Genomic DNA, 70526 nt, shown 5'->3' with positions numbered 1-70526 from the left:
GTCTTTGTTGTCAATTAATTCCTAATTTCTTTAAACAGGTAGCTGCTGGTGGTACACACTCTGTTGTTCTTACAAAGGAGGGACAAGTATGGACATGGGGTCAACCATGGCCTCCTGGTGACATGTATAGTTATTCTAATCGTTGATCTTTAATAACCATGATATATACAATAATATTTGTTTTTTGTTGAAGAATTTCATCAGTGCTGCACTAAACTTTGCAGAAAGCAAATTTCTACTCCTGTCCGTGTGCAAGGTCTTGCAAGTGTGAGATTGATTGCCGTAGGAGCCTTTCATAACTTGGCACTTCTTGATGATGGAGTTTTAATGGCATGGGGTAATAACGAGTATGGGCAACTTGGAACTGGTGATACCCAGCCAAGATCACAACCCATTGCTGTTCAAGGGCTATCTGGTCTCACTTTGGTTTGTATTAATCTGTGCTTCGTGTCATTTTGACTCATTTTGTTTGCGAGATGATTTTTAATTGGTCATTTTCCTCCATCTTCTGCTTGTCCTTGGGTGTGTTTGGTATAAAGGAAAATGTTTTCCATGGAAAATGTTTTCCAAAAAAATGTTTTCTTGGAAAACAAGTAGTAATCTTATTCATTTTTTGGTGTTTGGTACGCAAAATCAAGGAAAATATTTTCTCAAGAGTATTCATAAATAATTTTGATACAATAAACATGAAGCCATAAACTTCGGAACCAACAACCTTCCAAACCCACAAATTTCATAAATTTCTGAACCGTAAAACTTTCGAAACCGCGAAATTTCAAACCAGTAAACTTTATAATTTCTAAACCCGTAAACTTTGAAACACATAGATCTCCGAACTCATAACTTTGGAACTTGTAAAATTTTGAACTTGTAAATCGAAAGATGAAAAAAGTAAAACTGAAAATATATAAAAAAATATTTTTTCCGGGGAGGAGGGGGGTGGGGGTGGGGGCAGAAAAAAAAAACAGAAATTTGAAAATTACAAAAAAAAGTAAAAAAAAATAATTTGTGCGGTGTGTTGGGACTGAAAGTTAAAAAAAACCTTTTTGGAGATAAGGAGTGGGGTGGGGTTGGGTTGGTGGGTGTGGGGTGGGGTGAGTAGGTTGGTGAGGGTAAAGAATAGGGTGGGGAAGCTTGAGAAGGAGTTTTGGAAAATCATTTTCCTCCAATTGAAGGAAAATGAGTTGATGAGGAAAATGTTTTCCAAAACATTTAAGCCAACCAAACATGAGAAAATTGGAAAACATTTTCCGGAAAATGTTTTCCTTCATACCAAACACACCCCTTGTGTATCTTCTTTTTCTCAAAAAAGTTATGTCCTGACTCCTGTGTGTCTAGTAGTTCAGTCCAATTTTCTTTGGATATATTACCTTACCAACAATCTTGGTGCATGAAATAACCAGCCTCTATCAATTCTATTGATTTTAGAACTGAAACAGGGCCAAAGAGTAATAGTAAATAATAATATACATCAATAAGAGAATGTAAGATGTATATAGAAAACTATGTAAGATGTTTCTGTTGTCATGTCCAGGTTGATATTGCTGCTGGAGGATGGCATTCTGCAGCTTTGACAGATGAGGGAGAGGTATATCTAGTGTTATACTGTTTATATTATTTCTGCTTGATATTTTTGCTTCATTTGTCCTGTACCTTTTTTTTAACAACAGTTAGTATATATGTTATGTCAAGATAAAAGACACATCCGGCAGAATTGTTGGGTATCTGACCATATGGCATTGTTATGGTATCTGATCAATAGATTTCCTGATCCTCTTATTTCTGGCTTGCGCAAAACCAAAGTGAAAATACTTGATGATTGGTGTTTTTTTCCCTTTAAATAAATCTTCTTACATACGAATAATGTAGTTTAAAGAAGCTGCATATAGTAGGCAATATGCATTTTCTCAACGGTCAACAACCTGTGTCAACTGTGTTTTAACCTCTGCTTACTGCAGGTTTATGGCTGGGGAAGAGGGGAACATGGTAGACTTGGATTTGGAGATGACAAGAGTAGTAAAATGGTGCCGCAGAAGGTTCAGCTTTTAGCTGGGGAGAACATTGTTCAGGTGACTTCTTCATATCCTTCATTATTAGTGGGTCTCTCTTCTGGTCTTAACTATGGAAGTCACTGCCCTGTGCTTCGTCAGCACTCTTTTTGTATCTGATGGAGGTGGGAAGCTAGCTGTATAAAGAATTGTACTTGTGTTCATTATTTTAGACTGACATAGAGTGATGCCTTTGCTAGAATCTACTTGAGACTGAAATATTGCTCATCATCTAAGTGGCGCAAATATGGACACTGGACAGGAGGTCAAAAAAGTTTACAGAACTAAGGGGACGCAACACAACATTTTTTTTATAAGGGGGGACACAACGCAACTTGGAGACTATATTATACCAAATTATGTGTCACCTAAGCTAATATGTGGAACATTGCTAGGAGTATTAATAACTGTCAAAGAAACGCAAAAATAATCTAGATTCTATATATTCTTTATAAAGCATCTAAATAGCACCAGATAAAACATGTAGCAAAGAAAGAGAATTTTAATCTGCAATTGAAAAGCAAAACATAATAGAGTTGCAAATAAGAAAATCAGTCAAACTTAAAAGATGAAACAAAAGAAAATAGAACAGTCAGAGTGGAACTGAAGAAAAAGAAGTAAAAAAAGACTGGAATTTTGAGAAACAAAACAGCAAATCAGGGGTAATAAGGTAGAACAATGCTCTTTTCTTTATCCAATAGTATCTATTTTTCTTCTTTCGAGTTTGGGTAATAATGTCGGTTTTTCTTCAAGTTTGATTGTATATTTTCCATTGTCGTTGAGGTCTCCAGGGTGTAGATTTAGGGTGATTCAGCTATTTGTTAGGCTTACGGTCTCAAAGTTTTTGTTCACTACATCGGTGCCCCAATATTTCTCGTCAATTGACAAATTTGGCATCCAAAAATAGGACATTTGTAACTAAACCAATTGGCCCAACAAATTAACCAAGGACATGCGTGCCAAGAAAATAAAAGAAAGCAGGAAAACCAAAAATAAAATATGTCCAACACTTGGCATGTGTGTGACCAAGTGGTGTCTGATACCGAGATGCAACATTAAATTTGGTATCATTGCTTCATAGTTCATAGAGAGTGGATGAAGAGTAATCTGAATATGAATGCTTGAGTTAAGAATTTGTTTCTTGTTTCCGACATATTTCTGAACTATTTGATCCAGGGTATGGTGAATTTAATTCAGTATTTATTCTTTTTTTGCGGAGGGTCTATCGGAAACAGCCTCTCTACCCCTCGGGATAGGGGTAAGGTCTGCGTACACACTACCCTCCCAGACCCACTAGTGGGATTTCACTGGGTCGTTGTTGTTGTTTATTCTTTTTTTGCTTGTCCACCCTATGCCTATCCATTTATTCCTCTTGTCGATCCGTGCTCTGAGAAAAGCATTGTTTTCCATTTCTAAGCTCCCCCCCCCCCCTCCTTGCTTTTCTTTTAATAATTTATGTAGGTGATTTCCTTTTCTGATGATGCAGGTATCATGTGGGGGCACCCACTCTGTTGCATTAACACATGATGGTCGTATGTTTTCTGTGAGTATCAGACACTCTTTTCCTTCTAAGCCTTCAATTTGCACAAGCTAGGCTCACGCTAAAGCCCATCGTTTTACTTGTTTAAAAATCTGTAAGGAAAACATGCAAATGTCTTGTCTAAAAGCTCATTAGCCAGTTTGTTATGGCAACAAGCATTTGAATAATAATCTTGTGGGCAATCCGTATTTAAGCTTTTGGAAAAAGTTGAAATGTGAGTGTGTTGTACAATGGTTAAAATGCTTATATCTCCGGCATTTGTAGATAATACCTCATATTTCCATTTGAAACATCAATCTCCAAGGGAGTGAGAGCCAGTGGTCATCAGAAATTCTATCTTATCTTATGGCATTTAAAACGTTAAAGAGATTACATAGCCATTTGGTGTAGTAAAACATTACGATGCAATTGGTGATTAGTTATTCTGCATTACCGTCTTACTGCCCTAACTTGAAGATGAACTAACTCACTGGCTATTTGTATGTGGCAGTTCGGGCGTGGAGACCATGGACGACTAGGATATGGTAGAAAGGTGACAACTGGCCACCCATCAGAAGTTCCGATAAATATTCCACCTCCAAGTGATGTCAGCAGCACTGAAGGAGGGCGTTGGTGTGCTAAACTCGTTGCTTGTGGTGGCCGCCATACTCTGGCGATTGTGGAGTGGCAGGCAGAATCCGAATAGTCCGTATGAAAGTGTCAGATGTAAATCTGAATTCAGATATCTGATTCAGTGTCACTGTTGTATAAGGTGGTTGCACTTGTAATATGAAGATTATGAGCTGTCCATGTGACTCAAGTGGAAAATCCAGTTTTAACTATGGGGTAGAGAGGCGCTGATATTATAAAGAGGCAGAAATATGTAGGATTAATAGAATATGCTCTACTGGTACTATATTGAGAATAAGGGAATTTTTCTTTCTTGCTGCTTAAATCTAGTTGTTGGAATTACAATGCCAAGAGTGCGAATTTTTGTACTAGGATATTATGTTCTCATGCACGCAGCATGGTCGAATGCGTTTATTCTCAAAAACATGTAAAAGAAAAAAAAGTCAGAAGATTTTCAGTATTTGCAAACGTCATTAGAGAAAAGTTCTTATTAATGCTTCTTTTAGTTTTTACAAAACCTGAAAGACTTGTCTCCATTAGTGTTGGTTTAAAAACTTGTAACTGTATAAATTCCTTCGGTTAAGGGAAACCGTGGGGGGAATCGGAGAAGAAAGGGAACCGTTGGGGGAATCGGAGAAGACGTAAAGGTAGGTCAAAAAAGTATTGGGGAGCATTGATTAGGCTGTATATGAAGCACATATTCAGCTTAACGAAGATATGACTCTTGATAGGAGGGTGTAAAGGTCGAGAATTAAGTTATAAGGTCAGTAGTTAGTTGAGTGCATTTCTTTTCCATATTAGCAGTATTAGTATTATTCTCGTATTTCCTTATTATTAGATTTCTATTACTACCAGATGTTTTTTCTGCTTTGGTTTTCTTATTGTTGTTACCGCTTCTTTTTCCATGGCTTCTTCTCTATGTATGCTTTCCTTGAGGCCGAGGTCTATACGAAACAATCTCTCTACCTGCACAAGATAGTGATAAGGTTACGCTATATTTCTCGGACCTCACTTATGAGATTACACTGAGTATATTGTTGTTGGTTCCCTCTTCTGGAAAACCATTGAGGTGGTTCTTTCTGTTTCCTCTCTTATCGGTTGGTTTCGGTCTTCAGTGCCTTCTCTTTTGGATCAGTCCACAACTACGTAAACCTTGCATTTCAATGAAGGAACTAACCAACCCTTGTAGCTTGTAAATGTGGAAACTCGAGTTTCCCCATCTTAGCCGGAAATCCATTTTTTCATGTATAGCTATTTCTTGCTATATATGCCAGTTGACGGAAATGGAGTGACATGTAAATTTTAACCACTGTTGAAAAGCAAGAATATTTTTCCCCAGATATTAGGCATACAATGTCCAAGTGTACCTCAGATATTGACAGTACAAAGTGGGGTCTATTTTATGCTGCAAATAAGCATCCATATAAACTTATTACTAAAAGAAGAAGAATGGTAGCTGAGCCATCCCACAAAACCTTTTAGATGTATATTCTAAGCAAAGACTTCCATTAGCTATTTCTATACACCGAGCCATACCAAGGGAGACTTGGCTAGTGCTGAGGCCCATAGGAACCATAAACAGGCCCGTACCTGCTGCGGAAAATGCCGGCGTGCAGCAACAGTATATACAGCAATTGACTCACCATTGCTATGGTAATCAAGGCTTCCAAAGTTTGCTGTCCATTAATTATACCAACAAAAAGATAAGTTGAAATGACTTGTTAATAGAAGAACAAATTTTGTAGCTGAGTATGAAATGGTGGTAATAAATGGAGGTTTTACAGAGACAATTACCAGGCGTTTTCCTCTGTGCCCTCCCATTATTATCTGCTTGCAAACTAGACTGCATCACAGGTTCATCCAACATTGTGAGAAGATGAGCAATTTATTGTCTAATCATGGAACGTCTCAAAATAATAAAAGGAATACTGCCTTCGATCCATATTATGTCTTAAATGCCCTCGTGTTGAGAACAACACGTATAGTTATTAGAGATGGACCCAGCATTTGAAAGTGGCAGGGTACCACCCTCGAATACAAATTTGCGCATATGCTGAAGTCCGAATGAATCCAGACAATGTACTAAAAAGTCAAGTTGTGCCCCAAAATCGACCAATGCAAAATTTAAATCTTAGGATGCCAATTGAAATATATACTTGTAATTTAAGATATATACACATATTTTTTCTGAAGTTATCGGTGGGTAGGTCCGCCTATGATTAGTAATAGCCATAAAGCATTCGTCTAAACCATAAACATCATACTACTTACTTAATACTCCATTACCACTAATTGAAGTGGTAAGGGTTAATTTGGATATAAGGTACTTAATAAACATTTCTTATTTTTCTAAAATACGAACTCTTTTGAAACAAATTCAATTGGCCAAATGACAAAGAGAATATAGGTGGGAGGTAGCAATAGTTGTTAGTAGTACCCAAAAGCAAGAGCAGTAATGGCCCAAGAGATGATAGCTGAAGAAGCAGCACTAGTCAAAGTTTGAGTAGTCCATTTTCTGAGATGAACAAACCCCGCCAGCATAGAGGAAGCACCCATGACTCCACCAATCAATGCAAACATCAACATAAAACTTGTTGATGGATTCCCTCCTAAATCTGTTACATAATTCACATTGAACAGACACAAAATTAAACAAACTATACTATAAAACAGAGCTCAACACAAGATTATTTTATGAAGAAGTAGCTAACATACGAGGGTGATTTTGTTCGCCATCGATGTATTTATCAAGTGACCAGCCAGCAAGTCCTAGTACTATTAAATAAACTACAAAGTTTATGACCAAGAATGGTCCCATTAGGCTTCTGCCACCCCTTCCGTTCGCCATTATTTGATTAACTTAATTAAGCTCAGCTGAGAGTCAGAGTTCCACTGCTTTTGCCTTGCAGTATTGATGGTTGCATGTCTGGATTTTTCCTGAAAATAGGAGTTTAGTATTTTGGTTGTTGGTTACGTGGTCGCTTCAAGAGGACTCCATTGCTACACTTTACAGGTGTTACAACTTTGGAACAAACAATTACGTTGGAGTTGGACCCCTCGTCGAGGGCCGGTGGACTTGTATTTGCTAATTAAGCCCACTTCGCAGACTCTTTCCAAGCCCAAGACCATTGTTCCACGCCCCTGTGGGCCTCACCAATTGTCTCCTGTCAAAATAGTACCAATTTTTGTACTTGTACTTAATTCAAAAAGGAAATTTTAGAAAAGCTTAGTACCCTATTTATTTTAAATAAATACCATTTTAAAAAATTATATTATATAGCTACCTTTTACCTTTTATAGCAAAATATCTAATTATAGTTATATCCTACACTTAAGGCACTATATACACTAATTAATATTTTTCTCTCTCCCTTTTCAGATTTTCTTTCACATAATAACGGTAAATTTCACAAACCACGTTCTCTCTCTCTTTACATACACTTTACTCTCTTCTCTCACAAAACCACGACTGTTGGCCTGCTGACTTTTCTCGAGTTTTTAACAAATATAGCAACAACAGAGAAAGAAAAGAGGTAAATATCAAGTTGCTTTAACTATGTGCCTTAGGGTTTCTGAAGTGAAAATTGTTATCTGATTGGTTTGTCGGTAACACATTGAAAGGCTTTAATAAAAACAACAACCGTCTCCATTCAGGGTTTTTGCACGACGGCGGATTCGTCGGAAATTCGGGTTTGTTCTTGAACAAAGACGACGGGTTTTGGGGTTGAGCAACTTATTTTTCTGTTAATATATTTCAATGTATTTTCAACGAATCACACTGTATTTTCATGTATTTTATTGTATTCATTGTCTTTTTTCATTGTAATTCAATGTATTTCGTTGTATTCCATGTATTTCATTGTATTCACTGTCACACCTCCTTTTTGCGCGCCCGCCCCGAAGGGTTAAATGCGCGAGGGAGTTTTTCCAATTTAAGTGACAATATTCGAAATGGAATTATTTATTTAATTCAGAGTCGCCACTTGGGAAAGGTTTGGCTTTTGGTGTCCCAAGTCACCGGTTTATCTTGAATCCCAAATCGAGGAAAATATTCGACTTTTTCAAATGAAGTCTGCGAACCAGGAATTCTAAGTAAGGAATTCTGTTGACCCGAGGGAAGGTGTTAGGCACCCTCGAATCCCGTGGTTCTAGCACGGTCGCTTAAATTGTTATAATGGCTAAATATCTGATTTAAATATATGTTATGACTTACGTGCTTTTATTAAGTTTAAACCGCTTTTATTATTATCATTTATTTTTATAGAATTGCAACGTCGTGAAAATGCATCTCGAACCACGTCACAATCAATGCACCCGTGGTCGTCGACACATTTTGACTCCGTTGAGATTTGGATTTGGGTCGCATCAATGCACACCCGAATTTAAGAATGTAGTTTAATTAAATCGTGCCTAAAGAGTCCGACGTATTATTATCTTTGGGGAAGGCCGTAAAATTCGCTAAACGGCCTATCCCGAATTCTAAGTATTTTTTATGGTTAATTATTGAGGGCCCCGCAATTCGCATTTTTTATTTGGCGAGGCTCATCTCATTTTTTGGAAGGATATCCTAAAGTGACTACATTTCTATTACGTTTGTCTCTCAAAAATAAAAAAAGGAAGATGCCAAACTTACTTGTTTAAACAAGTACATACTGAATTTTTACTATGTCTGCCGAATCCGAATTTTGTTTGATTACCTGATTGATTGTTTATGAAGTGAGAGTTACCTCATACCTTGTCTTCATCGAGTGAATACGCTTGTTAATTTGGTAAGTGAGGTTGCAAGCAAACTAATAACATATACTAAACTCATGTTGACGACCTCCAAGTTTGATTTTTAAAACTAGCCTATTTGGACTTGATAAATGAAATTGGCTGTTTATTAAGAAAACTACTACTTATTGAACTAAAAACGCCTGCTAGTTTTCCTCAAAAAGTCATCGCATTATTTCGAAACAGTGAATCTATACCGAAGCCCAATATCGAACCTATATCGGATCAAGTAATCTGACAAGAGAGTTGGCGTACATGGCCAAACTCTTAATGTGACCGCATGAGAGTTTGTTTGGGGTACATTTGTCCCGGACCAAATACAACAGATTTGGACAATTCAGTGGTCTAGACAAAATACATGCAGATGCTTGCCATGATTCTATGTTATACTGTCATAACTAAATCAAGACCCCAATGATTATATACATTAAAACACACTTGATCTAATAAACAATGCTATCTAATATTTCATCTCAAACAGAATGTATGTTAATTTATACAGAGCAATTGTTGTTGGAACGAACTTAAACAAATGCAGGCCGACTACCATTCAACCTATGGCCATGTTTTGAACATAGGTATTGTGAAGGAATCAACATTCATTTCTTTTATTTCTGCTTCAAAGCTTCAAGCTTTCAACAACAAGTAATTTCAGAAGTGTGTACCTGGAAGTGTTTACAGTTGAAGAAGAATAGAAGTCAGCAGAGTAACAATAGGAGCAACACCAAACAGCAGCAGTAGCAGCAGGTAACAAACAAGGCAGTGGAAATAGAAACCCCAGATAGACCAAACTTCAGGAAATAAACCAATGCAAACTACAACCAGTGAGCTCAGTTTAAACTTGGAAGGATCATAATCGATTGAACAAGTAGAAGAACAAATGAAATCCAGACAACAATGTAAAGAAAACAGTTCCTGATTTTTCTATATCCTTTCTCCCTTGTCTCTGTCTGTGTGTGTGTATATATCAAAATCTGTTTCCCCTAGGTTTTGTATGCCCCCCCTTTTCTGATGGAAGTCCTCCCCTTTTATAAGCCTTAACATCATCCCTTTAACAAACTGTTAGACCAAAAGAACACCCCTCCCATGTGCTATCTTCTTTTCAGTTTCCACTTAGCTATTTAAGTATTAACCCCCCATCACATTCCCTGGCAGACTTACTCTTTTAAATGAGGTTTAATACTTCTTAAACTAAAGTAGGGTAATGGGCAGCAGAATATATCTGACAGCACATGCTGTCAAACTATTTTTAAATCAAAAAGCCCTTTTATGCAGGAACCAGGCTGTGCATAAATGCACCTGTGGTGCACAAATGCACATGTTGCGCACAGGTGCACATGCCCTCCAATTCAGAACTTAAACAAAACATTCCTTTTACATTTCTGATTCAAATTAACAACTATAAGTAAACAAACTCAGTTCCTAATTGATTCAAGCAAATGCTTAGCAGAAGTAAGTCGATTTGTTATTGTTCGGACAACTGAAACTAATTGACGACATATGTCGACTCGACTATACTAGTTATAACACATACAATCGTAACCAAAAATCAGACATTTAACAGTATCACACAAGGGGTTCAGATTGCAATGTTAATACAGAAAGGCCCTAGGAACTAAATGAACGAACCAATTCAAATTCATTTGATTGTACAACTTACACATACACATTATCAGTGAACAGAAGAGGGACTTAATCAAACACGTAGGTTCAAACAAAGTGGACAGGACACAGTTGATAAAATTCAAAACACAAATTTTCACAAAACATGAACAACCTTTTAAACAATCACATGGACTAAAACAAATAAAGAAAAGAAAACAAAACTCACCTTAAACCCCGAAAAATCAAAAACCCTAGCTTGGACTCGAACAGACCTTTCTTAAGGCTGAACGGACTTTAATCGAAGTGTTTCTCATATGAGAAACACTTCGATTAAGGTCCATTAGACCTTAATCTCTTGGTTTAAACGAGATACGGACCAGTGACGAGGAACCCTAAGGTTCCAAAAATTAGATCCGGGATTCATGCTTCCCTGGTCAGATTCGGACCAAACCAAGCATGGTTTGGTCACGAGGGGGTCTGGGGAGTGTCTGGTGTGAAGTTGAGGCCGACTGGTGTAAATCAGGTTCCGACTCGAATCTTCAAATGAAGATTCGAGAAGGTGGGAGGGGATTCGAAGTGTGTGATTGGTGGATTTGGGTTCAGGATGGTGAGGAGAATATACGGTGTTAAGGGTGGGGTCACCGGCGTCCATGCCGCCGGCTTTTCATGGTGAAAGTATATAGGGGCGGCTAGGGTTTGAAGGGGAAGGGTCTGGTGAAGACGAAGGCCGGGGTATTGGATAGGGGGCGGGGTACGGTTGTAGGTTTATATAGTTAGTGGATAGGTGGATCCTGGCCGTTGGATGAGACATGATGAAGGGCCAGGATCCTTCGACTAACAGGGAACGGCGTCGTTTCAAGGGTAAAGGGTTGAGGTCGGTCCGGGTGAGACGGGTCGGGTCTGTTAGTGGGTTCGGGGTGAGAGATCTTGGCCGTTGATCTTTCAGAGATCAACGGCTCAGATCAGCCTGGATTAAAACGGCGTCGTTTGGACGTTCTTGAAGTAGGCTGGTCACGGACCGGGCAAGCATGGGTTTTGGGCTGAGTTTGTTTGGGCCAATTTGTTTAAAATTGGACTGGCCCAAGTTCCTTTTATTATTATTTTATTTTCTTCTTTATTTTAAAAACAAAATCTAAGTGAATCAAATTAAAATTAAATAAACACTTAATACAATTATTTGCACACACATATTAAAATATTTAAAACAGGTAAAATCAAACAAAAATACAATCACGGACAAAGATGCGTATTTATGATTTTCTATTCAACGAACGGATCCCGGTTCAAATTACGCATGACACATACATTTTTTTGTATTTTGCTTTAATAAAAATAAAATGGGCAAAAATTATAAATAATTAACAAAGTGCCATGTAAAATCCAAAAAATTGTACAATAGGACCATTTGTTATTATTTTTATTTCTTTTTGGAGTGATTGTCGCGTAAAACAAAAATCACGTGCTCACAGCTGCCCTTCTTTGTTCGGAAACACGAAGAGTTTTCGTGCAAAGATAAAGTGAGCGGATATAAGCGATTTTTGCTTATAGACTACTCCGTGTGAAGCATGTTTTGAAAGTTTTGACCGAATCTTGCTTCAAAGATTTCCTACGTATCCCGGGCTAAACAGGAATCAGGTCAATGTAGTTCGGGAAGCTTCGGTAGCTGGGACTACCAATGGGATTGCAATGCTTGCTGTTACTGCTGTTGTTGTTGTCACCTGCTTTAATGACCGCCTTATTACAACCAAAGAAAATTTAAAACCCTAATGCTGACTGCATTGAAAAGCTCAGTTTAGGGTTTAAAACCCTAATGCTGGCGGAATGGAAAAAAGTTCAGTTTAGGGTTTAAAACCCTAATGCTGACTGAAAGGAAAATTCAGTTTAGGGTTTAAAACCCTAATGCTGACTGCATTGAAAAGCTCAGTTTAGGGTTTAAAACCCTAATGCTGGCGGAATGGAAAAAAGTTCAGTTTAGGGTTTAAAACCCTAATGCTGACTGAAAGGAAAATTCAGTTTAGGGTTTAAAACCCTAATGCTGACTGCATTGAAAAGCTCAGTTTAGGGTTTAAAACCCTAATGCTGGCGGAATGGAAAAAAGTTCAGTTTAGGGTTTAAAACCCTAATGCTGACTGAAAGGAAAATTCAGTTTAGGGTTTAAAACCCTAATGCTGACTGCATTGAAAAGCTCAGTTTAGGGTTTAAAACCCTAATGCTGGCGGAATGGAAAAAAGTTCAGTTTAGGGTTTAAAACCCTAATGCTGACTGAAAGGAAAATTCAGTTTAGGGTTTAAAACCCTAATGCTGACTGCATTGAAAAGCTCAGTTTAGGGTTTAAAACCCTAATGCTGGCGGAATGGAAAAAAGTTCAGTTTAGGGTTTAAAACCCTAATGCTGACTGAAAGGAAAATTCAGTTTAGGGTTTAAAACCCTAATGCTGACTGCATTGAAAAGCTCAGTTTAGGGTTTAAAACCCTAATGCTGGCGGAATGGAAAAAAGTTCAGTTTAGGGTTTAAAACCCTAATGCTGACTGAAAGGAAAATTCAGTTTAGGGTTTAAAACCCTAATGCTGACTGCATTGAAAAGCTCAGTTTAGGGTTTAAAACCCTAATGCTGGCGGAATGGAAAAAAGTTCAGTTTAGGGTTTAAAACCCTAATGCTGACTGAAAGGAAAATTCAGTTTAGGGTTTAAAACCCTAATGCTGACTGCATTGAAAAGCTCAGTTTAGGGTTTAAAACCCTAATGCTGGCGGAATGGAAAAAAGTTCAGTTTAGGGTTTAAAACCCTAATGCTGACTGAAAGGAAAATTCAGTTTAGGGTTTAAAACCCTAATGCTGACTGCATTGAAAAGCTCAGTTTAGGGTTTAAAACCCTAATGCTGGCGGAATGGAAAAAAGTTCAGTTTAGGGTTTAAAACCCTAATGCTGACTGAAAGGAAAATTCAGTTTAGGGTTTAAAACCCTAATGCTGACTGCATTGAAAAGCTCAGTTTAGGGTTTAAAACCCTAATGCTGGCGGAATGGAAAAAAGTTCAGTTTAGGGTTTAAAACCCTAATGCTGACTGAAAGGAAAATTCAGTTTAGGGTTTAAAACCCTAATGCTGACTGCATTGAAAAGCTCAGTTTAGGGTTTAAAACCCTAATGCTGACTGAAAGAAAAATTCAGTTTAGGGTTTAAAACCCTAATGCTGACTGCATTGAAAAGCTCAGTTTAGGGTTTAAAACCCTAATGCTGGCTGAATGGAAAAAAGTTCAGTTTAGGGTTTAAAACCCTAATGCTGACTAAAAGGAAAAATTCAGTTTAGGGTTTAAAACCCTAATGCTGACTGCATTGAAAAGCTCAGTTTAGGGTTTAAAACCCTAATGCTGGCGGAATGGAAAAAAGTTCAGTTTAGGGTTTAAAACCCTAATGCTGACTAAAAGGAAAAATTCAGTTTAGGGTTTAAAACCCTAATGCTGACTGCATTGAAAAGCTCAGTTTAGGGTTTAAAACCCTAATGTTGGCTGAATGGAAAAAAGTTTAGTTTAGGGTTTAAAACCCTAATGCTGACTGAAAGGAAAATTCAGTTTAGGGTTTAAAACCCTAATGCTGACTGCATTGAAAAGCTCAGTTTAGGGTGTAAAACCCTAATGCTGGCTGAATGGAAAAACGTTCAGTTTAGGGTTTAAAACCCTAATGCTGACTGAAAGGAAAATTCAGTTTAGGGTTTAAAACCCTAATGCTGACTGCATGGAAAAGCTCAGTTTAGGGTTTAAAACCCTAATGCTGGCTGAATGAAAAAAAGTCCAGTTTAGGGTTTAAAACCCTAATGCTGACTAAAAGGAAAAGCTCAGTTTAGGGTTTAAAACCCTAATGCTGGCGGAATGGAAAAAAGTTCAGTTTAGGGTTTAAAACCCTAATGCTGACTGAAAGGAAAATTCAATTTAGGGTTTAAAACCCTAATGCTGACTGCATTGAAAAGCTCAGTTTAGGGTTTAAAACCCTAATGCTGGCGGAATGGAAAAAGTTCAGTTTAGGGTTTAAAACCCTAATGCTGACTAAAAGGAAAAATTCAGTTTAGGGTTTAAAACCCTAATGCTGACTGCATTGAAAAGCTCAGTTTAGGGTTTAAAACCCAAATGCTGGCTGAATGGAAAAAAGTTCAGTTTAGGGTTTAAAACCCTAATGCTGACTGAAAGGAAAATTCAGTTTAGGGTTAAAAACCCTAATGCTGACTGCATTGAAAAGCTCAGTTTAGGGTTTAAAACCCTAATGCTGGCTGAATGGAAAAATTTCAGTTTAGGGTTTAAAACCCTAATGCTGACTGAAAGGAAAATTCAGTTTAGGGTTTAAAACCCTAATGCTGACTGCATGGAAAAGCTCAGTTTAGGGTTTAAAACCCTAATGCTGGCTGAATGAAATAAAGTTCAGTTTAGGGTTTAAAACCCTAATGCTGACTAAAAGGAAAAGCTCAGTTTAGGGTTTAAAACCCTAATGCTGGCGGAATGGAAAAAAGTTCAGTTTAGGGTTTAAAACCCTAATGCTGACTGAAAGGAAAATTCAGTTTAGGGTTTAAAACCCTAATGCTGACTGCATTGAAAAGCTCAGTTTAGGGTTTAAAACCCTAATGCTGGCGGAATGGAAAAAAGTTCAGTTTAGGGTTTAAAACCCTAATGCTGACTAAAGGAAAAATTCAGTTTAGGGTTTAAAACCCTAATGCTGATTGCATGGAAAAGCTTAGTTTAGGGTTTAAAACCCTAATGCTGGCTGAATGAAAAAAGTTCAGTTTAGGGTTTAAAACCCTAATGCTGACTAGCTGGGGACAAAATTCGAGAACAAACAACTGACCTCTTTTTTTGAATTTTCTTGTTTTAGTAAAAGACAAAAGGGAGTTTCGTGGAAACTTACCTTTCGAGTGAATTCCTTATTGCCAAAATATTTCTTGTACCCATGTACCTTCTTCTTTGGGCGACGCGCGCTTCTTGCACCATTGTCTTCGATTAAACCTGTTTCAACTCTTCAGACAAAGAACAATTGTTAGTTCGGAAATGACGGTCGGTTTGGTGACCTAGATCGTTCCCGGTTGCTTTATTGCGTCTTCATTTCTGTTGCGAAGTCCCGCCATTGATTTGATTCATATGTCGGAACCTTTTAGACTGCTCAGGCTTGTATTTCCAGATTCTGTGATGATTTGCCTCGTAAGGCTCTTTTTCTTTCTCTCTTTTTTGTATCCCGTTTTGCTTGGTGGTTCTCAACGGGGATTTTATTGGAGGTATTCTGTGGGGATTTGTACAAAAGGAAGCTCTGTGGGGGAATATTTACAAAGTGGATTCTTTGTGCGGATTTTTGTACAATGGGGAATGCTGGGTAATTGTTTCGAAGGGGGGTTTCCACGATTTGATGGGGTAAGCTTGTTGAGGAATTTTTACAAAGGGACTCGCTGGGGATGTGCTGGGGAAATTCCAACGGGGATTTTTTTTTTTTTTATATATTGGGGAGACTCTGTGGGGGATTGTACAAGGAGAGACTCTGTGGGGATTCGTCCGAAGGAGGACTTGCTGGGGGAAATTTCTCTTTTTCCTCTTTACTTTGAACGCCATCAAACATCATGATTTATCAAGTTTGGACAGACGTACCAACGAAACGGGGTGTTTTCCTTCATGAGACGGAATTCCGTGAAAACAAACCTGCCACCTGCCCTTTCCGGTGTATCCTGAACTTGGGGTTAAAACATAAAAAGGGATTCGAAGAGAAACAAAGAAAGGAGAAAACAAATTTCAAGAAGGGAATGTCTCTTTCGGGATGAGAAAGACTTATCTGAGGAAGATAACGCTGGCTTTAAATGACATGACATGCTCTTTGGACCGGACGCCTGACCTTACATGAACTTGCGTTTCCCTGAACCAGAACGGATCTGTGATTCCAAGCCGGTGGAACTTTGCTGAGACCTCTTTGGGGTGGAGTCATTTTTTCCGGCCAACAGCGCCCTTTGCAGGTTTTCGCTGGCTGACCTCTCTCATTTCTCTTCCTGTCATCGCTTGATAGCACTCTTTGTGAGTTTTTACTAAACAAGCTCTCTCATTTTTGTTTCTCTACTCCCGTCGCCTCGTGGTGCCCGAAGGTTTTCACCGACGAGACTCTCTCATTTTATCTCTCTCAATTCAGAGTGTGCCGGTCTCCATTTGTGACGCTTATTGGTTCCCCACTATCTTTGGTAATTGATTTGAAGGCTTGTGCTTGGTAAAGAGAGGTAGATGATACTAACTTCTCAACTGCTCGACGTGCCCCGGTTTCAATTTCAGGGCGAATGGGATTTTATTGTTGGTGTGACTGAACCTTAGGGAGAGGCTGCCTACGTATCCTTTCGGAATCAAGTCAAACGTAGTTCAGGCCTCAATCAATGTTTTTTTTTTTTTTTTTATATATATAAGCGGCCCAAAGGCTTATAGAGAGAATTGGGCAGTGTTTGGGGAGTAGTGGGGATTAAAACCTTCATCATTTCAAATATGTCAAGACTACTGGAGTATAATTCAGACGTAGTATCTCTTGACTGCATCCGCATTTACTGCTGTGTCGGGGTCATTTCCTTCGATATCACCTAAATACAATGCTCCTCTCGGCAATATCTTCCTTATGATGTATGGGCCTTTCCAATTTGGAGCAAACTTCCCTTTTGCTTCCTCATGATGCGGCAGAATACGCCTCAGTACCAGCTGACCTACTTCGAAATTCCTGGGTCGGACTTTCTTGTTGTAAGCACGGGCCATTCTTCGTTGGTACAACTGTCCGTGACAAACCGCGGCCATTCGCTTTTCATCAATCAAAGTCAATTGCTCTAACCGAGTCTTGACCCACTCGCTGTCTTCGATTTCTGCTTCGACAATGGTTCGAAGCGAAGGAATTTCTACCTCTGCCGGTATTACAGCCTCGGTCCCATAAACCAGAAGATAAGGAGTCACTCCTACTGATGTGCGTACCGTAGTGCGATACCCCAACAGTGCAAATGGTAACTGCTCATGCCACTATCGGGAACTTTGGATGGTTTTCCTCAAAATCTTCTTGATGTTTTTGTTTGCCGCTTCCACAGCACCATTGGCCTTTGGCCGATAAGGAGTAGAATTCCTATGCGTTATTTTGAATTGCTCGCATACATCTCCCATTAAGTGACTGTTCAAGTTTGCTGCGTTATCTGTAATGATAGTCGCAGGAATACCGAAACGACAGATAAGATTTGAGTGTACGAAATCGACTACAGCTTTTTTAGTGACCGACTTGAGGGTGACAGCCTCTACCCATTTCGTGAAGTAATCGATGGCAACCAGTATGAACCTGTGTCCATTCGAAGCCTTTGGTTCGATTGGTCCAATGACGTCCATGCCCCAGGCGACAAATGGCCAAGGTGCAGACATGGGATGCAGCTCCGTGGGAGGTGCATGAATCAAATCACCGTGCACCTGACACTGATGACACTTCCGAACGAAGCTAAAGCAATCCTTTTCCATGGTCATCCAGTAATAACCTGCTCGAAGGATTTTCTTCGCTAAGACATACCCGTTCATGTGAGGTCCGCACACACCTGCGTGTACTTCGTGCATGATCTTTCTCGCTTCCTCGATATCGACACATCTTAGGAGATTGAGGTCCGGGGTCCTCTTATATAACAATTCACCGCTCAAAAAGAAACCACTTGCATGTCGCCTAATGGTCCTCTTTTGATCTCCAGTAGCGTGCTCGGGGTATTCTTGCGTCTTCAGGAACCTCTTGATGTCATGGTACCAAGGCTGCGTATTTGATCCCGCCTCGATTACACTGCAGTAACCGTGTCTTTCCTTGATTTGGATTTCCAAAGGATCGACGTGGGCGTTGCCCGGGTAGGGTAGCATTGAAGCCAAAGTAGCAAGTGCATCTGCCAGTTCATTGTGACACCTCGGGATATACCTGAACTCTATTGATGTAAAGCGCTTGCTGAGGTCCTCCACATGCTGTCGGTATGGGATAAGTTTGACATCCCGAGTTTCCCATTCACCTTGGACTTGTCGGATAATCAGGTCAGAATCTCCCATAATCAATAAGTCTTCGACATCCTGATCGATTGCCATATGCATGCCCATGATGCAGGCTTCATACTCAGCTGTATTATTTGTGCAAAAGAAACGAAGTCTAGCTGTGGCGGGATAATGCTGACCAGAAGGCGAGATCAAAATTGCCCCAATCCCTACACCCTTGGCGTTCACGGCTCCATCAAAGAACATCTTCCAGACATGAGCGTCCTCCGAGACCACTTCTACGGTGTTTACTTCTTCATCTGGAAAGTAGGTACTCAATGGCTGGTATTCCTCATCGACCGGATTTTCGGCCAAATGATCTGCTAGCGCCTGGGCTTTCATTGCCGTGCGAGTGACATAGACTATGTCGAATTCCGTAAGCAAGATTTGCCATTTAGCCAGTCTCCTAGTAGGCATTGGTTTCTGAAATATATACTTCAAAGGATCCAACCTGCTTATGAGGAACGTAGTGTGGGCTTGGAGATAATGTCTCAGCTTTTGAGCAACCCACGTGAGAGCGCAGCATGTCCTCTCCAGCAGAGTGTATTTGGCCTCGTAGCCGGTGAATTTCTTGCTCAAGTAGTAGATTGCTTGCTCCTTCTTTCCGGTTACGTCGTGTTGCCCGAGGACGCAACCGAAAGAGTTCTCCAAGACTGTCAGATACAAGAAAAGTGGCCTCCCTGGTTCTGGAGGGACCAAAACTGGGGGATTCGAAAGGTATTCTTTGACTTTATCAAAGGCTTCTTGACACTCAGTTGTCCATTTAATCGCCGCATCTTTCCTTAACAGCTTGAATATGGGCTCACACGTGCTTGTCAGCTGGGCAATAAACCGACTGATGTAGTTCAACCTGCCCAACAGACTCATCACGTCTTTCTTTGTTCTCGGGGGAGGCAGATCTCTGATGGATTTTATCTTAGTTGGATCTAGCTCGATACCTCTCCTGCTTACGATGAAGCCCAAAAGTTTGCCCGACGGAACTCCGAAAGCGCATTTGGCTGGGTTCAGCTTCAAGTCATACTTCCTTAATCTCTCGAAGAATTTCCTCAAGTCTTGGATGTGATTATCCTGCGTCCTGGACTTGACTATCACGTCGTCCACGTACACCTCTATTTCCTGATGCATCATGTCATGAAAAATGGCAGTCATGGCCCTCATGTAAGTAGCCCCAGCATTCTTCAAACCAAATGGCATGACCCGATAACAGTAGGTGCCCCAAGGCGTGGTGAAGGCAGTTTTCTCGGCGTCCTCTTCATCCATCAATACCTGATGATACCCAGCGTAACAATCTACGAAAGACTGTATTTCGTGTTTGGCGCAATTATCAACGAGGATGTGGATGTTGGGCAGTGGGAAATTATCTTTGGGACTTGCTCTATTCAAATCTCGGTAATCTACACATACCCGAGTCTTCCCGTCCTTTTTCGGTACTGGAACCACATTTGCCAACCATGTTGTATATTGGACTACCCGAATCACTCCCGTTTTCAGTTGTTTAGTGATCTCCTCTTTAATCTTGTCACTGACCTCAGTTTTGAACTTTCGTTGCTTTTGTTGAACTGGAGGACAATCAGGATGAATCGGCAATTTATGAACCACTAGATCAACACCTAGTCCCGGCATGTCATCATATGACCAAGCAAACACGTCTTTAAATTCAAAAAGAAGTTGAATTATCGCCTCTCGCGTTTTCTTGTCCATGTGAATGCTTATTTTGGTCTCCCGGATTTCTTCAGGAGTTCCTAAATTAACCGGTTCAGTGTCATTCAGATTTGGCTTAGGTTTATTCTCAAAATGTTCCAACTCTCGGTTTATTTCCCTAAAAGCTTCTTCTTATCATATTCTGGTTCTGGGTTCAATAATTCGCAGTTAAATAGCTCGTTGTGATCTGGGCGTGAAGTCCGCAAGCATGTCATATTTAAAGCCGCATTATTATAACTGAAAGGAAAGATAAAAGGAAAAATAACAAAAATCAGAACAAAAGAAAGAATGGGAAAGCAATGATGATTTTTTTTTCTTTGGAAAGTTGGAAGACAACAATGTTTACAACTTAGGATTTCAAAACAACAATGGAAAGGAAGAAAACGTTCAAGTTATGTCCTGGAGATAACTTGTGACACAGGAAAGGTGGCAGGACAGGTCTACCCGGACTTCCGTCTAGTCGGGAATGGCGTGGCCTCCCAGTTTTGAAGTTGGGCGTTCGGCCCCATGTACAGCATCTCAGCAGTGCTTGTGCCTTCACCTGGTTGAACCATATGGATCTCGTAGAGCATCTCTCTCATCGCTCCACATATCTTCTCGATTTCCTCAGCTGTGAAGACCTCATCATCTTCTTCTTCGGCGTACCTTGGCCTGATGAAAGTTGCATATAAATCTGGCAGTGGTCGAGGTAACTTCCAACCCTCATTTTTCCTTTTCTTTGCCCACTCTTCGTCTGCTGGAGTAGGTTTGAAACCTAGTCCAAAAGGTTTCTTGGTGACTGGCAAGGTAATGGGTTCTGTTATTCCCTGAAGGGTTCGTCCAAGCCCCTTCCCTGGCCTAAATCCGTGCCGGATCATCTCTTTGGCCACCATAACCGAGGCGTTAGACAAGAAAGGCTGGGGGCAGGGTATTCCCTCTTCGTGCTGCTCTGCCAGTACAATCTTAAAAGCTTGATAGACCGTATGTTCGCTCCCTTCTCTCGGTTCCAGATATGGGATGGATGGGTCCCGATAAATAGCATGCTCATCTTCCCCATGGACTACGATCTCTCGGTCTTCGTACTCGAACTTCACCATATGGTGAAGAGTGGAAGGCACGGCTCCTGCCGCATGGATCCAAGGTCTGCCAAGGAGAAAATTGTAGGATGTATCCATGTCGAGCACCTGGAAGGTTACTTGAAATTCGACTGGTCCTATGACCAACAACAGGTCTATTTCTCCCATGGTATCTCTCTTGATGCCGTCGAAAGCCCTTACGCAGACATTGTTGGGTCGGATTCTTCCGGTCCCAATTTCCATTCTTTGTAGCGTGGAGAGCGGGCAAATGTCAACGCCTGAGCCCCCATCCAACATTACCCGCTTGACATAATAGTCTTCGCATTTAACTGTTAGATGCAAAGCCTTGTTGTGTGCCGCTCCTTCCGGGGGTAGATCGTTCTTGCTGAAAGAGATTTGGTTGACGGCGAAGAATCTTTCTGTCATCCGCTCTAATTGTTCTACCGAGGTTTCAACTGGCACATATGCTTCATTCAGGGTCTTCAGTAAGATCTTTTGATGCTCGGTCGACCTCATTAACAATGACAGCATGGACACTTGCTCGGGGTACTTGCGCAGTTGATCTATCACTTCGTAATCCGGCATTTTCATTTGTTGGAAGAACACTTCTGCTTCTTCAACACTTACGGGCTTCTTTGGCGGGAAGCGCCTTTGTGTGGCGTCGTTCAGTTCTTGGGTATTTGAATACCTTCCAATGAAAGTATTTTCTGGACGTTCTCCCATGACCTCTTTACCTTTGTACATTACCAAAGTCTTTTGATAATTCCACGGTACTGTGGACGGGTTGGTCATTGGCTTTTGTGGCACGCGTCCGATAACCACTGGCTCATTCAGCCGAGGTGGTTGAATCGTCCCCCGGACCACATAGGCTCCTTTCGGCACGTACATAGGTTTTGTCTTTTTGATTCCGAAGCTCTGCGTCTTCTCAGCTCGGCCTCGTGGTATGTAAAGAACTTCATCCTTTACTGGTACCACTTTCTTCTCCACCTTCTTTTCAAGGACTTTCTTTATAGCTTTGGCCTCCTCCCCTTTTTCTGGTTTCTGGTCTGTTTCGGGCCTCTTTCCCGTGTCGACAATAGCAATTATGGCTTTCAGAGCAGGGTCGAACTCTTTGTCTTCACAAATCATTCCGATCAGCGGCCCATTATTGTGAGCAGGTAATGGATTGTTAGTTACATTCGGGATCTCCTCGTCCCTTAGCACTATTTTCCCTTGCTCTATCAAATTTTCGACCACTCTTTTCAACGACCAGCAGTCATTTGTATCATGTCCCTCGGCCCCTGAATGATAGGCGCATCTGACTCCAGCTTTGTAAGAAGGTGACGTCGGGTTTTGCCTTGTTTGAGGGATTGGTTGCAAGAAACCCAACTGGACCAGCTTTGGGAACAAAGTTGAGTATGGTTCACCGATGGGCGTGAAAGTCCGCCTTCTGGGTGGCTCCTGAGGGCGAAAGTTATTCTGCGGGGGTTGTGGGTTATAGTGGTTGCGGTAAGGAGGCTGATTTCTGGGAGGTGGAGCTGGGCCTCGATTGGCTTGTTGCGGTGGATGGGCATAAGGCTGGGCATTCATGACCATATAAGTTTGATGGGCATATGCCAAATTTTAGTGGGGGTAGTAGTGTTGTGGGGTTCTTTCTGGAAAACGGGGCCTGGGATGACGATAATCCCTTGCTTCCGAGGCTGCCATAGTCGTTTCTTCCTTCTTCTTCCCTCTTGTCATTCCTCCGGACCCGCTTTGGACGGCCTGGGAAGTCGCCCTTATGGCTGCTTGACTCAGAATCCTACCTGTTTTCAGGCCATTTTCCACCATCTCTCCAATCTTGATCGCTTCCGCGAATGGCTTACCCATGGCTGACATCATGTTTTGGAAATAATCAGACTCTTGAGCCTGGAGAAAGGTAGTGACCATCTCCACTTCATCCATGGGAGGCTTCACTCTTGACGCCTGTTCACGCCACTTAATAGCATATTCTCTGAAGCTTTCTGAAGGTTTCTTCTTCAAATTCGACAGAGAATTTCGGTCTGGCGCAATGTCGATGTTATACTGGAATTGTTTCACAAAATCTCTGGCGAGATCATCCCATATATGCCATCGGGACATTTCCTGGTCCATATACCATTCCGAGGCTATCCCTACTAGACTTTCCCCAAAATACGCCATTAGCAGTTCTTCTTTTCCGCCGGCTCCCCGCAATTGGTTGTAGTATTTCTTAAGATGTGCAATGGGGTCACCGTGCCCATCGTATTTTTCGAACTTTGGGGTCTTGAAACCCGTTGGCAGGTGCACGTGAGGGAACATGCATAGGTCGGCGTAAGAGACGCTCTTCTGTCCGCTTAATCCTTGCATATTCTTCAAACTTTGTTCAAGGCTTCTCATTCTCTTGGCAATCTCATTTTGTTCTGCAATTCTGGGGTTCTGATCCTGCCCGGGTGCAAGCTCGCACTGAGGTGGTAGAGGATTAGTGCTGGTAGCGAACCTAGTTGGTTCCATTGAGAACGATGGTGCTTGAAATGTAAAAGAGGATGAGTCAAAGCTTGGCTTGTACGTGGCAGGTTGTGCCGTAATCGGGCAAGGCGATGCAGTAAAGATGTTCATGCTTGCATCAGTGGATGACATTCGGGGATGAGGCTCAGAAGGCGATCCAGCAGAGAAGGCTGAGGTGGCTGGGTACCCGAATGGGGTAGCAGGATAATTTATGGGGACATTAGAAGTCCCACTCGACCTGGAGAATAATTCAGGGAATCCGGGGACGACACTTGGCGGTTCTTTCCCATTATTCCAGTCGTCTAGCATTTCCAACATGCGGAGCCGTAGGATTCTATTTTCCTCCGCAGTTGCGGATTCAGGTGTGAGGACGGCTGAGATTGAGCTCTCCTCAGAAACAGGGATTGTTTGCAATGGAATTTCTGAAGACATTTCCACACTTCCTTTTGACCTGGTGAAGTAAGTGTGAGTACTGCTTCTGGTCCTAACAACAGGTAGTTGAACACTTCTCCTTGACCTCGTGAAGTATGAGTGCGAGGCCAGACTTTCACCAAACCAACCGTCTTTTCAAAAACCCTGGAGGATACTCAACGACAAACGCACGGTTAATTTTGCAGCAAATAACAGATAGTTAATCTCACGTTGGGCATGATGCACCTATACAGTTAAGTGGATTACTACATGTTTGCTACGAGAGAATGCGTCCTTCCGGCATTTTTCCTTTTATTAGTTTTCCACCATTTTTTTTTTTTTATTATTATCTTTTATTATTTTGTAGTAAAAGAAATGCGACAGGATCCGATGAGGATTGCCTACGTATCACGATGCCTACGTGAATCAGATCATTACGTAGTTCGAAAAACACAAATGAGCGTAAAAGAAGCAACCTCTTTATTGTTGAAATGGTCTATTACAAACTACATTTTGCAAAAGAAAGAGCAAACTTTGAAAATAAACCTAGACTCAAAATAGACTAAAAATCACCCTGATGGGAAAAACAGGCAGAAGATGCTAAGATACAGGCTTGACTTATGAGTGCATTATGGTTTTGAAAATTGGTGTCCGCGGGGCATCGTTCGGCCTCGCCGCGGTCCTAGGCGTGAGATCCCTCTCAAGTTGCTCCAGCTCATGCATAGTCTGCTTGACATAACCCATCACTGCCGAGAGGACGGTAACGCTGGACATGTTCTCACATCGTAGACATCGTCTGGTGATGGCATGGGCAATGGCCTTGATCCTATCTCTGGTTTGCTTCTTCTCTACGAGTAGGCGTTTTATCTGATCGCTACATATCTTGAATACTTGGGCATCCTGTATATGCCGATGCTTCAGTCGCCGTACTTCCAACTTCATCTGGGCTATTGAGTCGTACCAGTATCTGCTCTCAATTTTGAAATCCTTGGCCTGATTAGCTGCTTTGATCTCAAGTGCAGCCATCTCTCTCTTTATTTTAGCAACAGTTTTCTCGTGGTCGCCTTCCAATTGATTCAAGTATCGGCGATGCTTATATGTTCTCGTATCCCACTGTGCCCTGAGCTCCGCTATGACGTTTTCAGATTTCTCCAAACCATCTTGCCATTCCCTGATTTCACTTTTTAACCTTTTTATCAGCTGCTCGTCTGATCGACGCCTTGGCTGTTTATCTGCATCCACCCTTATCTGTTTGATCTGGGCTCTGAGCATTTCGTTTTCCTGAATTAACCTGTTCCGCTCTCCCAGATTGGTAGCAGCTTTGCACGTTGTGCTCGTATTTCAAGCTTTCCACTTGTTGCTTCAACCTGCTGATTTCGGCGCAATAGTCTCTTTCCTTTGCTAACCAATCCCACTGCTTTTGCGATGATTCGGTGAAATTCCGGATGTGGGGTCTCTTAGCCGGCCTTTCATGCTCAAATTCCCTTCTATACCATGCAAGGTATCCTGGCGCCGTCTCTCCTTTGGCTCGATCCCGCACGCAAGTATCTGATTTCAAATATTGACACTCACTCCAGATTTGGCGAATCTTCGCTTCTGGGAATTGTCCGTTAGGACTTATCTCAACTGCTTGAGTGCTAAGATCTTCCTCATGAGGTACTGTCTGGCATCTTCCGAACTGTCTCAAAACTCGGCAGGGTGCGTAAGGTTGAATGCTCTTAAGCCCCATTAATAAGAAATGAGTTTTAGCTGCCGACATATATAGGATCTCATCAACAGGCAACCATCCTAACGTCCATTGTATTTGGCTGGCAGTAAGAGCTTGAAAGAACGAGGTCCATGCCAGGACTCCTTTGGGCAAACTGATCTCTTTGGTTCTCGTGTAAGATTCTTCTATGCAAGTCTTTTCCGGGGAACCATGGCTCAAAATTTCGGAATGATGGCAGAGGTGCTCGGTCATCCATATCTGTAGGAGCAAGTTACAACCTTCGAAGAAATTTCCCCCAGCTTTACAAGCTGTAAGAGTTCGAAAGATGTCAGATACCACCATAGGCGCGAGAGTACTGTCACTTTGCGTGAGTAAAGTGCTGACGACCCCGGATATCTTCAAATCAATGTTTCCGTCTTTCCTTGGAAATACCAGAAGGCCCAGGAACATCACCATGAACGCTACCCGTCTGTGTTTGTCCCACTTCTGACGAACACCTTTGCTGCACAGTTTGTTGATTGGATTATTGAATCCCCCTCATGACCGTACCTATCATATATGAAGCATGGAGTACAAAATCTGGCTGCCAGATCCGGGTTGTGGACTGTTCTGGGTATCTTCAATGAATCTAGGAACCGATGTACCGTGACAACTCTTGGGGCGACCAAGTATTTTTGCCTCAACGGAAGTTCAGCATTCCCAATGTACCCGGCCATTTCTTCCAAAGTCGGGGTGAGTTCAAAATCAGAGAAATGGAAAACATTGTGCGCCGGGTCCCAGTAGGTAACCAAAGCTCTTATGATATCTCCCCGAGGCTGGATTTCCAACAAACCCACGAGACCTTTCAGATATTTCTTGACCTCATTTTGTCCTTCAACACCTAGATCATTCCACCATAGCCGTAACTTGACAGGGATTTTGGTCATTATTGAAAAATGTTCATTTTGCATCGTGCTCATCCTGCACATTTATTAAGGTGATTTTAACAAAAATGACTTGACTCAAAAATATTTTACAGAGGGGATCAAGTTTTGAACACGGCCTTTAAACACTTCGGGGACGAAGATTTTAAGGCTGTGTGGGTCAACTGGACAAAAATGCTAAACAAGACCCAAAGGTGGCTGTTTATGCAAAGTCAGCCTTCCGGCGTCCCTTTTCGGGAACATTCGGCTATTTATGACAAAACAGCATCACCTGACTTATTTATGACTCTTTTAAAATTTGACACATCTTTTTCCTTTTTTTTTCTTTTTTTTTATTTATTTATTGATTTTGGCTATTTTAGCAAAAATGAGGTTGAACCCGACGAGGGTTGCCTACGTATCTCACCATCCGGTGAGAATTAAACCGGCGTAGTTCGGGCATATCGTGAATAGAGAAAATCAAATAAACCTAGAAATCAAGAATACGTATTTTTATTATATATTTTTTTGAAAAGAGACAAAGACATAAAGAAAATATTTATTATTTTTTTTTTTAGGAAATATTTGGACTATTAGTCTGAATTTATAAAAGGGGTACTGCGAAAGAAACAACATTTTTTTTTGAATTATGAATTTTCCCTTTTTTTTTTTTACTTTTAAATAAATACCTTCTCTTTTTTGATTTTGAAAGTGATAAAAAGAAAACTTATATATATATATATATATATTTTTTTTTAAAAAAACAAAGTAGAAGACAATCTTTTTTTTCTTTTTTTTTATATATATTTTTTAGAAGAAATTCCGGCGAGGTTTCGTCATTACTCGGACATTGATTTTTCCAAAAGAAATAATTATCTCCCTACGCTGTTATTTTCCCTTTTATTTTTAGAAACCGGTCAGCATGCGGAACTGAAGCAAATAAATGCGCAAAACAAATAGGATGCAGCAGGATGGTCTTTTCGTCTCAGGTTGCCTGTCCTAGACAGACCCAACCCCTGTGTTGAGTCCCCTAAGTCCAATGCAACATGATGCAAATAAGCGTTCCTACTAGGGATCCGGCATGAAGTTTCGTTATACTAGGTTCACAACCTGGGTATTTGTTCTAGACTGTATACCCGAGCGGACAACTCGAGTCGAGGAGGGGCTACGTACCGGGGACCCGCGAGATCGTCCGGCTTTGTAACTTGTCCGACCTCTTTCTTATTTCGGGTATTGACACTAACAGAATAGGGAGTCTCGACCAGCGAGCTTCTCCCCGGAGGTAAGAAGAGAAGGGTTTCAGCACAGTTTATATACAGTTCAGATAATATCAAAGCGGTAAAAGACAACATTTAGCACGTTATGCAAAACATGTAATAAAGATCAGATAATAAAGCCAAATATACAATTATTCTAAGCTCGAATTCTTGAACCCTGAACCAGTGGTTCTGGGTTGAGCTCATCCCCAGCAGAGTCGCCAGAGCTGTCACACCTCCTTTTTGCGCGCCCGCCCCGAAGGGTTAAATGCGCGAGGGAGTTTTTCCAATTTAAGTGACAATATTCGAAATGGAATTATTTATTTAATTCAGAGTCGCCACTTGGGAAAGGTTTGGCTTTTGGTGTCCCAAGTCACCGGTTTATCTTGAATCCCAAATCGAGGAAAATATTCGACTTTTCCAAATGAAGTCTGCGAACCAGAAATTCTAAGTAAGGAATTCTGTTGACCCGAGGGAAGGTGTTAGGCACCCTCGAATCCCGTGGTTCTAGCACGGTCGCTTAAATTGTTATAATGGCTAAATATCTGATTTAAATATATGTTATGACTTACGTGCTTTTATTAAGTTTAAACCGCTTTTATTATTATCATTTATTTTTATAGAATTGCAACGTCGTGAAAATGCATCTCGAACCACGTCACAATCAATGCACCCGTGGTCGTCGACACATTTTGACTCCGTTGAGATTTGGATTTGGGTCACATCAATGTGCACCCGTGTTTAAGAAGGTCAAATTATTAAGCCGCGCCTAAAGAGTCTACGTATTATTATCTTTGGGGAAGGCCGTAAAATTCGCTAAACGGCCTGTCCCAAATTCTAAGTATTTTTTATGGTTAATTATTGAGGGCCCCGCAATTCGCATTTTTTATTTGGCGAGGCTCATCTCATTTTTTGGAAGGATATCCTAAAGTGACTACATTTCTATTACGTTTGTCTCTAAAAAATAAAAAAAGGAAGATGCCAAACTTACTTGTTTAAACAAGTACATACTGAATTTTTACTATGTCTGCCGAATCCGAATTTTGTTTGATTACCTGATTGATTGTTTATGAAGTGAGAGTTACCTCATACCATGTCTTCATCGAGTGAATACGCTTGTTAATTTGCTAAGTGAGGTTGCAAGCAAACTAATAACATATACTAAACTCATGTTGACGACCTCCAAGTTTGATTTTTAAAACTAGCCTATTTGGACTTGATAAATTAAATTGGCTGTTTATTAAGAAAACTACTACTTATTGAACTAAAAACGCCTGCTAGTTTTCCTCAAAAAGTCATCGCATTATTTCGAAACAGTGAATCTATACCAAAGCCCAATATCGAACCTATATCGGATCAAGTAATCTGACAAGAGAGTTGGCGTACATGGCCAAACTCTTAATGTGACCGCATGAGAGTTTGTTTGGGGTACATTTGTCCCGGACCAAATACAACAGATTTGGACAATTCAGTGGTCTAGACAAAATACATGCAGATGCTTGCCAATGATTCTATGTTATACTGTCATAACTAAATCAAGACCCCAATGATTATATACATTAAAACACACCTGATCTAATAAACAATGCTATCTAATATTTCATCTCAAACAGAATGTATGTTAATTTATACAGAGCAATTGCTGTTGGAACGAACTTAAACAAATGCAGGCCGACTACCATTCAACCTATGGCCATGTTTTGAACATAGGTATTGTGAAGGAATCAACATTCATTTCTTTTATTTCTGCTTCAAAGCTTCAAGCTTTCAACAACAAGTAATTTCAGAAGTGTGTACCTGGAAGTGTTTACAGTTGAAGAAGAATAGAAGTCAGCAGAGTAACAATAGGAGCAACACCAAACAGCAGTAGTAGCAGCAGGTAACAAACAAGGCAGTGGAAATAGAAACCCCAGATAGACCAAACTTCAGGAAATAAACCAATGCAAACTACAACCAGTGAGCTCAGTTTAAACTTGGAAGGATCAGAATTGATTGAACAAGTAGAAGAACAAATGAAATCCAGACAACAATGTGAAGAAAACAGTTCCTGATTTTTCTATATCCTTTCTCCCTTGTCTCTGTCTGTGTGTGTGTATATATCAAAATCTGTTTCCCCTAGGTTTTGTATGCCTCCCCCTTTTCTGATGGAAGTCCTCCCCTTTTATAAGCCTTAACATCAGCCCTTTAACAAACTGTTAGACCAAAAGAACACCCCTCTCATGTGTTATCTTCTTTTCAGTTTCCACTTAGCTATTTAAGTATTAACCCCCCCCCCCCCATCACATTCCCTGGCAGACTTACTCTTTTAAATGAGGTTTAATACTTCTTAAACTAAAGCAGGGTAATGGGCAGCAGAATATATCTGACAGCATATGCTGTCAAACTATTTTTAAATCAAAAATCCCTTTATGCAGGAACCAGGCTGTGCATAAATGCACATGTGGTGCACAAATGCACATGTTGCGCACAGGTGCACATGCCCTCCAATTCAGAACTTAAACAAAACATTCCTTTTACATTTCTGATTCAAATTAACAACTATAAGTAAACAAACTCAGTTCCTAATTGATTCAAGCAAATGCTTAGCAGAAGTAAGTCGATTTGTTATTGTTCGGACAACTGAAACTAATTGACGACATATGTCGACTCGACTATACTAGTTATAACACATACAATCGTAACCAAAAATCAGACATTTAACAGTATCACACAAGGGGTTCAGATTGCAATGTTAATATAGAAAGGCCCTAGGAACTAAATGACCGAACCAATTCAAATTCATTTGATTGTACAGCTTACACATACACATTATCAGTGAACAGAAGAGGGACTTAATCAAACACGTAGGTTCAAACAAAGTGGACAGGACATAGTTGATAAAATTCAAAACACAAATTTTCACAAAACATGAACAGCCTTTTAAACAATCACATGGACTAAAACAAATAAAGAAAAGAAAACAAAACTCACCTTAAACCCCGAAAAATCAAAAACCCTAGCTTGGACTCGAACAGACCTTTCTTAAGGCTGAACGGACTTTAATCGAAGTGTTTCTCATATGAGAAACACTTCGATTAAGGTCCATTAGACCTTAATCTCTTGGTTTAAACGAGATACGGACCAGTGACGAGGAACCCTAAGGTTCCAAAAATTAGATCCGGGATTCATGCTTCCCTGGTCAGATTCGGACCAAACCAAGCATGGTTTGGTCACGAGGGGGTCTGGGGAGTGTCTGGTGTGAAGTTGAGGCCGACTGGTGTAAATCAGGTTCCGACTCGAATCTTCAAATGAAGATTCGAGAAGGTGGGAGGGGATTCGAAGTGTGTGATTGGTGGATTTGGGTTCAGGATGGTGAGGAGCATCTACGGTGTTAAGGGTGGGGTCACCGGCGTCCATGCCGCCGGCTTTTCATGGTGAAAGTATACAGGGGCGGCTAGGGTTTGAAGGGGAAGGGTCTGGTGAAGACGAAGGCTGGGGTATTGGATAGGGGGGTGGGGTACGGTTGTAGGTTTATATAGTTAGTGGATAGGTGGATCCTGGCCGTTGGATGAGACATGATGAAGGGCCAGGATCCTTCGACTAATAGGTAACGGCGTCGTTTCAAGGGTAAAGGGTTGAGGTCGGTCCGGGTGAGACGGGTCGGGTCTGTTAGTGGGTTCGGGTGAGAGATCTTGGTCGTTGATCTTTCAGAGATCAACGGCTCAGATCAGCCTGGATTAAAACGGCGTCGTTTGGACGTTCTTGAAGTAGGCTGGTCACGGACCGGGCAAGCATGGGTTTTGGGCTGAGTTTGTTTGGGCCAATTTGTTTAAAATTGGACTGGCCCAAGTTCCTTTTATTATTATTTTATTTTCTTCTTTATTTTAAAAACAAAACCTAAGTGAATCAAATTAAAATTAAATAAACACTTAATACAATTATTTGCACACACATATTAAAATATTTAAAACAGGTAAAATCAAACAAAAACACAATCACGGACAAAGATGCCTATTTATGATTTTCTATTTAACGAACGGATCCCGGTTCAAATTACGCATGACACATACATTTTTTGTATTTTGCTTTAATAAAAATAAAATGGGCAAAAATTATAAATAATTAACAAAGTGCCATGTAAAATCCAAAAAATTGTACAATAGGACCATTTGTTATTATTTTTATTTCTTTTGGAGTGATTGTCGCGTAAAACAAAAATCACGTGCTCACATTCACTGTCTTTTTTTTCATTGTATTTCAATGTCTCCCGATATATTCTATGTATTTTATTGTATTCACTGACTCGATATATGCCATGAATGTATTCATATGTTTTTTTAATTAATATAATTTACGTATTCAGATGTATTATATAATTTCTCTGAAAATTGCTATGTTCTTGATGTATTTTTCGGTTGAGAATCTTTTTTATAACTGAAAATACAAAATTTATGTGTTATAATTGAGTTTGTTGAGTTATATTAGTAGTCTATTATGTTAATTGATTCACTTTCCGTTTTAAAAACAATGCAATCCTCTATTTCACGCCGTGAATACAGTCGAATACAATAATTTGTCCACCTGTAATCTCACGTTTCACTCCATGAATACAGTCGAATACACTCGAATACAACAACTGATTAGCTGGACTTCCTGATGGACGCCTATTTTTGCTACTATATTCATGAACACAATAGCTTAAATACATCAAATACATCTTATAACTACAAAAATGGTATCTATAATCCGTAATATAGCAAATGGTATCTATAGATGACTAATTACTACTAAAAGATAGTGCTTCATGAAAATTTCTCATTGAAAAATAACCAGCATTTGTAAAGTATAATTTTGCTGAAACACAGAAAGTTCCAGCATAGTATGTTGGATTATGGAGCTCTTGCGTATAAACTTTCAGCATAGTATGTTGGAACTTCACCACATGGAAAGTTTCAGCATAATATGCTAGATTATGGAGCTCCTGCATGTAAACTTCCAGCATATTATATTGAAATTATGAAACTCCATCACATTATGCTGGAATCTCGTATCCAAAAAATTGGAGTTTTCCGAATTTTAAGTGTGTTTTTGTTCAAATTTTATCTTTATATAGTAAATTTGACTATTTCTGATTTTTTTTCCCCGTTGTTCCTTTCTCTCTTTTTTTCCTTCCCTTTTCCCTTTTATGGAAAAGTGGAAGTAAAATTAAAAGTTGTTGGGTGAGAATTGAATTTATATCCTTTAAGGAAAAGAAAAAAAGCAATTAAAGCAAACAGTTTATTGATTTTTTATCATGAAATCTTGCATGATAAAATTGTACAAGAATTTGCAAAGATCAACAGTTAGACAATTTTTTGAAGTTCATTTATTCAAAAACTGTATGCAACACGCCTATTTACAAGGTATTTGAGGTTTTAAGCACTCTGCTTCAGTTCAGAACCTGTCAACAGCTTCAGCTATTGAGTTAAGAGGAGGTTCTATAACCAAAAGCAAGGAAGCCAGCAGCAGAATGAAGACTGAGAAGTAAAGAAGAGATTTACAAGGATCTGAATATTGTTTAACCAATGTGATTCCTTCTTTTTGACTACTTTCTGAAGCTGCATTATCCACTTGAAGAGTTGGACATGTAAGATAGCCATATGCTATTCCCATTAAAGCTGCTCCAAAATGTGCCCTACAATTTTAAAACGTCAAATATTTCAAGTTTGTCAAAACGACTAATATTTAAGACTGAATGTAGTACTAACCAGTTATCTATGGGACCAAAGTTGCTAAGCACAAAGCTGAAAGCAGTAGCCATTATCGCCTTCTCAATCATGCTTTCTTTTCCTAGCATGTCTTTGTTACGAACTTGATAAATGAGCCATGCTCCTATTAGGGCAAAACCAGGTCCCTAAGAAGTAGTACATTTTTTTGACTTTAGATTTTCATTTCTATAAATATGTATAGTAGAAACATGCTTCAACTCCACATTTGTAAAACTTCTTAGGAAGGCACGAGAGTAATTGATGCCAAATAGGTTGAAATGAGAAAGAAAAAAAAAGAATCTGATGTAGTGGCAATGGAACTTACAGTTCCTCCAACAGTTGGCTCTGGGGTGTGAAGAAAGCTGATGAGGTTACCAGAAATACCTCCAAGAATATATATCAGGAAAAATGCAAATGAACCGTATGCTTTACATACTTGAGGCCCAAAACTAAGAAGCACCCAACAACCAAGGGCTATGTGAAGGACTCCTGAGTGCTGCAATATAGCAGATCAATAATCAAATTAAATGGATTTAAGCTATATTCACCGACAATGTCAGCATAAATTAACGTGCTATAGAATGCTACTTGCCTTATTGTTCATGTTACAAAATATGTAGTTACCTTTAAATGACCAGATATTGTAAAAAAGCATTTATACTATCCGTGTATAGAAGTTAAACTCTTACTAATAACTAACCTATCCTTAATGTTCTTAACAACAAATAAATTAGCTGATTTTCCCTTAATTCTGTATATCTTGAACAACTCTAGTCCAGTACTCTAGGTTCATCAGCAAAAGCTGATTTTATGTAACAAAACTTGTTTAAGAAAGCAAAAGTTAATTTTCTGTGTGGTTGCTGGTACCTTGGCATCCGGCAATTCACTTAGTCGTCATATACCATGCTAAAATCTTATTGTACTTCTATACAGTTCTAGGGCAATTAAATCATGTAAGAACGAACCAATTTTCAATCTTGTACCAGAAACATTGGTGTCAGAAGTCTCCACCATTCACCAAGTAGGATCAAATGATTTATCTTCGCACCATATACCATTGGAAGTGAAAGCATCCCTATTTCAGAGTTCCTGACTGGACTAGCTGTTTCGAAGAGGAAAACTGCAATGTTTATAGAAGCCAGTATTCCTCTTCATTAAGAGAGGCACGAAGCATTAGAAATGGTAGAAACCTAGAAAATATACATGACTAAAGTATCAGTAACAAAATTTCAATAGGAAGTTGCATTGGCGTCTTACATAAAGTAAAAACTAGATGATTCTTGGTTAGAACTGTCAATGTCCTTAGCTTTTAACTTCATGTACTGTTTTAGTTTCTTAGCCCTGCCACCACTGTTGATCATTTTCATGGAAAAATATGATGCTTCTTCAAATGTTTCGTCATCATCAGAAGCAGAAAGAGCATGCAATTTTGACTCTGCACCTGAACAATGTAAGTATAAGGGCTGCTAGATCACAACAATATAGGTGATAGTATAAAGTTAGTCCATAGGATAGCTGTGCTTGCATTCTTACCTCCATTGGCTTTTCCACTAAAATCATTTAAAGATTTCAGTGACTTCTCTGCTTTAAGTTGATGCTTTTTTCCAGTTAGTTCTTCTATCTCATTCGAAGATGAAGCTCCTGTGCTATTATGGAGCTTCTTGAAGTAAGAATCTAAGGCTCTCAGTTGCTTCTCCTGACTGTTCAATGCAGATTTCACTGTCCCAAATATACTTCTCTGAGTACTATGTGAAAGCCGGGATACGAAGAGGTGCATTCTTTTATTCTCCTTATATACATGACTTATTTTAGGCACAACCAGCTGTGAGATGCATCCATTGTGATGAATTCTTCCCATTAGTACATTAGTGCAGACCATTGTGTTTTTTTCAGTAATGTACTGGTTCCTTAAGGTAATGCATAGTCATTCTTGCCACTGACCTTAGATAAATCTTTGCGAATTGAGAAAAATGTCACCTTTATTGTACATCTTATAAGTGATGTTACACTTCTGCATCCAAAAGAAGATTTGTTTCAGAAACAAAAGCGCTTTCAATTTTTATGTAAGTACCAATGAATTGTATGAACTTCAGGCTTCCTGGATCTCAAGGATGTCATTTTTGAGAGCAGCCTCTAATGAAAAGTGTTATTCTGTGTTGTTTGCATGATAGGTTAGTTTTCTTGGCATATCCTTTGTATTTAAGAAAGAAAATATCTTTTTCCCTGTTTTTGTTGATCCACATAACATTTCATTTGGGGACATCTAAAGAAACTCAGCAACTATTTACAATCAATGTTCTCTTCTAGATATCTGTTGAAGTTTGACGGCAAATGATAGGAAAGGATGTATGATCATAGTTGCTGAATACCGACTAAAGTATTACTGAACTAAATTTCATGCCCTAAAGGAATTCAAATTCAAAAGAAGATATTTAAACTGAGTTCAATGAGAGATCCAAGTGGAGCTTTGAAATATATATATATCATGAAGCATCACTAGTGGGAACCTTCTCTCATATATTTGGAATGCAAGTAAATATGACTCAGTTTATTGCATACATGTTCATGAATGATTGAAATAGAGAAACCATATTTCAGGGGGTATTGTTGTACCTTTTATCTTCATCTACTAGCAGATTCTGATCCTTATTTAGTGCAGTGATTTAACTTATATTATACACACTGACAATTACTTTTCTATTACATTATAAGTATATTTTAACGTTTTGTAGCAGGTAGCACATCCAGGCAACTAATTACATAAGTATAGTTTTGTAAAAATTATTTTGCAATGGATTGAAAGTTGAAACTCCTGAAAATAGGCCATTTCAAGATTTAACTGCCTTATTACAGCCAAAAAAAGAAGCTATATAAGATGTCAAAACTACATCAATGAAACTTCCATTCATGAATAGCAGCAAACAGTAGATCATGAAACTCTGCAAATCCAACCACTTATGTTTTCCACATAAAGAGTTCCACGCTGGCTACAGAGACATCATTATTCAACCGTTACTATAAACAACAGATAATGGATAATGGATGTGTAGTAATTAATTAGTATAAGAAGACAGTTAGTATAACGTATGACCTTTAGAGAAGAACTAAAAGGAGATCTTCCGAGATAGTTTGAGAGATGTCCATAAACAAGAGCACAGCAGCCTCATCAGTTCCATTTAATGCAGGGAAGAGAATACAGTATTAATTATATTATTATTAGAAGATCCTAACTAGGCAATGGAAGACGTACAAATTAAAGAATCAGAAAGATCCAATGAAATTGTACCTTATCTCCCTTGTCCCACTAAAACTTTGCCACCTGTAGTTAAAACACTGCCATAGCCAGTATTTGGGCTTTGAGCAGGTCCCACTAAATCTATTTCGCTAAACCAGGATTAATGCTCGAAAAAAAAGAGGTTTCTAAGGTCTATTTAGGCCGCATTCCTTTTTTTCCCCCTCTTCTTCCTTATAACAAGTGGACAGTGGAGTAGCATATGTATAAGTAGGCTATTCTTTAACGGGGCTGACGAGCAGTGGTGAAATCAAGATTTTTATTAAAAAGTCAAGAATTATCAATATATACTATAATATACATTAGTTACATACTATTGGAAGGGGTTTCACTTGACATCCCTCGAATATATGTCAGCCGGCTGGCAACACTCATTTACGTCTTGAGTTTATGAAAAATTGGCTGTCGTAGTGTAAATATTTTTAATAGCGACACGTTATCAGTAAAGAAGTTTAACATGTGATAACATATTAATTATTGATTTTACAAGTATAATTTATTATAGAAATTTTTATACAAATTACCTTCAATTTGCAGCATATCTTAGAATGGAAACTGAAGTTATCCCTCAAGAGATCTTATGATTTTCTGACTATAGCCGCTGTAAAACTAATCAAGGTACTAAATAGTAGTATGTTCTTTTAATTAGGTGTTGGCAAAGATCAATCTTATAGCCTGTTTGGCCAAACTGCAAAAATCAGCTTATTTTGAAAAGTATTTTTTCTTAAAAGTGTTTTTTTCAAAAGTACTTTTGATGAGAAGCACTTTGTGTTTGTCTAATTTATTTGAAAAGCTATGTTTGGTCAAGCTTTTAAAAACTGCTTCTAAGCGTATTTTTCTCAGAAGTGCTTTTGGAGAGAAGCTATTTTTTTCTGCTTCTCCAAAATTGCTTATGTTTCTACTCAAAAACACTTTTTTCCTTTAAAAGCTTGGCCAAACACTTCAACTTTGGAAAAAAGACTTTTCTTTTTTTATAAAAAAAGAAGAAGAAGTGTTTTTGGCGTGAAGAAGCTTGGCCAAACAGGCTATTAGTGATAACTGATTGATAATTTTCACCAAAGTCATTCTTAATTAATTTAAGTCCTTTTCTCTATCAGAATAGGAGTAGTGCTGCAATAATATCTTTTTTGAGTATCTTTCTCAACTAATATCAGTTTCTCACAATCAGGAACCGTGCAATAATTGGACATGTTTAAACAGTATGTTTGAATAGATTCTTCTGCATGCATGCCTAGCACAAAAATTTTGGTTTCTAACGGAAGCATGCATGCACGTGATAGTCAAGTTGTCAGCTCTACTCAGAACAAAATTATGTTACAAGGCAGAGAAACAACATAAGTACATATAACATACCTAGAAGGCAAAAAACAGAAAAAGATTTAAAAAAAAAAAAGAAGCAAAAATGCATGGCCCTATTAGATTCTGAACTGCTGCAAGTCATGATTGCACTTTGATGTTCCTCTAATAGATTTTGTAGTATCTAAGAAACGAGAGAGAAATATAATAGAGAAGAGACAAGTACTTATACTGATCAAAGGGAAAGAAAGAATCTTTCTATCCAAAAGCAAGCTAAGGACATAACATTGTTCCATTTAACATCCATTTATATGGCAAAGAAAAATGTTGTTGTTGTTGTTCTTCTTCTTCTTCCTCCTTATTGATTTACAGCTAGTACTATTATGCTTTTTCTCTCTCATACATAAACTCCTCCATGACAAGCACCCTGCACCAATTTCTCTGTACCTGCTCTTACTGCTCTGCTTCCCTTTGTAATTATTATTACTTGTATTTCTCATCTCTTCCACCTGCTCCCCATTTCTTTTTGTGTCTTCTTCTCGTCTTGTTTCTTTCACTTCCACCTATAAACACAATATATTACATTCAATGTCACCATCTCTAATGTTTGCATGTGATTCTGAACTCAATTCACAATATCACTTCGATTGGGAAATTACTTAACTCGTGTCATAAACAATATCCTTATTTTTGTTTGTGCACTTCAATTATATACATTGACAGTTGATTTTTCGTTTATATATATTCTCATATAACATACTACAGCAGTTCAGGTACCAGTTTTACAAAGTTATCTATTACTGCTAGCTATCAAAGAGATTTACCTTTAATTGCGTTATAGGTGATCAAAATTGTGGTAAATACAAGTAGTATCTTTTACTGTGGTGTATTGAATTCTTGTTTTACACATTTTCTTTTAGTAGGAAAAAGATATGCTTTACCTGAAAAAGGTGACTATGACATATACAAGGCCACGGTAAAGCTCTCAGGATATTTTAAGAATCTTAAACTAAAAGTTATGAGTATATATATAATAGCTATAGCTGGAAAGAAGAAAAGAAAAAAAGGTGAGATAAGGTGCAGTTTGAGGGAGTTTAACTTCTATACATAATACAGTGACCGTTCTAATTTACACAAGTTGAGCCGCCTAAAAGAACAAGTGATTATGCATAACAGCCTACTATAATAACCTTAAAAGTTACAAATCAAAATATGAGTATTACTTTAGTAGTATAAAAGAATATTATACTTGTGTGTATATAAGTTAAATTCACTTTGATAAAGGGGATGCTGATATATATGGTACTGGAAAGAAACTTTTCTTTCTTGCATGAATTATTGAAAAGTACGTAGTTGAGAAGATGACAACTCCTAAAGAATCTTTTCGGTGGAGCACATAACTAAAGTGACCTTTTTCCTCTACAAGCACAGCTTGTAACCATTTCTGGTAAAATCAAACTAAAATAAAAAGGGAAAAATAAGTGAAAGCTACGATGTCTCACTCGTTCCAAGAAGTAACACAAAAACTTAGTGCCCACAAATGCAAGTAATGTCATATTTGCATGTGCATGCTACTTTATATGTCTCTAGGGACCAATTAATTGTAAAGTCCCCCACCTAGTACGAAAAGCAATATCACTTGTACAAACTTCTAAAATAACTTATTTTGAAAAATATATTCTCAATAGTGCATTTACAAAAAATATTTTTGGAGCGAAACAGTTTGTGTTTTGTTAATTAGTCATTGATGTTTGTATCAAAGCATGTTGCTTACATTACACTCTTGGGGTACGACCCTTCCCCCAACCCTATGTGAATGCGGGATAATTTGTGCACCGGGCTGCCCTTTTATTTTTGAGCAGTAATTATGCTTGACCAAATTTTTAAAAATTACTTTTAAATGTATTTTTCTCAAAAGTACTTTCGCAAAGAAGCTACTTTTTCTGCTTTTCAAAAAATTATTTCTGTTTCAACTCATCAAAAAAAAAATCCTTCTAAAAACTTGATCAAACACCTTAACTTTAGAAAGAAAAAAAATACTTTTAGCCAAAAAGAAGTTAGGGCAAATAGGCTATTAGTCAAAGGCATGCCTGTGTCTCATGAGCTAAGAAACTATTGAGCTACTAATTACTCTGGAAAAAATATATGCTAAAAGAAAACGTGCATTTTAGACTACGACTAACTCAAACAGAATTTAACTTATATATTGATAGTGTATACACTATCATTGTTGCGTACCTTATATTCCAGGTCACTGATCCACATTTCAAATATTACATGTACGCCATGCAAACAGTTAATTAATTAAGTATTGGGGTTTGTCATAGAAATAAAAGTACAAAATAATTACGTACCAGTTTCTCAGATTTTAATTCAGGAGTAGTCATAGGTGAATCATCAGCATCTGCTACGCAGCGTTTTGTAGATCTTTCCTCAATGGATGGAGTACGAGCAGGACTTGGACTCTTTGAACTCATGTAAGCTGGACTACTGCTCTGTATTCCCACATCTCTAGTAATGCTACTCTTCTTCTCTAAAATAATAAATAAAAATGTACAAAACAGTAAGCGACTGAGTAGAACAAATGACATGATTTAAGTTACAGTATAATTATATTTAACATATATATTATAGTAGCGAGGAAATGGAAAAGATCGAGAACAATTGTTTAGACCTTTGCTTGGAATTTGTACTTCATTTTCATGTGTAGACAAATGAGGTACTACTTTTATAGGAGGTTTTGTTTGGAATTGTGGAGTCTGAAATTGAGAAGGATAAATCAAAGGTGCAGACATGGTGATTTTGCTGGTTAATTGGCGAAATGATCTCCCACTTAGTGTTTTTGCTGATAGACATTCCAAAGGAACTTCTCCTGATAATGGATTACAGATATATTTCTCAGCTTCATTCCACTTGGAATTTAGAGCCAATCCATCTGGTGACATGTATTCCCAACTATATACTGTTTTTGCCTGCAATGCTGCACTCATAAAACAAACCAATAATTCTGTGAAGTTCAAAAATGGAAGAATTTGGCTCAAACATTATAATTACACATATGGCAGGGCAGCCCAGTGCATAGCGGTCCGCACCCCAAGAGGTGTGATGCAGACAGCCTACCCTAATGTAAGCGTCAGACGAAGACAACTTTACTGTTGCTCCCATTCGAATATACACATATGCTAAAGAAATTATTCTGAAATCATTGACTCTAGATGTTGAATTCGACACAAGTTTTGACTGATTATATTCTAAAGGACTCACCTTTAAGGGCAGTGGTAAAAGAATAAGTTGAAGGGTCAATTTCTTCTGTAAAAAAGATTAAAACTTTATAAGAAAATAGTATAAAACAATAATGATGAGGGAAGAGGGAAGAGGGAAATAGTGTTAGTTGTATTACCTCTTAAGGTGTAGCCAGGGGAAGAAGCAGTACTTGAAATAGATATGTTTGATCTAAAAGACTTAGCATCTTCTCTGAAACTTCTAATATAAGAAGCTGAAAATCTTCTTGAATTGGTATTTTCTCTGCTAATTTTAGCCTTAAGAGTCCATTCTCTTAAGTTGAAGTCTCCATCATCTCTCCTTCTTGAACTTCCAATAGTTGACTGTTCCATACTAGGTTCTAGCTTCATGATAATGAAGATTTTGATGGTTTTTAAAAGTTGTTCTCTTTTTAAATAAAAAGAAAATAAATTTCAAAAAAAACTTTTGACTGCAGAATCAGCAAAAAAAGATGCTAAAAAGAGCAGCTGCGCAACAAGTAACTTCCAAAAACTAAAACTCAGAGATTTCAAATTTAAATTTCTTATTTGAAAGCAGCCCACACCCTCTTTTGAAAATAAAAGAAAAAATTCATGAGGTTAAAAGTGGGCCAGATGAATATTTGGTTTATCTGCTAATAAAATTTAAGGAGAGGTCCAATCTGATATTGGTTTTACAACAAAAAAGGAGGAGAAGTTTGGTGACTAGGTGAATTAGAGTAGGTAAATATACCCCATATTGGACATACAATTTGGTATATCATTATTAATGACCATTTGTTCATCTATCTTTTTCTGAAATAGTACTATTGGGACATGCATTGTGGTCCGTCTTAATATTTGGTACAAATGATATAGCTTTGTGTAGATGAGATGAGTGTAATCAATCGTGATTTTGTTAATCTTCTTGTTCAATTTTAGTTAAACAAGCTACCACAATATTTTTCTATGAAAGCGGGCGGATTAGTAATTTGGCTTGGTTGGCTTTTCATCCGCCGTTGAATTTTTTATTCGCATGATGTATCAAAATATGTATCGTCCTCACATATAGGATAAGATTGCTTACAATAGACCATTGTGGTTCGTCCCTTCTCCGGACTCCGCGCATAATAAGAGCTTAGTGCACCGGGCGCCCTTTATATTCTCCTCACATATAATTCAATAGCACTAGTAATTCCTCCGACACCATCCACCAGATGAAAGAGCATAAAGATTTAGCTTTTCCCCTTCTTGAATCCACAATATACTCCCTCATATTTGGAAGAAAAAAGTAAAAGAAAAGGAAACTATAGTTTAGTCTCTAAAAAGTTCCTAATAAACCTAGCAATACTTTGTAATTGAAGCAGCCAACATTGAAAGGGACAGGTGGAATACCCGCCTTGCTACATTCAAAATTTTAAGAGAGGAAAGTTCTTTATTATGCAAATTAAAATTCTTTAATTCAATAAAATTTCAAGTGTAATAAAGACATGTTAGGCGAGAAAATCCAATTGATGGCCATATCCTTGAGATATTTGGGAGGGGATAAAATTTCAGTGTTGGGTTATTTTCATTGTGAGTTGGGAAGATTGTGTTGAAAGAGAAAGGAGAATAATGAATATTGTGAGAGGATGAAATTTAGGTGGCGTTTGGAGATAAAAATATGTGAGATTTAAAAAAAGTAATTTTGAAGTTAAGTTAAAAAAAATATTTAAAAATTAAAATTATGTTTGGACATGTATTTAACTTGAAATATATTATGGTTTTGTAAGAGAAAAACATTATTTACTTTTTAAAAAAAGAAGATAAAACCCACTTTTTCAAGTTTGAAACTCATCTTAAGACTTTTTTATAACTCATCTTCAAAATTCAATGAAATATTAAACCAAATACTCGGTAATATTTTGAAGATGAATTCAAGAAAAAAGGTGAAATAAAGGGATATTGAAAAAAAAGATATAGTTATATTTATGGACACCCATGAATACATGTGAAGATGTCAAGATCATCCTCGTAATAATTAGGGGTAGGCTAGTAGGAGGGGTAGGTCCATTATCTTGTGGGCACATAGTCATTGTCAGGTTTTGTCTTAAGTGTATGCAAGGTAGGTTTCATATGGCAGTTTAGATATATATTCAATTGTCTCATGTCACATTTACCCATTTGATCCTTAAAAGAGAAAAAGATGTTGATCATTTTCGACTGTCCCACTTTTCCATTTTGTAATGAATGTTAAGCCTCCCCAAACTTCCAATAATCAATTTGTGTTTGATTAATTAATTTGAAAAGTACTTCTGAACAACAATTATTGTTTGGCTAAATTATAAAAAAATGCTTTTAAATATTTTTTTCTCAGAAGTGCTTTTCAAAAAAGTGTTTCTGAAAGAATCTACTTTTTTTTGTTTCTACAAAATTGTTTCTACCTCTACTCAAAAACATTTTTTTTACTTCTAAAAGCTTGGTCAAATACTTCAACTAAGTGCTTTTACACGATTTTAAGAGGATGTTTGGATTGACTTTTAACTCTGGTCAAATCAGCTTTTAAGCTCTTTTTAACTTTTTTCAAATTTTTAACAAAGTTAAAAAAATACTTAAAATAAGTTAAAAATTGCTTTAAAAAGCCAAAATCAATAAATTAGACGACTCCAACTTATTGCTTTTTGGCTTAAAACTATTTCTGTTGAGATATCACTTTCTTAAAGCCAACTCAAACAGAATCTAAATTTCTTTTATTATATATGTATACATTGTTTAAGTAGTTGGATTGAATTCACAAAACTCTAGCCAAATCTGCCTCTAAACTAGTGGCTATCAGGCCAAATGCCACGCTGCCACTCAAAAGGAAATAATTATTTGTACGCTCCCAACTCTTGAGTGGAAATGAGAATCCAACTTTATTTTCTGTCCCTAATTTTGAATACTGATTTACCCGAACTTGTTCAGTTGTTTACAGTCAAAAGACAGACAAGGAATTGATGTCTGAAGAATCTTTGCAGTGCAACTCAGCCGGACCACACTTCAAACAGCAGCAAACCGATAGAAAAGAACAAAAGCCTCAATTACTTTTTCTTCACTGTAAAGTGGTAACACACATGATTCTACCTGGTAGTTACAGTTAAAGCTTCATTTTCTCAGCAGTGAAATCTACATAGTTTAGCTATTCAGATACTGTTTCGACAATAGCCCTCTACCCCCCCCCCCCAAAAAAAAGGTCTGAAAGACGAGTGATAAGGTTCAAATGGAGGCTATCAAATGAAATACTATACAACACCAGTAATTGTCCAGTCAGCAATGATCCTCGGCCAGAAACCAAATCAGAATTAAGCTGCATACAAGTAAAGAACTTAGCACAGCGGTGAAGAGTCATAGATGGTGAAAACAACATATTATATTCCACTTAAGTCACCACCAAGTTGAGTTCTACAGCATCCATACTCGAGAAAGGCAAGAGATAATAGCAATAAAGAGATAGAACGTCGAAGGAGGAAATTGTTACCCCGCTAATTAACATCCTCGAGATGATTCTCGACTACAATCATGAATAGGCTAAAGACTTCTTATTCCATAATATGTGGTCTATGAATAACGATGTAGTATGACAGCTTAAGTATCCAGGTATCAGTATAACCATAACCCCATATCTGACATACATAATTCTGACAAGCTTATTACAGAAAGAAGCTAAACTTCCAAAAACAAGCCGATATTAGACCAATACAATGGCAGAAGCCCTCTTACCACACGTTTCAACATGGATGCTTGATCTCATACCCCATCAATGTTGAGGATTCCAGTAGCAAAGACCAGGAACACATGTAACATTTATATCATCATACATGCACAGCTTCAGTGGTTACAATGCACTATCTTTGCAGTCATGGAAGTCGTGCAGCACGCGGGCATCAATTGCTGAAAGAGTTGACCTCGCCCAACAGCCAATAGTCAGATCCTCCAATAGCTTCTCTACCAACAAAAACACAATATAAGGTATTAAATATGTTTCTTATACAACCTACATATGGTGTATCAAATAATTCACTGAAAGTAAAATATGAAACCAATAACAAAATTTCGACCCAGATACAACAGGTGAAGATCTAGTTGAATTGACTCAATTATTCACCCTTCACAAGTTATCCGAGAAACAATGACATCTCAACCAGATTAGAATCCATCATAAGAATGTAGTAATTCTTTAAAATTCTTCTATCCATAGCTCGTGCCACCACGCACACATTTTTGAGAAGGAGAAGGAATTTTTTTTTTGTTGAGAAAGATGCCACCACAACCATATACTTCACAAACAATGCATTTATCAATATTTTGTAGATGCATTGAATAGTTACAGGTAAACTATTCGTGTGGAATAGATTATGCTACACACTCCTCTATGCGACCCTCTAACCGATCCAGTTTCTCAAATAGTCTTTCACAAAATACTTCTGAACCCTAAAAACACTAGCAAGTTCTTAATACATCTCTCCGAGATACTGAAAAGTTTTTCATCTGGTAGAGATAGTGAGAAATGAAAAGATCAAGATGCTTACTTCAAGAGCTCAGTCTCCTTCACTTGATATGAACCATTTGATAGATATTGACAGCTGCAGCTCAAAAACTGCTCACCACCCACAAAAGAAGTACAATAGCCAGGTGAAACAAACGAAGATGACCAAGTTCTAAAACTTAAAGAAGGAACATTTTAATAAACAAATCACTTCTAACACTTACTCCTCCCACAAGAGAACTCCAGCAAAACCACCCGATTGGCATTACTTTTCTATCCAAATGTGAAACGTGAATAGCCTGCAAAAAAAAGGGAGACGAGAAAAGGTTTATATTTCCAAGTCTTCAAAAACTAATTTAGTTTATAAAGCACTGAAACATAAAAAAAATTCTTCATACGAGCAAACAAAATAACTTGATAGTTATGTGTAAGATAGCTCATGTAAATATCTTTTTGACACCAATCAAGCAAAGAAATTTCTGCTGATGCCCATAAGAAATCACCTTGTCAGAAAATCCAAAATACTGGTAGAAAAAGTATGTTAATGAAGGGGAGGACTCACTGACCAAAAAGAACCACTCAGCATCTCTAGGAAATTGCATATGCAAACATACTTCCTGAAAATAACAGAGGGCGTGATCAGCAGAAGTTCTTTATAAACAAAGAGTTTGTTTTCCACCAATGACTGCAATATCTAGGGCTAATGCTTCTAGTATATAAGTCAACAAATTACACCTGCAGGATGTTGTCAATTAATATTTAAAAAGTCAACTCATGTATTTCAAGCATGAAACTCAATAAATCGAACAGGCTGTTGTCATTATTTTTTTTTTGGTAACGTAATAAATTTCATTAGAGAAGGGGCAAAAACGTGCCCGAATACAGTCAACTAAAGGTCAAACTGACCAACAGTTGCACAAAAGAAAGAATTACCTTGTAATGGATGACCTCAAGCATGTTAGTTTAGTTTTGAGTTTGAACTACTCTTTATTCAAGCACGCTAACTACCTTGATTGAATTTTTACTCTTGTCATTAGTAGGAAAAAATTTAGGGATGCATGCTCCAGATACAAATTTAGTTGTGCATACCTTGTCCAAGAAGCAATACTGTATTCGCAGCCAAAGCTGCAATTTCTTGGACCTTTTCACTGGAAAATATTGCTTGCACAACTACATAAAGGTAAAAGAAGAGAACAGTTACTTAAGTTGCTAATAGCTCTTAACTTTATAAATGATCAGTACTGATATAATCAGTGGTCAGAAAAGACCAATCACGTATCTAATCAAATTAATTCATCCTTCTTGGAATAACCTCAAGGAACAGAACATTTGCAAGTTGAATAAACATGCAGAATTGTTGAAAGACTGAGATGCTCTACGAATCACATTGATTATACTCTTAAGAGGATCCAAAAAACTCAGGGAGGAAAAAGAAAGACCAGGATTTATCTGGCTAGATGAACCACTGAAGATAACAATGATGCTCACTGAAAACCAGACCACCAATCACCTGATGGTAGACAAATATAGTATTGATGAACTTTGAAGGCACTTTTGATATGACATAGTCATGAGCACCTTGGGAATCTAATGGAATAACCCATGTACCCTCCTAGTCCCAAATGACACTTGGATTGTGATAGCACAATGCATTATCAACAGAAAAAGGGAGCTGATAATACAAGGATGGCAATCTTAAAATAAACAAATGAATGTTCTTCATCTACGCATATCCTCGTACATGTAAAACCATCCGAAGTTTGAACTGATGCATATTTGGTGTTACATATCATTTTAATAGGCAACTGAATCAGAAATATTAAAGGCATAATTCATGATATAAAATGCTTCTCCTATTTTAGAAACATGATAATACATGAAAAAGAAAAACAATACCTGAAGTATGTACAAGCTTCTCTGCAGGGTCTTTGCTGTCAGTTTGATTGACAGAAGTATCCATGTCCGTCACCACCATCATGTGAACAGTATGGAGTGCATCTGACATCCAAACAGTCTGTGATCCTGAAAAGATGGAACATTCAATGGCATTACAGAACAGAATTTTTTATTCTCATGATAAAGCTAAAGGAGAATGCTGATATTCTATGACATAGCCTTTTTATATAAATTTCTGAAGTAAGATATTAGCAAACTAACACGGCATTACCTCCCCCAAAATGAACAAAATGAACACAAAGTTATGAATTGAAAGGGATGGGCTTATACTTGTAGAAGAATCCGGGAAAACAACGAGCTTTCGAACTTTCATGTTGTGAGTCAACTGTTTCATGTAATAAGGTGTCTCTGATCCCTGGACAGAAGCTGCCAGGAACAAGAGGTGAAGATTTCCTTCAGAGTCCAAGATCAGATACTTGGTTGAAGACAAGGCCTGAATGCCAATTGCTTTTGCTGACTTAGCCGGCATCTTGATTGACTCGAAATTATCATCCTTGCTCTTGAATGCCACAAAGCTTGCAATCCATTCTATGGAATTTTGTGTAAGTCTCACAGACCTTAACTTTGCTGCAAGTTAGAATGCACAATCAGCAGCTGTAAGAAATGACAAAATTAGAGCTTCAAGATCTAATATGATGGAGAAATCACAGAAAACTTAAAGCAAGTTGTAAATGATACATTATTACATTTTTAAAATAGCAAAAATAGCAGAGGTACCTTAGTCACAAAATTAAGACAAGACCAGCCCAAATAAAAGGAAAAAAAATGGTGATGGAGGCAGACATGAAAATAGTAGAACTAAGGAATTTTTTTTACTGGAAATAAGTATAATAATCTCCTACAAGCCTTGTCATGCATTCATATCTTTGAGCGGGCGAAAGAAACATAGAGGAGGTACAGAGGACAAGAAACGGAATGCCAAGTGTTCCACACCAAAATTCAAAGAATGAAATTAGGGCTAAAGTCTTCAGTTCGGTCGTTAGCTTAACTAATTCACACCGCACTCTATGACTTTGACAGTGACACTGACATTATACAAATCATTGGTGTCATACTTGTTTTGTACTATTTTTCATTAGGAAGGGTCTGTCACAAAAGGCGGATAAGGATAAAATATTGCAACCCTAACCTGTTGGTTTATTGTTTGGAACAGGGAAGTTACCCCCTCCATCCCAAAATACTTGACCTACTCTCTTCTGTTATCCATCTTGAAAAACATTACCAATTTTTTTAACAGAACTTTTTTCTGCATCCTAACTCCTAAAATTCAAGAAAATATAACTAATGCTAGTTCACATTATCTCCAGGTCGATTTGACATCTTTCTAAATGACTACTTCAACCTTTCACATTTCAAAAAATATATTTTAAACGTGTATGAAACTCAATACAATAATAAACTCAAAAAAATACTCTCAGTGCCCGTGCAGGTAAAGGTAGAACTGGAATAAAGCATTACCATCATTCCAACGTAAATATACTAATCCAAGACTAGCTGAACCAGATAATTTCAATGAAAGCACCATCTCATTTAGTTTCTTCACTCTTGATGATACCTTTCAGACCATAGATGTGTCTAGTTTCCAAGACAATAAATGTGTCTCTCAGAAAGGAAAAGAGAGAGAGAGATAAAGATAAAGATATATATATATATATATATATATATATATATATGAGAGAGAGAGATCCATAATGGAAGAGGATGGAGGAAGTGTATCATCTAAAGAGAACTCACAACATAATTAAAGCCGTATCTTTGATAAGTCAAACAAAATATTACACCAGTTACAAGTCAACCAATCAATGGCGCTTCAATCCCAATTATTCAGGGTGTGCTATAAAAATCCCCTTTTTGATAAAGTAAGTAGTTTCATATTTGCAAACAGTCTCTCTATCCTCACAAGGTAGGGGTAAGGTCTGCATACACACTACCCTCCCAAGACCCCATTGGTGTGGGATAATATTGGGTATGTTGTTCTTGTTGTTGTAAGTAGTTTCATATTCATTGATGGCATCAAGAAGATGTAATGGATACAAAAGAGAAAGTTAGCTCCATAACATGACTACTTTCTAACATAAGATCAGGAAGTTAGCAAAATCAAAAAAATGATCAATATTATTTGCTGAACACAAGCTACTGGGAAGACATTTAGGGATAAGAATACTCTGTATCCATTCTGCTCTATTCACGTTCATTTCATTATGATAGTAACTAATTTTAAGAGTTCTCTAAAACTAGAGGTTGTGTACATCTCACTCTTATCCCTATGTGAATATATAAGTCTCTAACCAGAATAAAGTGACGCTTTGACGAACACCCGGCATGTAAATAAACCTAATCTTAATTAATTGGTATCGCTTATAAGGATCCTATTATTATATTGTATTATGTTCTTAGTTAAGTCTGTTTGATTCCAAATCAATTGGATATCTTTTAGCCTGCTTTTCTCCATTTGATTTTAGGTCCTCTTTTATCATTTTTAATCATTATAAAACTGCAACTATGAATCGGCACATATGGAGATCTACGTATGACATAACTAAACCATTTAAGATAACATCTCATTATATCATCCATGGGTGTTACTTGTACTCTCTAACAGATGTGATAGTATCTAACATCCGTTAAATTCTGTATATCTGCATCCATCATAACGTCCTTATATCTATGAAACACATCTGAAGCTCAAATTATCCCTAGCATGACATTGTTGGTATCAGACTATTCTAATAGGATGTATTTACCAAGCATACTAAGAAGGTACTGTTTTGAAGACAATTTAGAAAGTCAAACCCCGTGACTTGTGAAGTTATGGGTCTTGAGAGGGGTGCAGCGGTCGCTAAAGTTGCGGATAAATAGCAGGAAACCAGTTCATTTTATTTAACCTTTCTAGGCAGCTATTTCTACTTAGAAACTAATCCAAGCAATGTATACACGAAATACCCACTAAAGTATTGCTTTTACATAGAGTACATAGACAAGTTTTAAGGAGCTAATTACCTTGAGGAATACTATGATCTTACCTAATTTTATACAAAGATATGCTGGACTAAAAAAAGTAAAAAACTGAGTAAAACAGTAGATACATGTACAGATCCTGTATCCAGGCTTAAGCAGTCCATATCACCAGAAATGCAAAATAGCAATTTAAAAGCAATAACCATTAAAACAGCTAGGGGTCTCCACCCTAAGCTTCTCAAATAGCTACAAAAAGACAGCAAACAAGAAAGTATTTCAGCACCTGATCCAGTGCGGTTTTCGATCCTTTCCTCCAACACACCAGTGGAAGGGAACTTCAATTCCGTAGTGAATTTGTTACCATCAGCAGAACAAATCTCAGCATTAATTCCATTAATCATCCCATTTCGTAAAGACACCTTTTTTATCTCCATCTTATCTTTTTCTAACCCTCCATTCAAACTCTTCTTCTCTTTCTTAATAACTCTTCCTTTGACCAATGGCCTCAAGGGTAAAACCCTAACCCCATTATTTTCCCCCAAAATCAGGAACCCAAACGAAAGACTAATCGAAAACACCGGCAATGAACAATCAATCACAGCACACTTCATTAGCTTCACCTCATTATCCCTCAGGTGCTTCACAGCAAAAATCCAAATTTTACCATTCAAAATAGAGTATAGAGCAAACACATTCACATCCCCAACCAATTTCAGCGAAACCCCATGAGAAACCCTAAAAACAACCCCAGATTTACTCTCGTCAAACTTGAAATCACTGTGATTGCACACAACTTTCGCCGGAGCAAAACTTTTCCGGGCGGCGTTGAGGATGTAGAAGCGGAGGAGAATGGAGGAACCGCCGGAGATAGGAGAAGAGATGAGAAAGAGGGTAGTAGGGTTAGGGTTCCGGAGGAGTAGGAAAGCGGCGGCAGAGACGGGCGGAGGGATGGTGGTTTGAGGAGGAGGAAAGGAGGAGAGAGAGAAAGGGGAAAAAGAAGGGTAGAGAGAGATAGAGGAATCGGAATGGAAGAGAGCTAAAGAGAGAGAAGAAGGGTCAAAGAGGAAAGAAGAAAAGTGAGGGGGTGGAGAAGGGAAAGAAGGTGAAAAGAAAGGGGGTTTTGGGAGAAATAGCTGATGAGCTTCAACAACCATTGTTATTGTGAAACTGTAATGAAGTTTGATGAAGGAGGAGGAGAGAAGAGAATGGGTTTCGGACAATTTGGATTTTGGACCGGTTTTTGTGGCAATGTTAATGTTGATGTTCGGAGAAGAAGAACCATTTCTATTTTTGCAATTGGTGAATTCGTTTTTGTTAATGTCGTGGGTCGTGAGTCGTGACGCACATGAAAAAGGTAAAGTGGAGATGAAACACAGAAAATTGATGGTAAGCTAAACCCCTGAACTATTTCACTAAACCAGAGTAAATTTTTTATATGCATTAATTAATAATCTGATATACTAATTAAATAAATGTTAAACTTGTTATAAATATATTATATTATGGATGTTCATTTAGTACTCCGTTGTAAATAAGCTTCCTGAAGAAGCTTATCCATACGGGACTCCACCGTAAATATGTTTATCTATTTAAGTACTCTATTGGAAATAAGCTTCCTGAAAAAGCTTATCACTTCGATACCCGGTTATGGATAAACATTACCCCCGATAGAAGATTATCCATACCGGGTATAATAAGCTTATCCTTTCAGTATGGATAAATATTACCCCCGGTAGAAGATTATTCATATCAGGTATAATAAGCTTATCCTTTCACTACTCCGTTATGGATAAACATTGTTCTCAATAGAAGATTATCCATATCTGGTATAGTAGCAGCTTACACAACAGCTTCCTTTCTTCTATAAATAGAAGAAATTTCAGTTCATTATGTACATCAGTTTGAATTCGAATAATATAACAGTTTCTCTCTATACTTGTCTTTACTTTACAGTCTTTATTTTATAACACGTTATCAACACGAGACTCTGCCATCTCGAGCAAATATTTTGAGTCATCTGAGGTAAGAACTTTCTTTTCCTAAATAATGTCAAATCTTTCTAAACTTGAATTTGTAGTCCTGGATATACCGGGCAAAAGCTACATGTCTTGGGTGCTTGATGCTGAAATTCATCTTGATGCGATGGGTCTGGCAGACACCATCAAAGACAAAAATCAGGCATCAAACCAAGACCGTGCCAAAGCAATGATATTCCTACGCCATCACCTTGATGAGGGCCTGAAAATGGAATATCTTACTGTTAAAGATCCAGTCATACTGTGGAATAATTTGAAAGATAGATATGACCACCTGAAGATGGTCGTTCTTCCACAGGCACGATATGATTGGACTCATCTAAGGCTACAAGATTTTAAATCTATCAGTGAGTATAATTCTGCTATGTTCAGAATTATTTCTCAATTGAAGTTATGTGATGATAATGTGAGAACGTGATTTTTGCCCTATGTGAGAATTACTCCCAAAAATTCAAAATAAAATAATTTTCCTTTGTGTGCAATTGTGAGAATTTTCGTGGCATTTTTGGATAATTATTGGTATTTGTCTGTGCATATTTATTTGTTAAATTAATAAAAATACAAAAATATATCGCATTTGCATTGAGGATTTAAGTTTACAATTAGAAGTAATTAAGTTTGTTTTACAAGAATGAAAATTACAAAAATATGCATCGTTTGCATTTTTAGCATTCAATGTCAAATTGTGCAATTTTGTTTTAATTGGTGTTTAATTATGTATGATAATTGTTGCTAGGAATTAATTAGTATTTTTGATAAGTTAATTTAGTTTATAACTTAAATTAGAATTTTAGTTTTATTAATTAGAACGTAAAAGAAAAGAGAGCAAAAAATATAAAGAAAATCGGAATTAGGCCTCTTCTTCAATTTTAAACATAGGCCCAAATAACCCCTTATCCAACCCAAACCCCCACCGGGTCAACCCGACCCGGTCCGCCCCATAACCCAAACGAGTTACCCCCCCTCTTCCCATTTTTCATTCTTCATTTTCCCCAAACCCTAAAAAAAACATCCGCCCCACCCCCCTATCTTCTCTCCATCTTCTCCAAACGACCCCAAGCTCCAGCTCTCATGGCTGCCCTCCCATGGCTGACCCCAAGCTCCAGCTCCTTCGTCGTCCATGGTTCTTCTTCAAACCAACAACCCAGCCTCCATAACCACCAGTGACGCAGCCAACCAGACGACGCCATGGTTGCTTCTTCTTCTTCTTCTTCTTCTTCTTCTTCTTCTTCGGTCTGCTCAACACACACACACACAGCCTCCACGTCCACCAGCAGCTCCGGTCATCTTCTTCCTCGTTCCACCTGAAACCTCAGCGAGCTCCATCTCCGCACAACCCCCTACGGACTGCCCAGCGCCCCAGTACTGCGTTCCTGTTCGTCGAGCAACCTAGCTCACTCGTGCGTCAACCAGTCACGACCCTTGTCGTCCACCCAAACCACCCGCGACGACACTGCCAACGACCCCCGCCATTGACGAGCAGCAGTGTTGTTGCAGCTTCTTCGACAGTGCTGCTGCTTCATCTCACGATGCACAGCAGCCTCACGCTGCCTCGTCGCCCACCAGCAGCTGAGCAGCTCGTCGTTAACCATCGTCGAGGTCGTCCACCAGCAACAGCTTCATCTCACGTCGAGGTCGTTGGCAGTGGTTCGAGTTTTCCGTTTCCGTTCGAGTTCATCGTTGTTCGTTTCCAGTTAGTTGGTTTAAGTTTCATTTCTGTCCGTATTTTGTTTGATATTATCGGATCTGAAATCAGTATATGTTTGATTCTTTTCTTGTTCGTTGTTTTTCATTTCTTGATTATTTCTTCAGTTTGTTTTTCTTCATTTGTTCTTGTTTAGTTTTAATATAGAAGTGTGTTAGTTTAATCACTTGAATCCTTTATCTTGGTTATAATGTTGTTAGATTTAATTTGAAGTTCAATTGATTATTGAGTTTAGTGATTTGAATCTACTTGTTTGTTATGTTCAATTTGTTACTGTTGTTGAATCTAAAAGTATGTTTGTTGTTAAAAATATTGTTCAGTCAAAATGATTTCAGTTGTTTCTTTATTGTTCATCATATGGTTTGGTTCCCTGAATCTTTAGTCTTTGTTTTGATGATATTTGACATAATCTGAGTTTCTAGCTTAAAACTGTTGATGAAATTTGATTAGGAATTGGTTATAGCTGCTGTATTTTGGTTAATTGATTAAGTGAATTGGTTATAGCTGATGGGGGTAGAATGGTAATTTCAGAGGGGTATTTTTGGAATTAAAAATTTGAACAATTATTTATTTTGAGTGCTCTGTCCACTAAGCACTAATAATATTAAAATAAGGTATTAAAATAATATAGTGGGGGACAAGACATATGTTAGTGGGGAATAATACATTTGTTTAATAAAAATGGGGGACAAGACATGTAGTAGTGGGATTACGGGGCTCAAGAAGATGTGACCTTTTCTTTATTTGTTTAAAGTGGTCTGTTTTTTGGACATAAATAAAGGGAGTTTGGGCAGAATTAAGGACGGACTTTTTTTAAAAAAAACTTGGAGAGTCAGAGTTAGAGAGTTAAAAAAAATAGACTGGATTTTATCATCAAAAAAATTCAGAGCTTAAGTTGAAAAGAAAACTGATTTGTCAGAACTTAAGAAATTCAGTCTTTGAGAATTAAAAAACTGAAAGTGAAGCCTTTCTTTACTACTGAGGATCAGAATATTGTTACTGCTTCTGTGGTTTGCATTTGGTACTACTGATTTTTGGATTGGTTTTCCTGGGTTTTCTTTTGGTTTTGGAGGGTTGTTTCATTGAATGCTTGGGTTTCTGATATTGGTATTGCTGTCGGGTTATTTTTGAATCTGTTATTGGATGTGGAATCATCTCTGTTGGTTTGAAAATCCATCCCTGGGTGTTCAATTTGCTACTGTTGTTGCTGATTGTTCTGGTTGCTTTGCTAATGCTGATCTTCCTCTTCTTTTACTTTCAATACCAGGTACATGGATGTAACCTTGTCGATATTGTAAGTTGAAATGTGAAAGCATGAATACATATGAAGAATGGAACTTTGAAGTTTTAATTTAGCTTTTTCTTTGTTTCTTTTACTGATTGTATTTAGGCTATTTCATGTATTATTATTCTGTAAATTTCTGTCGCTTTGTATAACTAGGCATCTTGTAGTGATGTATTAAATAATACTCTGCTTTAGTTTGATTATTAGGTAGTATATATTTAAGCATGCTCATTACTGTCAAACTGTTTAATAATTGGAATAAGAGGAAAATAACATAAGTTGGTCTTTAGTGAATCGGCTTGGCAAAACTGATTAGTTCACTAGCTATGAAGGTTTTAATATTGTCAACAGTAGGTTAATCGTGAACATGTAGCTAAATTTAGTTAAAGCATGAATTTAAATTAATTTCGTGAATTAGGCATTTTGGCATGATTTGAGTTCAAACAAGACGAGTTAACGTTTAAATTTAATAAACTTTCGAATATGCATTAGTAAGTAAGATTGATTCTAGTTTCAAATAGTTGTAAATAATTAATTCCAACGGTTCAAGTCATCTAACAATGCGAGTTTAATCTAGTTATAGGATATATAGTTTCTTTTGAATATATTATTTGTCGATTCCGTATTTTATTTATAATTCAATTTTAGTAATATTCCTTTCCGTTAACATTTGTCTTAATCTAGCATTTAATATGTTACGCCTTTTTTTTCAAGCATGTAATTAATTAGGATTTTGTTCTCTTCTATTTTAGAGACGAATTTAATAGAAATGTAGTCACTTTAGGATATCCTTAAAATAAATGAGGCGTGCTTCGCCAAAATAAATCACAAGCTGCGGGGCCCTCTATACGTGTTTGTAAAGTTACTTAGACTTCGGGACATGTCGTTTAGCAAAATTTCACGGCCTTACCCAAAACAATGATACGCTAGTCGCTTAGGGCGCGCATTTAATAAATTACTTCCTTAAAAATGGGTGTGCATTTATGTAACCCAAATCCAAATCTCAACGAAGTTGGGACGTATCAAAAATTGCGGGTACATTTATGTGGCGCAATTCGAGATGCATTCTCACGACATTGCAATTCTTTGAATAAATAATAACAAAGCGGTAAGCAGTTAAAATTTGCACGTAGGTTCATAATTGTAAAAAATCAGATAATTAAGCCGAATATGACAGTTGAACGACCGTGGTAGAACCACGGAACTCGGGAATGCCTAACACCTTCTCCCGGGTTAACAGAATTCCTTACTCGGATTTCTGGTTCGCGGACTGTTAAACAGAGTCATTCTTTTCCTCGATTCGGGATTAAAACCGATGACTTGGGACACCATAAATCTCCCAAGTGGCGACTCTGATTCTTTAATAATAATCCTGTTTCGCTTGTCCTTTGATTGGAAAAAGTCCTCTACGCCTTTGCGGGCGCGCGTAAAAGGAGGTGTGACAGATAATATTACCGATCATGATATGTTGGAGAAAACTTTCATCACTTTTCATGTCTCGAATATGCTCCTGCAGCAGCAATATCGAAAGATGGGATTTAAAAAGTATTCTGAACTTATCTTACATCTTCTTATAGCCGAGCAATATAATGGGCTATTAATGAAAAATCATGAAAGCCGACCTACTGGTTCTTGTCCATTCCGTGAAGTGAATGAGACGAACTTCCACCAGGCTAAACGTAAAAAAGGTCGTGGCCCCAGTCATGGTCGTGGTCGGGAAAGAAACTCTAATCATGGTAATAATAATGTACCAAAGAACGCTCCTCACCACCAGCAGTGGAAAAGGAAGGAACAAAAGCATGAAACGGTGCAAGCACCAAATGTAGAAAATGCATGCTATAGATGTGGAGAAAAAGGGCACTGGTCACGTACATGTCGTACGCCAAAGCACCTGGTTGATCTTTATCAAGCCTCCCTAAAGAAGACAGAGAAAAATGTTGAAGCAAATTTTATTTCTGAAGATAATTTAGACTTCATGCATTTGGATGTAACTGATTACCTTGCACTCCCAGAAGGAGAAACAAGTCATGTAATCGGTGGTGAATCTGTAAGAAATGTAAATATTTTAATTTTTGTTATTTGTAATAGATAGTATGGTTATGTAATTGTTGTACATAAAGAAAAATTATGATTTGATAATGATGTTTACTATAATATATCTTGTTTATGTCATTTTGAAGAATATGGATAACATTATTAGATCAACTTAAACTCTAGCAGAGTTTGCAAGAAATATACAACCACAAGAAGTGGTTATATTTCATATATCTCATTGTAATTATATTTTGTTAACCACCAGAAGTGGTATATGTCTATGATCACCAGAAGTGATAATTTAGGCTTTCTATGGTTACAATTGAAGATAAGCTACATAAATATTCTCTATATTAAATGCACGCCTCGATTTGCTCCTGAAGTAGTAAATATTTTAAAAGAAGTTGAGGCATCACAATTTGATGTGATTAATGCGCATTCAGATAATTATGTTCGATTTCCTGAAGGATGAGAACTTTTGATAATATTAATCCATTCCCTGAAGTGAATGTGACAATACTAATAAGTCGGGTAAATATGAACGCGCTCTTGATGTGAATACATTACAATTCACCTCCAGAAGAGTTAATATAATTGAGAGAATATATACTCAATATTTCGTATTTTAAATTTGCTCCTGAAGAAGTAACACAATTGAAATTGCCTCCTGAAGTGGAAAAATATTATGAAGAGGAGTTTTCGTGTGCTTAAACAATTGTTTTACATTGTTTATTTGATTGTGATTTTCTCTCATGACACCAGCAGTGTCTGAGCAATATTTGATAGTACAAAATGTATCAACAACTCCTGAAGAGCTAAATGTTTGCCTAAAGAATACATGACACCAGTAGTGCCAGATAAATATTAGATTGTGGATAATAAATGAAGGCTCTCGAAGAGCTTATATACAAATATGTCATTCATATTATATGATTATGGTCAAAACATATGTTGTAGTAAACCTGAAGTTTACTAATACAAATGGCTATCATATTGAGACTACAAATGATTGGAAGATTGATAATCTTCATGTTTCCACAATCATAGGGGGTAAAATAATATGTATGTGAGAAGTTACCCGTCTTATTCTTTAATTTGTACTATATCATGTATCACAGTAAACCAGAAGTTTACTAAAGCAAAAGTTTATGCCATAGTAAACCAGAAGTTTACTAAGAGATAGCACATGACATGATAAACTTGAAGTTTTCATTTGCCATTTTTAAATGAGCTATTTGAGAATTCAGATAAGCATATACTAAAGAACTAGAAGATTCTTCAGGAATTCTCATGTGTTGCTTGTTCTCATAATGAATTGATTATACCAGCTAAAGTTGGGACTAAGACCCCTGATTCTGAAATATATAAAAGGTGAATATGGGCCCGTTCACCTATCATGTGAACCACTTATAGGTGCATATATGAGATGGTTACATGTGTAATTATTGTCAACCTGCAGTTTGGCATTTGGAATTGCTTTTCTCGATTAAGAGCATAATTTTCAGATTATGAAATCAAGACAGTTCATCTTGATAATGTTGGTTTATATCCAAGCTGGTTTAGCATTGAATACCTCCTATTAATGGCTAAACCATTGCTTATGAGAACAAAGCTTCATGTGTTGGTCTAAGATTTTCTAAATTGCATATAGCAGCACTTGTATGCATCAGATCAACAATATATGATAAGTCCTCCCTTCACAATTGGTTTAGGATCAGAAACCAAATATTTTTACTATCTTTTGTTGCGTGGTATATGATTAATTTCTCTACCATAATACACAAAGATATGTTTCCCAAAGATGATTGGGGATATATGTTAGTTTTTCTAACATTTGGGGGATGGAATAAACAGTTGAAAAATATGCTATATGAATCGAATTATCATGATCCTCACTTAGAAGATAATTCAAGTCGAATGCCAGAAGCATTTGCTGATCCAAAATTAAATATCATATTTCAGCTGCAAATGCTCCTATTAAAATTAAAGTCCCTGAAGGATAGAGTTTACTGTACGCATGAAGCATGGTAGACCAATCGGTTCCAAAGGTAACAATCCTTGAGTTAAGTAGGAGCTAATGATCAAAATGATCATAATGAGGAGGAAATAAGCTCTAGAAGAGCCCACGACATAACATTTCATGAAACTCCCGAAAAAGTTCAGGTACCTGAAAATAAAGAAAGTGATGAGATCTCCACAAGTTATGTCGCTTCGGAACTGACACAAAATGATCGTCGACGATATATTTAATACAATATAGTGCACAATATTGTAAAAGATTGTGAGGATCGGACTAGCAGTCCAGACACTTGAAGATGTCATACCATTTAGATACAAGTCTTAACCTATATGACTTATTTGGCTAAATCTATATGAAGATCCTTGAAGGATTGAAAATGCCCGAAGCATATAATTCAAAGTCTTGAGAAATGTACTCGATCAAATTATAAAGATCTTTGTACGGTTTAAAGCAATCTGTGCGCGTGTGGTATAATCGCCTCAGTAAATATTTGCTGAAAGAAAGTTACATAAATTATGTTATTTGTCCATGTATTTTTATAAAGAAAATGTCATCAAAATTTGTTACACTTGTTGTTTATGTTGGTGACATAAATCTTATTGGAACTCCGGAAGAGCTCCAAGAGGGTCTTAAAAATACTTTTACATGGACAAAGTGTACCCATTAAGTACACCAATGAATATTCAATCACTTGAAGTGAATAAGGATCCGTTCCAACCTCTAGAAGAGGATGAGGAGCTCCTTGGTCCTGAAATACTCTATCTCGGTGTAGATGGTGCACTTATTTATCTTGCTAATGCTAACAAAAGTGGTGCAGATCGTATTGGTAATGCAGATGCAGGTTATTTATCCGATACCCATAAAGCTCGATTTCAAACCGGCAAGCAGGGAGTGCATATGATTGAGATCAGTGATTCATTCGAGAAACATGTGGGTTGGAATGTGATAAAATACCCACAATATTATACGGAGAGAATCTTTCATGCATAGCACTATTAAAGGGAGGATTTATAAAAGGAGATAGAACGAAGAACATTTTACCAGAATTATTCTACATACATGATCTTCAGGAAAATTGTGACATTGATGTGCATCAAATTAGTTCAAGTGACAATCCAACAGATTGTCTTTACTAACATCAATTTTTGAGAATATGGTATACAAGATTGGAATGCGGAGACTCAAATATTTGAAATAAGGTTTTCTTCAGGGGGGTAAAATGCACGCTGTACTCTTTTTCCCTTACTAAGGTTTTTCCCACAGGGTTTTCCTTATAAGGTTTTTAATGAGGCAGCCAGCAATGCGTATTACTAAATATGTGTACTTTTTTTTCTTCACTAGGATTTTTTCCTACGTGTTTTTTCCTAGTAAGGTTTTAATGAGGCACATTATCTTTTAATGAACATCCAAAGGGGAGTGTTATAAATATATTATATTATGGATGTTCATTTAGTACTCCATTGTAAATAAACTTCCTGAAGAAGCTTATCCATATGGGACTCCACCGTAAATATATTTATCTATTTAAGTACTCTATTGGAAATAAGCTTATCACTTCGATACCCGGTTATGGATAAACGTTACCCCCGATAGAAGATTATCCATACCGGGTATAATAAGCTTATCCTTTCAGTACCCAGTTATGGATAAACATTACCCCCGGTAGAAGATTATCCATATCAGGTATAATAAGCTTATCCTTTCAGTACTCCGTTATGGATAAACATTGCTCTCAGTAGAAGATTATCCATATCTGGTATAGTAGCAGCTTACACAACAGCTTCCTTTCTTCTATAAATAGAAGAAATTTCAGTTCATTATGTACATCAGTTTGAATTCGAATAATATAACAGTTTCTCTCTATACTTGTCTTTACTTTACAGTCTTTATTTTATAACAAAACTATGTTTGTAGCGTCAACAAATATTTACACCGTCAACGATGTATAACTGTAACGACCTGAAACGTTGTTTCCTGTATTTTCATCTCGTATTCCCCGTTAAATGCTTATTCATGTTTCAATATGTGTACTTGGTGAATTTGAGTCAATTCGGATCGAGTTTGGTATGAAATGGGACAATTAGTCTCTTTAAGGAAGAATTAGTTTGAAAAGTCAACCAGACGTTGACTTGTGAGTTAGAGGGCTCAGAATTGAATTCTGATGATTCGATTAGTTTTGGGTGATTATTTAAGGCCTAGGAGCCCAATCGGAATTAATTTTGGAGGTCCGGTGAAGAAATTAGCTCATTTTGGCGAAGTTAGTATTTTGGCGATTTCCGGTTGATAGGTGAAATTTTGATCCGACGGTCAGAATGGAGTTCCGAGAATTTCTGTAGCTTCGTTATGCCATTTTGTATATGTGTGCAAAATTTCAAGTCATTCGGACATATTTTGTTCGAGTTTTGATCGAAAGCGCATTTTGGAAGTTTTAAAGGAACTTAGACTTGAATTCGGTGTAATTCGATAATTTTGGTATTAGTCGAGGTGTTTTGATAATTGGAACAAGTTTGAATAATATTATAAGATGTATTGGTATTTTTGGTTGAGGTTCCGAGGACCTCGGGATGATTTCGGATGGCTAACGGGAACTTTTCAAGTTGGAAATTTCATAATAGACGAAAGTTGTAAATAAGTGCGCACAAAGCCTCTCTTTGAACGATAATATCTCTCGTTATATAAGGAGTTGTGTGAGATACAACCTATCAAATTAAAGCGCTTTGAGTCTAGTTTCCAATGCAACAAACCGTTCATCATTAGGAAGTGTATACAGGAAGTTATGACCATTTCATTGGTCAGGTGTCAGAGCACACGAAGTATCGCGTGAAGTCGCGTATTTCGCGCGTCTGAGGCAGAATGCTCAGCAAAACGCGCGAACAAACGCGCGAACAATGCGCGAACTACGTGACTGAAGGTTTTTAAGTACTCTAAAGACCGGAAATAAAAGGAATTGAGTCATTTCTCAAGCTTAGGGCTTCCTCTACACCCCCAATTCGACCAAGGCACCCAATTGCACTCCTAAGGTAAGATTTTTGGAGTATTTTGAGTTGATTACTACTCCCAAACACTTATATTAACATGGATTGATCTTAAAAATCCTTAGATTTTCAAGAAATTCCTTCAAGAACTCAAAGAAGGGTTTTGCAAGATTTCTTCCAAAAGGTAAATCCTACACCTTAGACTCACATATATGGATATATTATGGAAATATGAGTATGAGTCAAGTATTACAACTTATTGTATGGTGGTTGGAAGCCATAAATTCCCTATTTAAATACATGAACATGGTAGGGATTTAGAGGTGTTTATTTGATGGAATTTTTGTTGGTTTGGGTGTGAATGGTTGATCACACATGTGATGTTAGGAGTATAAATTGTTAAAGAATAATAGTGTGATGAATTGTTGGTTAATGGTGATAGTTAGAGGAACCAATGCTATAGTTAAGAGGTGTAAATATTTATACCTACAAGATGTTTGATAATATGCCTAAATGGCATAATTTATGGGATCTAGTACTAATATTGGCCATATTGAGTGTTATATGGTAGATTGAAGTTACATAACAATATGGGATCATTATAGTATCATTATGGGGCGAATTCAGATATGTATGGTTAAAACCCCGTCTTTTAGAAATCGAACTTCATCGAGGTTTGTGTGATTTTTGGCAGATTCGTCACACGAGGAGGCCAATTAGAGAGGCAAGGGCATAGCGAGCTAGAGGTGAGTAATAGATGTAAATGCTATTCTGAGGGTTTGAAACCCCGGACTTTCACATCGTAACGCTATATTGAGGCGTGACACGCACTCCATGGCGAGTGCGGGGTCGGATATTATTGGGGATTGTGACTTGGTCCACCCCGTGTGATGTTTATACTATACTGGTGATTGATACACATACTTCATTGATATTACTGGGCTTGATGCCATGTTTGGGTCCTTGTGCTGATTTGTAAAATCCTTCGAGGATTGATATTACTGCTTAGCATGATTTGTATATCATTTAATTTCAGTCCAAGGTTTTAAATGCTGTTTTGTAAACTCAACCGTAATTCTAAGTGTTGAAAACTAAAATGATATTTTTAAATGTATTCCGGGCTGGGAACTTCTGTTTTGTAAATGCCCAAGGGGTTTATTATATTATTTTCTGGACTGATTATAAAGTGACTTGAAACAGTGGTAACAATGACACTGTGTGATATACTTGACATAGTGGTAACAATGACACTGTGTGATATACTTGAAATAGTGGTAACAATGACACTGGATGATATACTTGAACAGTGGTAACAATGGCACTGTATGATATAAATTGGTCAGGTAACAATGGCTGACCGGTCAGGTAACAATGACTGACCAAGATATTGCGCTTGGGCTGTAGGAGCCCCTCCGGAGTCTGTACACACCCCCAGTGAGCGCCGTCGACGATAAATAAATAGGGATGGTTCGGGGTGCACGCCGCAGTAGGTACGGGAATGTACCATCATATGCATTGCATTATATTCATGTATTTGTATCTATACTATTGTTTAACTGCTCAGTTCCATATGTTGCTGCATATTTGGATTTTAGCTTACTTTGTGTATTTACTAGGTTTTCTTATCTTCGGACTGTAGTTACTTTTATTACTCACTGGGTCGGAGTACTCACATTACTCCCTGCACCATGTGTGCAGATACAGGCAGAGCTGAGTTCGCTCACTGAGCGCTGATTCTTTCCAGGCCAGGCGGTGACTAGGAGTAACGAGGTAGCTGTTGACGTCCGCAACCCCGTTTTCTCCCTTATCTTTGTTATTTATGATAATTTCAGACTTTGTAAAATATTAGTAAACTCTGTAGTATCTCATGACTTGTGACACCCCGATTTCGGGCTGAGTTGGGATGGTTTTCCTTGTTCTATCACGTTTACTTCGCATTTAAGATTATATTGCCCATGATTTAGACTTATTCCTGCTAGGTAATTATAAAGAGATGTACTGTTTTGTCGATTGGTTGGCCTTGTCCTCACGAGAGGCGCCATCACGACCGAGTTGGGATTTTGGGTCATGACAAGTTGGTATCAGAGCCTAGGTTACTTGGTCTCACGAGTCATGAGCCGGTTTAGTAGAGTCTCGCGGATAGGTACAGAGACGTCTGTATTTATCCTCGAGAGGCTACAGAACCTTTAGGAAAACTTCACATTCTTGAATTCTTATCGTGCGTTATTGATTCAGCTTGAAGAGTAACTCTTGAAATTCCTTCCACGTGTTCGCATGCACGCATGAGCGCTCAGTATCAGATGTGCCTCGATGGCTTTTGATTCCCCGATCGAGGGGCAAAGTGTAATCTCTGTGAGTTTGAAGTTAGGTCAGTCTGGAGGACTTGAGGCCGAATCTTTGCCAATGGCTTGAGCACCGAGGTGCTGATTTTGTGAGCAAGTGCTTTGAACTCATATGTTCATTATTGTCCTTATTAGCCGGAATGTCGGTTGGATATCCACGTCATGAGTAATGTGTATGGTAGTGGAAGGTATACCAAAAAGAGTAACTAAAGGTAAAGCTAATGGGTAATTGGCTTATGAGGGAAATCTATTTGTCATACTAGTTAGATAAGTCTGGGAGCTGGGATCGCTTCTGTAAATGTATTATGATGAAATAGTTGAGTCAAGGAGACCACCTTGAAGGTCGAAAACATTTAAAGAAAGAATATGTTCTTACTCGGTTGAATAGCCCAATAATGGGGGGTTGAAAGGTATTTTCTATGTATTATGATTCAAATAGGTGCAACGCATGTCCATGTATCAATTTTGATAGTATAATACATGTAATATTGAGATTTATGTAATTGATATGCATTGTGATGCTTTGTCAAGTTGTGGATATGTTGTTAGGATGGTTTTGGTGATTCTCTGGCAGGTGGATAGGCCCAATTACAAAGGAGACTCTGCCGAAATTTTTGAAAAATTTGGGACTTAGTAAAAAATTTTGGTCGCCTAGAGAGTGGGCTTAACTGTTGTGCGAGTAAATGCAAAAATTGCAGAAGAGTTAAAATTCCAGATGATTTGTGTTCCCACGAGCGTATGAAGGAGTGAGTTTAATCTCACTATGGTATTACAGCAGCATTAGAATACTTGCGTTGTGATTTATTGAGTGCGTTTTGATCAATGGCTTTGAGCCAAGTTGGGGAGTTTGCTATTAAATAGGTCAATTACACGATTATATGCTATATTGGTTCGAGTTTTGATGTTTACGGTAAGTTGGTATTGTCTTCAACGTCACCTAAGATCGGTGTTTTGTAAAAAGGGTCATGCATCCTGGTTAATGATTCTTGATCGCTCTTCAGCATTAGAGCGACCGATGATTTGGAGGTACACTCCAGATATTGTTGTGGTAGGTTGTGGGAGTGTGTCCCACGGGAAGATTATATAAGTGTGGCATATGATCACTTGATTGATTAAAGATGTAAACCAAGTATGAAGTTTGTGATGGTGTCGTTAAATTAAAGATTCATGCCTGAAGGGCACTTGGCATATTGGGTTGTGAACTAGGGAGGATTACTCCGATTGTGATGGTTGTTCTTGTGTTTTATGAAGAAAATGGAAGTTATTATGGACCTTTGAAAGGTTATCAGACTAGTTCAGTGTGATCAGAATCAACTTGAAGTCGGTGAGTGAATTTTATGTGAATAATGGCTCTATATCAGGCCAGATGTGTTAATTTTTTTGTAATGCGGTCCTCATGGAGGAGTAGTTAGGTTGATGCTTCCTGTCAGATATTTCGCACAGTGATGCATTGCGTTGTGTGAGTTGTGAGACGACTTGAGAAATTTCTATGTGTTGAGAATCCGCGTAGGAATGACGTTATATGAGCATCTTGGCTCTTGAAATTCAGATTGTACATCGCACCTCAGTTGTGCTTGAGTTTTATAGCTTCTAACGCTATATGTCCCTCAGAGATATTATTATGCACTTAGCTTGCTTATGAGTGATACTCGGTATTTTGTTGTAATGAGCAAATTTGGCTCGATGTGCATCTCCTTATGTGAGATCTATGTGTGGATCGGGTGGCACGCCGCCATGGGTATGTTATCTGGATCGGGTTGCACGCCGCAACAGTATGATTTTGAGTATAGTTTTCTATATGCTATTTTGTATGCCTTGCTTCCTATTTTCTAAGGAAAGTCCGTAGTAGTGCGTGGGATTGGTAATTCCTTCCCGAGTTTGCTTTCCTTTTGTACCGCATTTGAATTGGTAGCCTATTGGTATATTGAGGCATCATATGCGACTTTTGATTATGTTTATTGACTGAGCAGTTCGTAATGGGTGAGACGAGATCATTGAATTCGAGATCAGTGCAATCTGAGTATATGAAGTAAATTAAGGGGCTAAGACCATTATTTGGTTCAGAATGAGGTGATAGTTCTTGCCAGAAGTGTAGACCCAATGAATATTTGATTCGGCGGTGTTATGAATTTATACAGATTTTATCCGTCGTGTCGGTAGTGTAAGAATTTGAATAAGACCTATATGTGTCATGCAGAGCATGGGATGTGTAATGGTTTTTCTTCTAGAGGGGATCAATGAAAGTTCTTGACTAATTGAGTACGTAAACATTCCTGGTTTGGAAGGGGAGGTGAAGTCCTCATGTTACCTTAGGATGATATGGTATATGTGATATGTTGTGAAGGATTGAGAATTGCGTGTGTAAGGTCATGGTTCAGTCCTGAATGGAAATTCATAACATTCTTAGGCAGTACAGGCAACTTTGGGTGATTAGAGAAATGAGCTTCAGATGATTAGGGTGAGTGATTTTCAGATGATTAAGGAAATTTTACTTCTAATCATAGTGATTTGTAGAGGTTACATGTTTCAGAAAAAGGCCAATGTGATTAAGTTGATGGCACTTCAATAATATTGGGGTAAGGTATGATGATGCGTATGCTACATGGAGTTGGAAACTGGGAGTTCTCATGTACAGGCTATATTGTGGTTGTGGATCGTGTGCATCGGTACTATTTAACGGCTATCAAAATTTGGAGGTTCGAGAAGATCTTTACTTGCTGGTATGTTAGATTTTGTATGTGATGTCAGAATTTAGACTGGTTGTCTTAGCGTCAGGCAATTCTGAACTATTGTGCCATGGGCTATGCCGGGAATGCCACGGGTTGAGTGGCGAGGTGAGTTGGATTATGTTCTATCAGGTTTGTGTAGTAGGTGTTATTTGTATCACCGTAGGTGTAATGATTTGCTCTGGCTCCAGCCATAAATTGAGCATGGTTGTCGATTTCAAGCATTGTGACTTGAGGTGTTTCATGTGGAGTAGTATTTGGATAAGATCGCGCGTTGCAGCAAAGATGTGTGGAAACATGACCTTGCTGGTCAAATTGTGTGTCCTATTTCTATGATGTGAGACTGGGTCTCAGCCTTGTGTTGTGGCAACACTAGAGTTTGAGGTACAACTCTCTCAGTTGAGTCATATTCATAATTTGAGTATGTTCGGACCGTTTCTTATGGGTGCGCGTATTATGCAAGTTGTGGCTTAGGCATGTATTGGGGTGTTATAACACTAGAGTGGTGTGTTGGATTCGAGGTGATCATTAGGGGCAGTGATGAATACGAACAAAAATCGATTCCGGCTAGTTAGGAGGATAATATCGAGGTTCGACTCGGAGATCTGTTGCGATATTAGTAAAAGAGGAAATGACTTTATAAATGGTTGATCTGAGAAATGGTTACGTTTTATCGCGTGTTTTATTTATAGTTGGCAGTATATGAATGTGTTGGAATAATACTTTAGCTAACAAGAGGTTTCCTATCGGTATTTGGGTATTGTGGGCAACTGCTGTGAATAGAGACTATCGTTCCGAGTGTTGGATTGTGGGTTATTACAGCTGGTTCGTGTTAATTCTGGGTATGACTTCGGAAAGTACAATGTGGGTCTACGGTTTATGGTCTAAATGGCTATGAAATTTTAATTTTATTGTATTATCAGACCTACGTGAGATAGGATGATGTGAGTTCATCCCCGGATTTATACATGGTAAGGTTATTCAGCAATTGTTGGGCTTTTGGAACAAGTCTGGGCACGTTCGAGGACGAACGTTTGTTTTAGTTTGGGAGAATGTAACGACCCGAAACGTTGTTTCCTGTATTTTCGTCTCGTATTCCCCGTTAAATGCTTATTTATATTTCAATATGTGTACTTGGTGAATTTGAGTCAATTCGGATCGAGTTTGGTATGAAATGGAACAATTAGTCTCTTTAAGGAAGAATTAGTTTGAAAAGTCAACCGGACGTTGACTTGTGAGTTAGAGGGATCAGAATTGAATTCCGATGATTCGATTAGTTTCGGGGGATGATTTAAGGCCTAAGAGCGCAATCGGAATTAATTTTGGAGTCCGGTGAAGAAATTAGCTCATTTTGGCGAAGTTAGTATTTTGGCGATTTCCGGTTGATAGGTGAAATTTTGATCCGACGGTCGGAATGGAGTTCCGAGAATTTATGTAGCTTCGTTATGCCATTTTTGATATGTGTGCAAAATTTCAAGTCATTCGGACATATTTTGGTCGAGTTTTGATCGAAAGCGCATTTTGGAAGTTTTAAAGGAACTTAGACTTGAATTCGGTGTAATTCGATAATTTTGGTATTAGTCGAGGTGTTTTGATAATTGGAATAAGTTTGAATAATATTATAAGATGTATTGGTATTTTTGGTTGAGGTCCCGAGGACCTCGGGATGATTTCGGATGGCTAACGGGAACTTTTCAAGTTGGAAATTTCATAATAGACGAAAGTTGTAAATAAGTGCGCACAAAGCCTCACTTTGAACGATAATATCTCTCGTTATATAAGGAGTTGTATGAGCTACAACCTATCAAATTAAAGCCCTTTGAGTCTAGTTTCCAATTCAACAAACTGTTCGTCATTAAGAAGTGTATACAGGAAGTTATGACCATTTCACTGGTCAGGTGTCAGAGCGCGCGAAGTATCGCGCGAAGTCACGCATTTCGCGCGTCTGAGGCAGAATGCTCAGCAAAACGCGTGAACAAACGCGCGAACAACGCGCGAACTATGCGACTGAAGGTTTTTAAGTACTCTAAAGACTGGAAATGAAAGGAATTGAGTCATTTCTCAAGCTTAGGGCTTCCTCTACACCCCCAATTCGACCAAGGCACCCAATTGCACTCCTAAGGTAAGATTTTTGGAGTATTTTGAGTTGTTTACTACTCCCAAACACTTATATTAACATGGATTGATCTTAAAAATCCTTAGATTTTCAAGAAATTCCTTCAAGAACTCAAAGAAGGGTTTTGCAAGATTTCTTCCAAAAGGTAAATCCTACACCTTAGACTCACATATATGGATATATTATGGAAATATGAGTATG

The 70526-nt window shown here is 37.9% G+C and overlaps 5 protein-coding genes across 14 annotated transcripts in view; 1 reads left to right on the top strand and 4 right to left on the bottom strand.

Moving 5' to 3' along the window:
• Positions 1–4522, top strand: part of LOC104240441 (ultraviolet-B receptor UVR8) — a 6326-nt gene extending 1804 nt beyond the window's left edge. The window contains exons 6-11 of the mRNA XM_009795285.2: positions 39–124; positions 225–426; positions 1535–1588; positions 1959–2069; positions 3535–3591; positions 4079–4522. Coding sequence (XP_009793587.1) covers positions 39–124; positions 225–426; positions 1535–1588; positions 1959–2069; positions 3535–3591; positions 4079–4273 — 705 coding nt within the window. The 3' untranslated portion in view covers positions 4274–4522. The remainder of the gene's footprint in view (positions 1–38; positions 125–224; positions 427–1534; positions 1589–1958; positions 2070–3534; positions 3592–4078) is intronic.
• A 1078-nt stretch (positions 4523–5600) lies between these two features.
• LOC104240443 (membrane protein PM19L-like) lies at positions 5601–7045 on the bottom strand. Its single transcript, XM_009795286.2, has 4 exons — positions 6913–7045; positions 6635–6812; positions 5992–6040; positions 5601–5873 (listed from the first exon to the last, which is right to left on the bottom strand). The coding sequence occupies exons 1-4, from the start codon at positions 7043–7045 to the stop codon at positions 5748–5750; spliced, it is 486 nt and encodes a 161-aa protein (XP_009793588.1). The 3' UTR covers positions 5601–5747.
• A 26312-nt stretch (positions 7046–33357) lies between these two features.
• On the bottom strand, positions 33358–37042 carry LOC104245462 (RHOMBOID-like protein 9, chloroplastic). 3 transcript variants are annotated; one of them, XM_009801067.2, is made up of 7 exons: positions 36933–37042; positions 35375–35852; positions 35099–35282; positions 34825–34990; positions 34167–34337; positions 33842–33987; positions 33358–33768 (listed from the first exon to the last, which is right to left on the bottom strand). In XM_009801067.2, exons 2-7 carry the CDS (start codon positions 35718–35720, stop codon positions 33528–33530), a joined length of 1254 nt encoding a protein of 417 aa, XP_009799369.1. In that variant the 5' UTR covers positions 35721–35852; positions 36933–37042; the 3' UTR covers positions 33358–33527. The 3 variants fall into 3 exon arrangements, with proteins under 3 accessions (XP_009799369.1, XP_009799370.1, XP_009799371.1); XM_009801068.2 differs by having other exon boundaries at positions 35099–35276; XM_009801069.2 differs by having other exon boundaries at positions 33651–33751.
• Positions 37043–38548: 1506 nt separating this feature from the next.
• Positions 38549–42198, bottom strand: LOC104245464 (uncharacterized). 3 transcript variants are annotated; one of them, XM_070168068.1, is made up of 5 exons: positions 41830–42198; positions 41694–41756; positions 41104–41409; positions 40784–40962; positions 38549–38992 (listed from the first exon to the last, which is right to left on the bottom strand). In XM_070168068.1, the coding sequence occupies exons 1-5, from the start codon at positions 42059–42061 to the stop codon at positions 38726–38728; spliced, it is 1047 nt and encodes a 348-aa protein (XP_070024169.1). In that variant the 5' UTR covers positions 42062–42198; the 3' UTR covers positions 38549–38725. The 3 variants fall into 3 exon arrangements, with proteins under 3 accessions (XP_070024169.1, XP_070024170.1, XP_009799372.1); XM_070168069.1 differs by having other exon boundaries at positions 41694–41735; XM_009801070.2 differs by having other exon boundaries at positions 41694–41738; positions 41830–42145.
• Positions 42199–45100: 2902 nt separating this feature from the next.
• LOC104245465 (uncharacterized) lies at positions 45101–52458 on the bottom strand. Of its 6 annotated transcripts, none has more exons than XR_011405399.1 (8): positions 51370–52456; positions 48399–48695; positions 48069–48194; positions 47262–47342; positions 46739–46789; positions 46397–46471; positions 46216–46283; positions 45101–45631 (listed from the first exon to the last, which is right to left on the bottom strand). XR_011405399.1 is itself a non-coding variant. In XM_070168065.1 (8 exons), the coding sequence occupies exons 1-8, from the start codon at positions 52238–52240 to the stop codon at positions 45611–45613; spliced, it is 1581 nt and encodes a 526-aa protein (XP_070024166.1). In that variant the 5' UTR covers positions 52241–52458; the 3' UTR covers positions 45101–45610. The 6 variants fall into 6 exon arrangements, 3 of the variants coding, with proteins under 3 accessions (XP_070024166.1, XP_070024168.1, XP_009799374.1); XM_070168065.1 differs by having other exon boundaries at positions 45101–45626; positions 46739–46785; positions 51370–52458; XM_070168067.1 differs by having other exon boundaries at positions 46739–46785; positions 51370–52442.
• Positions 52459–70526: the final 18068 nt, after the last annotated feature.

The sequence above is a fragment of the Nicotiana sylvestris genome, chromosome 2 (genome assembly GCF_000393655.2).
Source record: "Nicotiana sylvestris chromosome 2, ASM39365v2, whole genome shotgun sequence".
Classification (NCBI taxonomy): Eukaryota; Viridiplantae; Streptophyta; class Magnoliopsida; order Solanales; family Solanaceae; genus Nicotiana; species Nicotiana sylvestris.
Note: the sequence above shows the minus strand (reverse complement) of the source record. Positions and strands in the feature narration are given on the sequence as shown.

Excerpts from the sequence above, each read along its gene's own strand:
- LOC104240443 (XM_009795286.2), bottom strand. The coding sequence starts at position 7,045 with ATGGCGAACGGAAGGGGTGGCAGAAGCCTAATGGGACCATTCTTGGTC. Across the intron at positions 6,813-6,912 it reads TGGCGAACAAAATCACCCTC|ATTTAGGAGGGAATCCATCA; the intron begins GTATGTTAGCTA and ends ATTATGTAACAG. Across the intron at positions 5,874-5,991 it reads GGCACAGAGGAAAACGCCTG|CAAACTTTGGAAGCCTTGAT; the intron begins GTAATTGTCTCT and ends ATTAATGGACAG.
- LOC104245462 (XM_009801067.2), bottom strand. The coding sequence starts at position 35,720 with ATGGTCTGCACTAATGTACTAATGGGAAGAATTCATCACAATGGATGC. Across the intron at positions 35,283-35,374 it reads TAGTGGAAAAGCCAATGGAG|GTGCAGAGTCAAAATTGCAT; the intron begins GTAAGAATGCAA and ends TACATTGTTCAG. Across the intron at positions 33,769-33,841 it reads TTTGGTCCCATAGATAACTG|GGCACATTTTGGAGCAGCTT; the intron begins GTTAGTACTACA and ends TTAAAATTGTAG.
- LOC104245464 (XM_070168068.1), bottom strand. The coding sequence starts at position 42,061 with ATGAAGCTAGAACCTAGTATGGAACAGTCAACTATTGGAAGTTCAAGA. Across the intron at positions 41,757-41,829 it reads CCCTGGCTACACCTTAAGAG|TTTTAATCTTTTTTACAGAA; the intron begins GTAATACAACTA and ends TTTCTTATAAAG. Across the intron at positions 40,963-41,103 it reads AGTACAAATTCCAAGCAAAG|AGAAGAAGAGTAGCATTACT; the intron begins GTCTAAACAATT and ends TTATTATTTTAG.
- LOC104245465 (XM_070168067.1), bottom strand. The coding sequence starts at position 52,240 with ATGGTTGTTGAAGCTCATCAGCTATTTCTCCCAAAACCCCCTTTCTTT. Across the intron at positions 46,786-47,261 it reads AGTATTGCTTCTTGGACAAG|TATGTTTGCATATGCAATTT; the intron begins GTATGCACAACT and ends ATTTTCAGGAAG. Across the intron at positions 46,472-46,738 it reads ATGCTGAGTGGTTCTTTTTG|GCTATTCACGTTTCACATTT; the intron begins GTCAGTGAGTCC and ends TTTTTTTTGCAG.